Genomic DNA, 62,242 nt, shown 5'->3' on the forward strand with positions numbered 1-62,242 from the left:
GTGCATTGAGTGAAGTGTTACTTTTTCTCTGTAGCATGGCCTTTTGTTAGACCTCCAGGGAATGCTCGATGAAAGCATGACCGTCTCCAAAGTTCCTGCAATCATTTCCAAAATGGAATATTATCAGATTTACTGGAGCTGTAGGAAAAGGAAACATGTGGTTTCATTAAGTCTGTGCCTTTCTTATGCTGCCCTGTGCCTTTAACGGCTGCACAGCCAGGAAGGAAATCGACAGAGGAAGTTTGCCGCAGAGCTGGAAGAACCAGCCAGAACCGTTGCTGCCTATTAAGGAGCAGCTAAAAGTGCACCGCTTCCTCCATTTCTGCCTATTATTTGAAAAACCTTGACTTTGAGTATTTTTAACCTAAGCAACAGTGGATGGAATCCCATTAAATGAGCAATTTTACAAACTGGACTTCTCTCTTTGCTTTTTCTTGCCACTATCCTTGGACAATATTAGCTCAGAAGGGGAGAGAAAGGCTTGGATTTAACAACTGGGTGTGGAATGAGCCCAGGAAAAGAAGAGAATGGAACTCAGCAAACACAATTTATAAAACGTTCCATGGAATCTGTGCCCAGAACCCAAAAGAAGAGGAAGAAGAATAGCAGATTTATACCCCACCCTACTCTCTGAATCAGAGTCTCACTTACAATCTCCTTTATCTTCCTCCCCCACAACAGACACCCTGTGAGGTGGATGGGGCTGAGAGTGCTCTCACAGCAGCTGCCCTTTCGAGGACAACTCCTACAAGAGCTATGGCTGACCCAAGGCCATTCCAGCAGCTGCAAGTGGAGGAGTAGGGAATCAAACCCAGTTCTCCCAGGTAGTGCACTTAACCACTACACCAAACTGGCTCTCAGAAGCATCTTGGAGTGTTGGAACCAAAAATCCCAGATTCGTGCTTGGTTAGTACTTGGATGAGAGACCACCAAGGAAGTCTGGGGTCCCTACACAGAGGCAGGCAATAGCGCATCACCTCTGTTCATCTTGGAGTGGTAAGCTGCAGTACCACGATCCAAGCTCTGCTCATGACCTGAGTTCAATCCCGGGTTCAGGTAGCCGGCCCTAGGTTAACTCAGCCTTCCATCCTTCTGAGGTTGGTAAAATGAGTGCCCAGCTTGCTGGGGGGGAAAGCGTAGATGACTGGGGAAGGCCATGGCAAACCACCCCATAAAAGTCTGCCGTGAAAACATCATGATGTGTCGTCACCCCAGAATCAGAAATGACTGGTGCTTGCACAGGGGACTACCTTTACCTTTTTGGTACTTGGACGGGAGACCACCAAAGAATTCCAGGGTCACTACACAAAGGCAGGAAATGGCAAACTACCTCTGTTCATCTCTTGCCTTGGAAACCCTACGAAGGGTCACTGTAAGTTGGCTGCGCCGTGATAGAACTTTTCACCACCACTCAGAGTGTGCCTCTTACACTGGCTTTAAAGGTTTGCTCTTAATTTGTTACCAGGTCCAATGCAAGGTGCTGGTTCTGACCTATAAATCCCTTCTTTGGATTGGTGCCTGCTTTCCTATCTAGCAGACGACAGTTCCCAATGTGTGCCAGTACAGCAGGTCCATTCCTCAGATCAAAGCATACTTAAGATGCCATCTTGGGATACCAAAATGGAGGTCATCTACTGGAAACCAGAGCTTTTTCTGGAGTGACTCTTGGATGACTCAACGGCCTTCCTGAATGAGGCAGGAACACACTTCCATGGTTGGCAATCTGGCACCACAGCAAAATTGAATTATCTCAAAGCAAGGGTGTAGCCAAGATTTTAAAAAACAGGGGGCTTTTTTAAAAAAGCTAGAGGGCACCCTTTCCCATCTACTGCGGGGCTCGCTTCTTCTCAGAAGCTTTCTGGGGTAGGGGGGGAACTGGAGGCTCTGAAAGTGGCCACATTGAGGCAGCCAACCCTCAAACTTTGGAGTCAAGAAGGGACTGCACCTTGAGTGCAAGCAGGGGGGTTCCTTCCACCTTCCTCTCCCCCACCCTGGCACTTTGTGGCCAACAGCTCCTTTTGCCCCCCCCTCCCCAGACCATTCCACATGGCATCTTCCAGAGCTTTTTTTTTGTAGCAGGAACTCCTTTGCCTATTAGGCCACACACCCCTGGTGCAGCCAATCCTCCTGGAGCTGACAGTAGTCCCTGTACTAAGAGCCCTGCAAGCTCTTGGAGGATTGGCTACATCAGGGGGTGTGGCCTAATAGGCAAAGGAGTTCCTACTACAAAAAAAAGCCCCGGCTTCCTCTGCCTCCTGCTCCTCCTCCCTCCTCTCCGCCTGCTGCTGTTGCTGCTGCAGTGCACTGTGCCCTGCTCAGCTCTCCTGGTTCTGGCTGCTGCTGCTGCTGCTGCTGACACTTTGCCAGCTCAGCCACGGCAAGAAAAATAGAAGGTTGCACCCTAGAGGACCCCCTGGAAGTTGGGGGGGGGACCTGCCTAGAAGTTGGGGGCCGTGTCCCCTGCAGGCCCCCCTGGCCACAGACCTGTCTCGAAGTGACTTCTGTAGCCAAGAGTGGTGATCTTCAATAGTCTGAACTATTTTAAATGCATTTTTAAAATAGGGTTGCCAAGTCCAATACAAGAAATATCTGGGGACTTTGGGGGTGGAGCCAGGAGACTTTAGGGGTGGAGCCAGGAGACATGGGGGTGGAGCCAGGAGCAAGGTTGAGACAAACATAATTGAACTCCAAAGGCAGTTCCGGCCATTGCATTTAAGGGGACCGTGCACTTTTGAAATGCCTTCCTTCCATAGGAAATCATGAAGGATAGGGGCACCTTTTGGGGGGGCTCATAGAATTGGACCCCCTGGTCCAATCTTTTTGAAACTTGGAAGGTTCTTTGGGGAGAGGCACTAGATGCTATACTGAAAATCTGGTCCCTCTACCTCAAAAAACAGCTCTCCCAGAGCCCCAGATATCTGCAGATCAATTCTCCATTATTCTCTATAGGAATAAATCTCCATAGGGAATAATGAAGTTCCCAGTAGACATTTCCCTCCCCTTCCCCTGCTTTCTGAAGACCCTGAAGCAGGGGGAGGGTCTCCAAACTGGGGGATCCCCTGCCCCCACCTGGGGGTTGGCAACCCTATTTTAAAATAATGTGCTTTTAATATGTATTTTAAATAACAGGTGGCAAAAAGAGGAGGATTTCCCCCTCTGACCACCCAAAAATGCTGCGCTGGGTATCATGGGACCTGCAGAGGCAACAGCCTTGTGGAACAAGAGCCATAGTAAGTAAGAGAACTGTGTGAAGAGGAGTGAAAAAAAAATGGCTGAATCCAACCCGCTATAACATGCCTTGTGCACTGGAGGAGAAGGAAAGGTCCCCTGTGCAAGCACCAGTCGTTTCCAACTCTGGGGTGACGTTGCTTTCACAACTATTTCACGGCAGATTTTTTACAGGGTGGTTTGCTATTGCCTTTCCCAGTCATCTACGCTTCCCGCCCTCCCCCCCCCCAAGCAAGATGGGTACTCATTTTACCAACCTCGGAAGGATGGAAGGCTGAGTCAACCTCGAGCTGGCTACTAGAAAACCCAGCTTCCACCGGGATCAAACTCAGGTCATGAGCAGAGCTTAGGACTCCAATATTGTAGCTTTAACACTCTGCGCCATGGGGCTCTTACTGGAGGAAAAAGGTAGGTTCTAAACAAAGAAGATAGCAGCCAGGCAGATCTCAAGGCAAAGGTAATTTTTAGGTACAGGACACCACCACCAAGAAAGCCATGCCTTTAGTCACTACCTGCCTGCCTCACCTTCCTGGTTAGGCACAAAGAGAGCAGAGCTTGAGATGAGGATCTTAACTCGTAAGCTGCATTTTACAGTGTCTGCATGGTTTCCCCACAGAAGTTATTTAGACTTACAGCTAAATTTAGCCGTGTCCCTGTAGGAAGCTCGTTTGCTGCGACGCAACCCTGAGGCAGCAAATTATATAGGGACAATTGTAAATGGCATACTTTCCAGTCTCGTAATGATGTCTTGATGCCATTTAAGCACATGCGTTTCATTAGAAAGGGACTGCTTTTAAAAAGACGGGGAAGTAGAAATGACTTCTTAGTGAAAAGAGGGATCATTGTTAGGGTGGCGAGAGAAAGAAAATATCCTGTGGCTTAAAATTGTTCATAACCATCAGAGTCAATATATTGGGGCCAATTTCTGACAGCCCTTCAAAATACTGAGAGCATGATGGAAGCCAGGATTAGCAGCCGCAATAAACTCTGATCGGTCTGGGCACATGTACAGGCTCATCTGGGAGCTCCTGTGGATTGATCGCCATCTTGAGAGTTAGGTGATTAGATTTTAAATTAGATCCCTGCAATGTATTTTAACTCATAGTTTTTTAGTTGTTTTTGTTTGGTTGCAAGCGGCCCTGAGCCCTACGATGCAGAGTGGTAAAAATTGCAGTCCAAGCTCTCTGCTCATGACCTGAGTTTGATGCCGATGGAAGCTGGGTACAGGTTGCCGGCTCAAGGTTGACACAACCTTCCATCCTTCTGAGGTCGGTAAAATGAGTACCCAGCTTGCTGGGGGGAAAGCGTAGATGACTGGGGAAGGCAACGGCAAACCACCCCATAAAAAGTCTCCCGTGAAAACGTTGTGAAAGCAACGTCACCCCAGAGTCAGAAACGACTGGTGCTTGCACAGGGGACTACCTTTTACCTACCTAACCCACCCTGAGCCAGTTGCAGAGGAGGGAGGAATAGAAATGTGATTAAATAAATAAATAAATATTGATGGGTTTGCTAGATTAGATTAGATTAGATTAGCATCTCCAGCACTCCACAGGAAGGCAGCTCCTAGAATGTTAAGTGGAAATTGGACTGCGAAACTAGAAACTGAAAGGAATGCCCTCAACAAAGTGTCCAATGAGGCGGGTTCTCATGCTTTCACCCCCCTCCTAGTCCTCTCATCACTAAAAGGATGTGCCACCAGAGCTGCCAGGGTGGTGGTGGTGATTATTAAAACAATATTCTAGGGCCCTGGTCACTCATGAGAGGGGGGCTATGTTTCCAGGCAATCCATGCTATCTGTTTCCCATATGATTTCTGAGCTGCGTTTAGATGCTGTAAAATGTGAGCCCAGAGGGAAAATATGGTTGTACTTAACTGTGACTGGTGTTCACGGAGTGGTCAGGCTGTGTGGAGTTTTTTTTGTAGCAGGAACTTAGGCCACACCCTCTTTGATGTAGCCAATCCTCCTGGAGCTTTCAGGGCTTTTAATCCATGGCCTACCGTAAGCTCCAGGAGGATTGGCTACACCAGAGGGGTGTGACCTAATATGCAAAGGAGTTCCTGCTACAAAAAAAGCCCTGGTGGTAACACTTCCTTCCTGTGGCTCCACTGTGAGCTGTCTAGTTCTGTTTTGTTTCCTGGTTTCTAGCCGCAGCTCTGAAGAACAGGAGGAAAGGGCACCTCCCTGGCCTCTCACCAAAACCAGCTCACAAGGGGAAGGGGAACACCTCACACACTGTGAGGGAGCTTCATAATTCTCCATGACAGGAATACACTGTGACGGTAATGATGAATCTATGTTCAGAGGCCTGTGGGACCTCTCAGGGGGCCCTGAGGGCCACGGAGCTGGCAGGGGAGAACTATGGATAGAAGTGCCACAAGTAAAGAGGTGAGAAGAGCTACATCAGCCTGTTTCAGTGGAGAATGGAGTCCTTAGGTGGCAAGCTGGCAGCACTTACTTGGCAACAGGCTACAATCAGCAACAACAGATTGTACATAACTGTTTCATCTCCATTGGGGAAAGAGTGTGTCTATCCTGCTTTCGATCAGCGTAGCTTCCTTTTAATGTGTGAAGAAATGCATTTTCTCCTGGGAGGTTGGCAAGGACCAAAGCTTCCACTTTGTGTTTTAACAGGGTTTTTTTAAAAAAAAAAATCTAGGCAGAGGAGGACTTCAGTTTGCTTCTACCTCAGCCCAGCTTCATACAAATGCTGATGAGTCTAGCTAGAACTTTGAGAGCCGGTTTGGTGTAGTGTTTAAGTGTGCGGACTCTTATCTGGGAGAACTGGGTTTGATTCCCCACTCCTCTACATGCAGCTGCTGATGTGACCTCACGTCATGAAAATAGAACACCCGACACTAGGCAATATATAAATTATTGAGTCCCACGCTGCAATATGTCTTAGCCCAAGTAGTCCATACAAAGACACCGGGTTTTTATTACTTCGTTTCAAATTTTTAATCTTCCACAGTGGTGTGGACTTCAATCAAGTTTATTTGGATGCCAAGATCATTTCTATTACGATTCTGAACTTCTTTCTAGGTGCCTGTTTGATAGAATATGGGCTTAATTCCATTGATAGCATTAGCCTGCACAACGTGGGTAGGAATAAGGAGAAAATCAGGAATCTGAGAGAAATAATTTCTTGATGTCCACATACAATTGATCGCAGAAAGAAGTTCAGAACCACAATAGAAAACATCTTGGTGTCCAAATAAACTTGATTGAAGCCCACACCACTGTGGAAGATTGAAAAAGCGAAACAAGGTAATAAAAACCCGGGGTCTTGGTATGAACTACTAAGGCTAAGACATATTACAGCATGGGACTCAATAACTTATATATTGCCTAGTGTCAGGTGTTCTATTTTCATTACTTCAAACTGTGACCTTTAGTCAGTCACAAGTGTTCACAGAGCTGTTCCATTCAAGAGCAGTTTCTGTCAGAGCTCTCTCAGTTCCACCTACCTCACAGCAGGGTGTCTGTAGTGGGGAGGGGAAGGGAAAGGAGATTGTAAACCACTCTGGGACTCCTTCAGGTAGTGAAGTGTGGGATATGAATCCAATCTCCTCCTCCTCCTCCTCCTCTTCTTCTAACAATGGGATGGGCAAGTTCCCCCCTTCTCCCTCTTCCTTCAAACAAGGAACAGAGATTTTCAGAGGAATGAAATGCTAGAGGGACACCTGGAAGGAAATTGTTAGAATTTTCAGGAAATGCTTCTTTGACCTAGCATGACCTGGTCAGTGGGTGGAGTGGGGGTGGAATTCTAGCAGGAGCTCCTTTGCATATTAGGCCACACACCCCTGATGTAACCAATCCTCCAAGAGCTTACAAAAAAGAGCCTTGTGAGCTCTTGAGCGATTGGCTACATCATGGGGGTGTGGCCTAATATGCAAAGAAGCTCCTGCTAGAATTCAACCCCTGAGGTGAAGCAAGAGAGATGATAAAACCTCCTTCCAAAAAGAAGGTAGTCCCTTCCTTTGAGATGCTGCATCTGGGAGAACTCTGAGCTGAGATCTCCAAGCAGGCAGCCTTCGACCATGTGCTCACCTGGGATAGCTGGAGCTCAGTTTAAGGCAAGGCATTCTGCAGAGATCTAGAACATCTAAGCTAAAGAGACCATCCTATATTTTAACAGCTGATAGGGCAGGTATAGAGAAAGGGACAGAGAGTTTGCATTTTTACCAGTTTCTTTTGTATTCCTTGCCCAGTATGGTGCTGTGCTACATGTATACTTGTCAACTTTTAAAAAATAAATACTTTATAACTTTTGATGCCGCAGCAGCGGTTATCTGTACCACACAGACCTCCACCGTATCAAAAACACTATCTGAAGAGGGAGAAGGCAGGTCGTTGGCAAACGGCGATTCCTCCAAGGGTGCCAAGGCAGTAATCTGTCACTGTGATGACAAAGCGCTGGTCGGCAGGAGACACTGAGGCAAGACCTCTGAACTCGGAAGGGAAGCTGGGAGTCCCGATCCTCCCAGTGAGAAATCCCAAAAACCAGGAGGTGGCAGCAGGCTACACAAGGGGGGGAAGCCCCTCTGGGGGGTTGGGAACCCCTAGGAGCAGGCCTTATTTTGAGCAAGAACGCAATTCCGGCTGGCTTGGTGTCAGAGTGTGGCCTAAAATACAAATGAGTCCCTGCTGGGATTTTTCCACAAAAAAGCCCTGTGTGGAATAATGGTGACACTAGGGGGTGTGGCCTAAAAAACAAATGAGTCCCTGCTGGGATTTTTCCACAAAAAAAGCCCTGTGTGGAATAATGGTGACACTAGGGGGGGTGGCCTAAAATACAAATGAGTTCCTGCTGGGATTTTTCCATTTAAAAAGCCCTGTGTGGAATAACGGTGCCATCAGGGGGTGTGGCCTAATATACAAATGAGTCCCTGCTGGGATTTTTCCACAAAAAAAGCCCTGTGTGGAATAATGGTGACACTAGGGGGTGTGGCCTAAAATACAAATGAGTTCCTGCTGGGATTTTTCCACAAAAAAGCCCTGTGTGGAATAATGGTGCCATCAGGGGGTGTGGCCTAATATACAAATGAGTCCCTGCTGGGATTTTTCCACAAAAAAGCCCTGTGTGGAATAATGGTGACACCAGGGAGTGTGGCCTAAAATACAGATGAGTTCCTGCTGGGATTTGTCTACAAAAAAAAAAGCCCTGCCTAGAAGGGCAGGGAAGAACAGGGCCTGCAGGCCAGAGCAGGCATGTTCCGCTACATAATGCTAAAGAGCAAAAAGTCTATTTAAAAAAAACCATGAAACTGGTTTGGCAGGTACCCCAGTGCCAGCTTTAGGAAACCAAAGATGACTATCTCATTCTGGATCAACAGAGGCAGCATGGTGTATGATGAGAGTGTCAGGCTAGAATCCGGGAGACAATGAATCTGCCACAGAGGCTTACTAGGTGACCTTGGGAGTAGGGTTGCCAACCTTCAGGTGGAGCCTGGAGATCCCAATCAACAGAGATAAGTTCCCCTGGAGAAAATTGATGCTATGCAGGGTGGACTCTATGGCATTGTACCCTTCTGGGGTCACTCCCCTCCCTTGACCTTCCTCTTCCAAGGTTCTACCACCAAATCTCCAGAAAATGGCCAACGCAGAGTTGTCGAACCTACTCAGGAGCCAATTTTTCTCTCTCTGTCTCTCTCTTGCTCTCTCTCGCTCTCTCAGTCGATCCTACCTCACAGGATGGATATTGTGAGGATAAAATGGGGGAGGGGAGAATGATCTTGTAAGACACTTTGTGGTTACACTGAGGAGGAAAGCAGAGTGTAAATATCTGAATAAATCAGGGCTAGCGGCCTAAACTTTTTAAAAAAAGAATAACCCTCATAAGCGAGGCTTTTTTGTAGCAGGAACTCCTTTGCATATTAGGCCACACACCCCTGATGTACCCAATCCTCCAAGAGCTCACAGTAGACCCTGTAAGAAGAACCCTGTAAGCTCTTGTAGGATTGGCTATATCAGGGGATGTGGCCTAATATGCAAATGAGTTCCTGCTACAAAAAAAAGCCCTGCTCATAACTACTTAAGCAAAGAGTTCCATCAGATTTCAGCTTCTCCCCATCGGTAAAAAGAGCCAACAGGACTATGCAGGAATACCTTCTGCTACAGTTCACACATTCACTTACCTTCAAAGTACAGTACAGAACACTCTGATTCTTTCCACATTTATCTCTTCCTACAGAATTTGCTGCTGTTTCAAGATACATCTTTGGAACATGTCTGGGGGAGGGGGGAACTGTGCAAGAAACAAGATCAGAGGCTTTAATCTCACCGTGAAGTGCAAAGGTGTCCCTTTGCTTCCCCACTTCTATATTTTCAGCCTTTTCTCACAGCCATATTGGAAGGAAAAGGTGATTTTAACTCTAATGGGCAGCCTCTTATAAATCGGTACTCTATTTCTGCTTTTTCGTTTTGTTTTTGTTTTTAAAACACCCTGAGGAAACAAAACTTCCCTCACAGACAATCTTGAAAACTCTCCAGTATTCCAGGAGGTATAAGAATCTCACTCTCTAGATCAAGCATTACTAACCATAAATCAGTTACTTTGGATTGTCCGCTATCCTATTTCATTCCAGGCAGACCTAAGAAAGAAAGCAATAGGCCTCCCACTGGAAAATGGAAAACCCTTGTCTTTATTTAACCCAGGGTCATAAAACATGCAGCCCAGAGGCCAAATCAGGCTCCCAGAGTGTTCCTATCAGGTCCCCGAGCAACTGGCTGTCATCTGCTTCCTTCTCCCTATATCTTGCTTCCTTCTGCATCACAGCTTGCTTTGTCAGGCTCTCTCAACCACACAGCAGAGCTACTGAGCCAAACCTCTCTTCTTTCCATTGCCTGAGGCTCCTCCCCCTCCTGGTCCCCTGGGGAAGGAAGGAAGGAAAGAGCCAGAGCTTCCTTTGCCCAGGTCCCAGGATCCCATGAGAAATATACAAAGAAAGTACCTTTAAGACCAACAAGTGCTAACATTTTAAGCATGTTTTAAGAGGTTTAAAAAAAAATCTTTAATTGTGTTTGTGTCCTTTATAAAGTTTATATCTCTGCTTCGTAATCTTAAATAAGTACACACATGGCGCGGCCCAACATGGCCTGGCCCTACAAGGTCTTATTTATGTCAGATTCGGCCCTCAAAACCAATGAGTTTGACACCCCTGATATAACCAGTGTTTATGTTTCTTTGGAAAGCCTAAGGAGATCTACTCAGAGTTAAGTCCCATTTTGTTTGAGAAATTTAAATCCCTCTTAGGAGTGTTACAGTGTGAGACGTATACATTCTATGGGAATAAATCTGAAATTAGGAGGAGGAGATTGGATTTATACCCCGCCCTTCACTACCCAAAGGTGTCTCAGAGCCACTTACAATCTCCTTTCCCTTCCCCTCGCCACCAAAGACACCCTGGGAGGTAGGTGTGGCTAAGAGAACTCTCCAAGAACTGTTTTTCAACAGAACAGCTTTGAGAGTTATGACTGACCCAAGGTCTCCCAGTTGACTGCATGTGAAGGAGTGGGGAATCAAACCCAGTTCTCCCAGATAAGAGTCCACGCACTTAACCACTACACCAAACAGGTTCTCTGGGAATTCTTTTAATTTAGTCACATTGTCCAATATCCCTGTTCAGTCCTGGGGAGGTATTTGTTCTAAGTTTCATAATAATTTGTAATTCAGCAATTTGCCTCTCCATTCTGTTCTTGAAGTTCCTTTGCAGCAAAACAGCAACTTACAGAGTAACAATAGATACTAAAATGGCAAATTCTGCCTCACAGACATGGCTTATTGTCCAGGTCCAGCAGGTCTTGTAGCACTGGAATGGAATGAAGGAGGGAGGCCCATAACAAGTGACGTCCATTGCCTCAGCTGAAAGTCTGGCAAAAGAGCTGTTTTACAGGCCCTGCAGAACTGAAACTCATACTCATATATGGACAAATACAGATAGATAACAATCATCTGAAAGCACTAACCACAGTACATGCAATTGAACTTTGTAGCTGGGAAACAAAACAAAATATTTACAATGCTTTGTTAAAGGAAGGATCAGCAACTGTGTTTAGATTTCTGCTGCCTTCCATTATGTCTGAAGAATTCTGAGATTTACAGCTGGCTTCTCCTTCGTCTCGAATGGTATACAAATAAAAATTCAAACTGCCCATTCAGACTTAAATGAACTTCAGGTAAAGGCCACCCAATTAGCCATATTTCAATGATGAGTTATGTCTGTTGCTCACTAAGTCAAGCCGGACGCTTTGCCTATGAAAAATACTCTCTGGCCAGCAATGTGTAATGAAGAAAGAATTGATTTAAATGCCCAGGAGTAAGAACAGGCACAGGACTGCAAATATCAGCTTCGATCCAAAGCCATTCTTCAGAAATGTGACTTTTGAAATAAGTACTATTGCACTGTGTCTTTTTTTTAAAAAAAATGTACTTCTTTCAGCAATAGCATCAGGATTCTTAAGGGGTAAACACTTCTGGCTTCTCAAACTTGCCTCCTTTTGAAAAAAGAAAAAGAGCAGCTTGCAAGAGACAAAATGCAATTCCAGCACGTGGCAATCTACCGTTGTGTTCCCCTTTGCAGGGTATCCCAAGGAAAAGCTTCTGATTCTTGCATACACCATCAGTGCCAAGAGTTGAGTCCCCAACCCAATTTAAGAGACTCAACAGCCAGAGGTCCAAGTGAGTTGATCCAGAGATTCTTTTATTGCCACCAGTAACAGGAGGAAAAGCAACTCTCTCTCCCTCTCTCTGTACCAGCATCCTTCCTGCGTTTTTCCTCAGAGCCATCTTCACAAAGCCATAACATTTATACATTTCTGATAACAAAGCAGGTCTAGTTGCTTGGTCACAGTTCTCGCTTCTGGCCCTTTGTGGTATCTCATTGGTCAAATGAATCCCATCTCCCATTTTAGAAACGAAAGATGAAGTGATACCTCACGGGGTCTTTTAATCAGGACCCCCACCCCCACCCCACCCCCCAATCGTTTTCTTCCTGGTATTTTGCACTTGTGGTTTTCTGGGAATGTGCAGACGGCCAATGTGCAGATGTTTGTTCAGGTCCTTTGTCTCCTTTGTGTGGGCACTTGGCCTAATTCCAGAAAATGTATGAGGCAAAACTTCTACTTTTGTGATATGTCTCCAGAGAAGAAGAAGAAGAAGAAGAAGAAGAAGAAGAAGATGATATTGGATTTATATCCCGCCCTCCACTCCAAAGAGTCTCAGAGCGGCTCACAATCTCCTTTACCTTCCTCCCTCACAACAGACACCCTGTGAGGTGGGTGGGGCTGGAGAGGGCTCTCACAGCAGCTGCCCTTTCAAGGACAACCTCTGCCAGAGCTATGGCTGACCCAAGGCCATTGCAGCAGGTGCAAGTGGAGGAGTGGGGAATCAAGCCCGGTTCTCCCAGATAAGAGTCTGCACACTTAACCACTACACCAAACCAGCTCTCATACAGGAAGAATGTTTACTTTCTTTTAGAAGAAATTTACAGAACATGATGATAACATATTCTTGCTAGAGAAAAGGGCTTTGTGATATGCAATGTGCTTTCTCTCTTTATTCTCAAAGACCACTATGGGACCACTATGGGAAGTGCAACTTCACGTATATTAAGGCCAATTCCATAACTAGGGGCAGTGCATCTATCTGGCACTCTGTGCATGTTCTACTGCAAATCTGAATCTACATTCTACATGATGGATAATGATTTTTCTCCCCCAAGAAGTGCTGGCCCCATGTCAGATTCCTAAGGCATTGAAACTGGCAACATAGAAGACCAGGTTCCCCCCACCCACCCACCCATCCATCCCAAGAACTGGTCTGTGACATGCTTTTAAACTTCTGCTAGCCGCGACACCCCCGCGCTCCGCTGCGACACCCCCGCCATATTGGAGACAGTAAGCGGACCCGAGGCTCCTTGCCTGTCTTCAGACTGTATTCTGGATGGTTTCGGCGCTCTCAGCCTGGAGGAAGTTGACAGGATCCTCCTATCTGCACGCCCTACAACTTGCAATTCGGACCCGTGCCCCTCCTGGCTTATTAAATCTTGCCAGAGGGAGCTTAGGTATCCTATACGGGATATCATAAATAGATCCCTAGTGGAAGGGCAATTTCCAACACCTCTTAAGGAAACAGTGGTCCGCTCCCTCTTAAAAAAACCAACATTGGACCCGACCGAATTGGCACAGTATCAGCAGGTCTCGAATTTACCCTTTTTGGGTAAAATCATTGAGAGGGCAGTGGCATTGCAACTACAGAGCTTCCTGGAGGATGCTTCCGTCCTTGACTCCCATCAGTTGGGCTTTCGCCAGGGTCATGGGACGGAGACAGTGCTGGTTGCCCTAGTGGATGATTTACAGCGACATCTGGACTGAGGTGGCTCAGCGGTACTGATGTTGTTAGACCTATCGGCAGTGTTCGATATGGTCGACCATCGGTTGCTGACTTGCCATCTTGCCGACGTGGGGATTCAGGGGTTGGCTCTACAATGGCTTACCTCTTTCCTCAAGGGTCGGGAACAAAGAGTGGCGATTGGGGGTGAACTGTCCCGGAGGTACCCGCTGGATTGCGGGGTCCCTCAGGGTGCAGTTCTCTCCCCGATGTTGTTTAACATGCGCCCTCTTGCCCAGATTGCCCGGAGATATGGGCTGGGTTGCCACCAGTATGCTGATGACACCCAGCTCTATCTACTTATGGACGGCCGGCCTGCCTGTGTCCCAGAAAACCTGGACCTGGCATTGCAGGCCGTATCTAGATGGCTCAGGCTGAGCGGGCTGAAACTAAATCCAGCGAAGACAGAGGTCCTTTGCCTGGGTCGCCGTGGTCCGGGGAGGGAGATTCCCTTACCGGCCCTCGATGGTGTGCCTCTGTCAGCGGCGCACAGGGTTAGGAGCCTGGGGGTGCTATTGGAGCCTACTTTAACTATGGAGGCCCAGATAGCAGCCACTGCCGAGTCCGCATTTTTCCATCTTAGGCGGGCAAGGCAGTTGGCTCCTTTCCTGGAGGACGACGACCTGGCAACAGTGATCCATGCAATGGTCGCCTCGAGGTTAGACTACTGCAATGCCCTCTACATGGGGCTGCCCCTGTGCCGAACCCGGAAGTTGCAGCTAGTGCAGAATGCCGCTGCCCGGCTGTTGTTAGGGCTCCCTAGGCGGGAGCACATTCAGCCGGGGCTTCGGAGACTGCACTGGCTGCCGATAACATACCGAGGTCGGTACAAGGTGCTGGTCATGACCTTTAAAGCCCTTTATGGCCTGGGACCTGCCTACCTTAGGGACCGTCTCTCCCCACATGTTCCCCAGAGAGTGCTGAGATCGGGGTCCCAAAACCTTCTTACAATCCCTGGGCCAAAGGAGGCCCATCTGAAAGTGACCAGAGACAGGGCCTTCTCGATTGCAGCTCCCTGTTGGTGGAATCAGCTCCCGGAGGAGGTAAGGGCCCTGCGGAACCTTGAACAGTTCCGCAGGGCCTGCAAAACAGCCTTCTTCCGGTTGGCATATAATTAATTGTTATCGAAATGCCTGAATATTCAAATCTCGAACATCAGATTTTTAATACTGGAATATTGAAGAATTTACTTAAAGAAGGTAGCATAGTACATACTGAAGTGAGTTTTACATGTTTTTATGTATTTTATATGTATTTTATGTATTTTATTGTATAATTATAATTATCAACGTATTATTAATGTATTTTAAATTGAGTTGTTAGTTTTTGTGTTGTAAGCCGCCCTGAGCCCGCCTTGGTGGGGTAGGGCGGGATATAAATCGAATAAAATAAAAAAATAAAATAAAATAAATATCCAATCAAGGTTACTTTGTCAGGATCCCCTCAGTCCCTTCTCCTTGACGGTAAAAACGATTGCATTTTTATCTCTTTGCGAGTGAGGCCCTGTAGCGGCAACTGTGACACGCACTGACAAAATTGTGTCAGCCTAAAAATTTGGCTCGTGCTCGAGTTAGCATTCACTGGAGCCTGAGATGAGAATGCTAGGAGGCCAGGCATGCCGTTATTGTGACATAAAGCTGTAACGTGCTTTTGCTGTACATCAACATTCGGTCCTTCTGGACTTTTGAACCGCCAAGTCGGCTCCGCACCAAAAGGTAAAAGGTTAAGCTTCCCAGATCAAATTGATATTTATTACTGTAATACGTACTGAAGCAATGATTCCCTATTCTACAGTTTTTGCTTTGATCCTGAATCGTTTTTCCGCTTGTGGGAGGCTAGGCTGATGATGTTAACAGATAAGATGATGATGATATTGGATTTATATCTTGCCCTATACTCTGAATCTCAGAGTCTCAGAGTGGTCACAGTCTCCTTTACCTTCCCCCCACCCCCCCACCCCCCTACAATAGACACCCTGTGAGGTAGGTGAGGCCGAGAGAGCTCTTATAGCAGCAGCCCTTTCAAGGCCATCCAGCAGCTGCAAGTGGAGAAGTGGGGAATCAAACCCGCACACTTAACCACTACACCAAACTAGCTCTCATTGCTGTTCTTTGTCTCCTCCTCCTCCATTGGGGCGTCAGTGAAGATTCATTGCTGTATTGAGGAATGTTGTCACCTCACGAAATACAGGAGAGCAGTCTCCCAGATAAGAGTCCGCACACTTAACCACTACACCAAACTGACTCTCAAAGGGGTACCACTTTGTTCCCCCAGGCTATGTGTCTTGACTGTGGGTGGTGGAAAGTGCCATAAAGTTGTAGCTGACTTATGGCAACCCCATAGGATTCTCAAGGCAAGAGACCTCCAGAGGTGGTTTATCATTGCCTACCTCTTCATAGCAACCCTGGTCTTTCCTGGTGGTCCCTCATCTAAATACTGACCAGGGCTGACCCTTCTTAGCTTCCGAGATCTGATAAGATCAGGCTAGTCTGAGCAATCTTGACTGTAAAGCAGCAGTGTTCCCTCTAAGCTGAGTTAGTGTGAGCTAGCTCACAACTTTTTAGCCTCCAACTCACACATTTTGTCTTAGCTCAGGAAGAAGACATTGGATTTATATTCCGCCCTCCACTCAGAGTCTCAGAGCGGCTCACAATCTCCTTTATCTTCCTCCCCCACAACAGACACTCTGTGAGGTGGGTGGGGCTGACAAGCTGACAAGCAGAGCGTTGTTGTTGTTTTTTGTAGCAGGAACTCCTTTGCATATTAGGCCACACACTCTTGGTGTAGCCAATCCTCCAAGAGCTTACAGGGCTCTTATTACAGGGCCTACTGTAAGCTCCGGGAGGATTAGCTACATCAGGGGTCTGTGGCCTAATATGCAAAGGAGTTCCTGCTACCAAAAAAAAGAAACCCTGCTCACAAGACTCCACAGCTTAGAGAAGAGGTTTCAAACTCATTTGTTATGAGGGACGGATATGACATAAATGAGACCTTGTTGGGCCGAGCCAGGCCGGGCCATGTGTGTTCCTATTTAAGATTAGGTAGCAGAGATATAAACTTTATAAAGGAAGCAAATACGACTAAAGGGTTTTTTTAAAAAAAAAACCCTTAAAATAAAATATACTTAAAACATTAGCACTTGTTGGTCTTAAAGGTGCTTTCTTTGTATTTCTCCCGTGGGATCCAGGGAACTGGACAAAGGAAGCTCTGGCTCTTTCCCTCCCTCCCTCCCTACGGAACCAGGAGGGGGAGAAGCCTCAGCCAATGGAGAAAACAGAGGTTTTGCTCTGTAGCTCCCGTGTGATTGAGCAAGCCTGGCGAAGCAAGCTGTTATGCAGAAGGAAGCAAGAGAGAGGGAGAAGGAAGCAGATGATGGCTAGTTGCTTGGGGGCCTGATAGGAGCCCTCCAGGGGCTTGATTTGGCTCCTGAGCCACATATTTGACACCCTTGGCTTAGAGAGAGCCCTGACCAGCATAACACTAACCCAGTCACTAAAAGAGACGGAACACATTTGGTGACAATGCTGGCTGTGATCATGCATGTATTTTCCCCAACCCCCCTCTCTTACTCCTTTAATTAATGAGCCAGGCTTACGCTAGAGAAGCTGCTCAATGCTGCTATCGGAATGTAGCACCGTTGAAAAATCACCGTTACTTCCCCATTAGGCGTCACTTTTGCACATTAGATTTCCAAAGTTTAGTTGTTTCCTGTATCCCTGTGAATATTTGGGGATAATGGTATGTAAACCACCTCTGGCAGCCCAAACCCCCATTGGTTATAATGGAGCAAGACTGCCAAGTCCTGTTGAGCGGAGAAGAGGCAAACTGTAGCAGAGGCTTAGAGCAACAACTGGCTTAATGACAGAGACACGAGGGTGGGGTTTTTTTTTCCTTTAGAAAACTTTACTTTTCTTAGGACACAAGCTTCATAGTCCGTTTAAACGGGCCTGTTTTAATTCCTTCGCAAACAGACAGGTTTGTGATTAGTATAAAAAAGCCAAATAATATGCATAGCCTCTGTGCAAATTTATCATCCAGAGCTTATGGCAGTCCCTGAGCTTCCCTGACAGTTTAAGATTAACTACTGGGTTGGAGTCCTATGAAGCCCATTTACGGGAAATGCATTTTCTCCCTCGGGGTATTTAGAAAGTTTCTTGTCAGTAAAAAGTATTCCCTTGTCTGTCTGAAATCCCCTCCAAAGTCTCATAACCCTAGAAAGATTATCATTAGCCAATGATGCTTCCTATCCTTTAACCGCCCTGAGACCAGCACAGTTTTGATATTAGCAGAAATGGATTTGGAGCCTGCCGCAACGAAGAAGCTGCTTTTCACATGGACTGCACAGGATGAAAAGTTGGGAAAGAGAAATCTCCATATTGCTCAGGCTGATGGTTCTCAAGTTTTCTGAAGTGGGACCTATTTCTCACCTTGCTCCGCCTTCCAAGACTCACTTTGGTGTAGTGGTTATGTGCATGATGTAATGGTTAAGTGCATGGACTCTGGTCTGGGAGAACTGGGGTTGATTCCCCACTCCTCCATTTGCAACTGCTGGAATGACCTTGGGTCAGCCATAGCTCTTGCAGAAATATCCTTGAAAGGGCAGCTTCTGTGAGAGCTCTCTCAGCCTCATCTAACTCACAGGGTGTCTGTTGTGCTGGAGGAAGATAAAGCAGATTGTAAGCTGCTCTGAGACTCTGAGATTCAGAGTGAAGAGCAGGGTATAAATCCAATTTTCTTCTTCTGTTCACAGGTTACAGTGAACAGACATACAATGCATGTACACTGCATGTACATGCGATCAAGTCACATTCAAATTATGGCGACCCCAGCAAGGGGCTCTCAAGTAGGGCTACCAGATCCCCAGTCTGGCCAGGGGATCCCCCTGGTCTTCAGAGCTTCAATCTTCCACTGGCCAGCTAGCCAGTGGGAGAAACCCAACTCCCCAAACAGGGACATTGCCATGCAACATCCCTGATGTGATGATGTTACTTGGAAATGACATCAACATGCTGGGGATGTAGCTTGATGACTTTTGGGGGGCAAACTCTATCATTTGTTGCAGAAAAACCATAGAGTTTTTGCCCAAAACCTAGAGTGTTGTGCACAACGTTGGCAATGCAATGACATCACTTCCAAGTGACATCATTGTTCCACATGAACTTTGCACATGTAGAAGATGACTCCTAGTGGCTCCAGGATCCCCTGCTAGTAGTGAGGTAGCACCTGGCAAGTTGACTTTCATGGCAAGCGAGAAGTAGAGGAGGCTGATTGTCATCTTTCTCTGTAGAGTACATTGCCATAGAGTTCGCCCTCCAAAGCAGCCATTTTCTATAGGGGAAACCAGTTGTAATGCTGGGAGATCTCCAGGCCCCACGTGGAGGCTGGAAACCCTTCCTGGGACATTGCAGTTATTTCTAACACTTTTGTTGAGCTGCTGTTTTATATTGTTGGTGTAACCTATTTTTATCTTCATTAGCTGCCTCAAAAGGTGTACATCAAAAAGCAGAATATTTAATTTTTCAATCTAATGAATCAATTAAATCAAGTAAAGGTCATGTTTATGGTTATTAAAACCATATTAAATCACGGGAACATGCTCTTCTCAATTTGTAATGTTTAAACATGTATTCAAGGTGGGAGATGAACATCCAGTTATCAGCTTCATCTAGGCCATGACTGCCAACCAGCGAGAGACCAGGAAGGTGGACATGGGAGGTGGGGTGCCGTTGGCAATGCCATGATGTCACTTCTGGGAAAAATCTGGAAGTGATGTCACAGATCTCTGGGAGAGGGCATTTTGGTTTGCATTTTCTTTTTTCTCCTCCCGTTGCTCTGAGCAGTGGCAGGAAATAGGAGCTATGGACAGGAAATCTACAAACCCTATCTGGGTCTTCAATCCTATCTTGACTTCAGTGGGCTTGAACCAACTCTGTATAGAACTGCACAGACACACCACTAGATTTGAAGAGGAGGAATCCCTGCAGTTTCTAGCTGGTTGTGCCAGCAGCCTAGGGTTGCCAAGTCCCCCACAGCCTCCAGCGGGGGACTGTTTTCACACAATGACATCACTCATAAGTGACGTCATCATGCTGCCAACATCGTACGCTGGTCACTCTAGGAGCTTCTGGGAAAACTCTACGGTTTTCCCAGACGCTCTAGCAATTTGGGAGGGGAAACTCTATGGTACCATAGAGTTTTCCTGGAAGTTCCTAGAATAGCCAGAGTATGATGTCACCAGTGCAATGATGTCACTTGCGAGTGATGTCATTGTGCCGGCGACATCAGGGGAAGATCCCCCACTGGTCCAATGTGGACTAGTGGGTTGGGAACTTCCAGGGTGGGAGAATCCCCGCCAGGCCTGGGAACTTGACAGCCCTACAGCATATGATAGAACCACAGAAGAGAACTGGAATTGCCTTTTAACAGTTTAAGTCACTCAGTCGCTACAATAACTATAAGCAGAGATTGTATACTTAATTGGCCTCTTTCTGCACCGTGAAAATACATTTAACTTTGTGATCGAACGAGATCTATACATCCATTACACACATTCCATGACAGCCTCCTTTTTAAAATTAATCCACAATTTCCAAAGTTCTAAATAACCTTAATTAAGAGACAGAGGAGGGATAGCTCAGAGGAGCCATTACTAACAGGTTGATTGAGTAGCTCATTACTTATCATTATGTAACTGGTCCAAGTTTTACTCAAAAGAGGATAAATTATTCCATTGCTGGCTCCAAAACCAGCAGAGAGACTTTTGTTTTTGAAGTCTAGCCATAAAGATTTTTAAAAAAAATAATAAAACACCAAAACAAAACCCCTCACGTGGGAGGGAAACGTGTAGGTACAGAATTTAAATTCATTATGTCTGGGGCCTTATTATTATCCCTAGAGCTAATACAATATCAATCACCAAACAAGATAAGGGTTATTCTGCTTGGTCAAGCCACATGGCCATTTGCTTCAAAGGCCTGTTTCCAGCCAGCTGCTTCTAGGAGGCCCATAAGGAACGCCTGAAGCCAATTATCATCCCCTACATTTTTCTCCTCAGCAACTGGCATTTACAGGCACTTCCCTATTAATCATAGACTGAACAAATATTACACAGTTCGGTCAATACCAAGATAATCTAGAACAGGGGTGTCAAACAGGCGTCCTGGAGGGCTAAATCAGTCACCCGGAGGGTTCCTATCAGGCCGCCATCAACTGACTGTCATCTGCTTCCTTCTTCTCTCTTGCTTCCTTCTGCGTCACAGCTTGTTTTGCCAGACTCTCTCAATCGCACAGCAGAGCTACTGAGCCAAGCCTCTCTTCCTTCTATTGGTTGAGGCTCCTCCCCCTCCTGGTCCCCTGGGGAAGGAAGGAAAGTGCCAGAGCTTCTTTTGCCCAGTTCCCTGGATCCCAAGAGAGAAATACAAAGAAAGCACCTTTAAGACCAATGAGTGCTAATATTTTAAGCATGTCTTATTTAACTGTGTTTGTGTTCTTTATAAAGTTTATATCTCTGCTACCTAATCTTAAATAGGTACACACTTGGCCTGGCCCAACCCAACATGGTCTGGCCCGACAAGGTCTCATTTATGTCAGATTCGGCCCTCATAACAAATGAGTTCGACACCCCTGGATGGTTGCCCGAGGGTTGCCAGTTTCCAGGTGGTGGCTGGAACTCTTCTGGAATTATAACTGATCTTCAAGTAGCAGAGATTAGGTCCCCTGGAGAATATGCAAAAACCAAAGGGGTCTTAGCATCTCAACTAAGCAAGTAGATATCAGCCAAGTTTCAAGATATAATACAAATACCTCTCAAATTTCTCTTTATGTCAATCATATATAACTATGTTGTTGTTGTTGTTCAGTCGCACAGTTGAGTCCGACTCTTTGCGACCCCATGCACCAAGTCATGCCAGGCGCTCCTGTCTTCCACTAACCTCCGAAATCTGCTCAAATTCGTGTTTGTTACATCAGTAACACTGTCCAGCCATCTCATCTTTTGCCGTCCCCTTCTTCTTTTGCCTTCTGTCTTTTCCAGCATCAGGGTCTTCTCCAGGGAGTGCTCCCTTCTCATTTGGTGACCAAAGTATTTGAGCTTCAGCTTCAGCATCTGGCCTTCCAGGGAACAGTCAGGGTTGATTTCCCTTAGGACTGACTGATTTATTATTCAGTATCAAAATTAGGCTACACATAGAAGTCATTCGCAATATACATCAGAATTGTAACAATATCCCAGTTGCATGAATGGATCAATGCAACACATCTCCATTGTCCCCCCAATAACTTTCATTCGTAGTACAAAATTGCTCATAAGTCCACACATTTCCAATGAAGGGGCAAAAGACAATGAATTCGTTCAGCCTTCACAAGACACCCATTGACGTTTCAATTAATATCCTCCTTGGTTTTTAGGCTTTTAAATGGAACCTGATTTCAAACCTGAGATTGAAAGCTGTGGACTTTGTGTCTGAAGAAACTGAAATGGCTGCTTCGAAGGATGGACTCTATAGCGTTATACCCTGCTGAGGCCCTTCCCCTTCCCAAATCCTGCCCTCTCCTGGCACCACCCCCAAAGTCTCTAGGTAGTTTCCAACACAGGCCTGGCAACCCTATATCTAAGTGAATTAAATAAGCAGATCCAAGAGACAGAATGACCCTCACCTAGATAGCCCAGGCAAGACCGATCTTATCAGATCTTGGAAGCTAAGCAGGGTCAACTCTGGCAAGTACCTGAATGGGAGACCTTCAAGGAATACCAGCAGTCGGGAGGACAGGGGCAGGCTTTATTCTGCCACCTCTCTGAATATCCTCCATGCCTTGAGTAATGTGTTCTTTGGAAATTAATCAGAACACTGAAAGAAGACTTTCAAATGCACTAATTTATAAAGTGACAATTACTCACTCACAAAACAAATATATTTATATAAACAAAACAGCAATAAAGAATTATTCCCATAGGGTATCATGGAGAATTGATCTGCGGGTATCTGGGGCTCTGGGGGGGGGGCTGTTCTTTGAGGTAGAGGCACCAAATTTTCAGTATAGCATTCAGTGCCTCTCCCCCAAAGTACCCCCCCAAGTTTCAAAAAGATTGGACCAGGGGGTCCAATTTTATGAGCCCCAAAAGAAGATGCCCCTATCTGCCATTATTTCCTATGGAAGGAAGGCATTGAAAAGGTGTGTGGTGTGTGGTCCCTTTCAGTGTGATGGCCAGAACTCCCTTTGGAGTTCAATTATGCTTGTCACACCCTTGCCCCTGGTTGAACTTGGCAACCCTAATGCCCAGTGGGATCTCACCCTTAGGTACGTTGCCATAGCTCAGCTCAGCTTCAACCACTGCCCTATGAGCAATGTTCCCCCTAAGCTGTGGAGTCTTGTGAGCCAAAATTCTACTTTGTGAGCTACTGGCATTGAAGTTGTGCGCTACTGCATCAATTAGTTTGCTCCAGAGCTATTTTTCCTGAGCTAAGACAGAAATGTGTGAGCTGGAGCCAAAAAAAAAAAACCTGAGAGCTAGCTCACACTAACTAGGCTTAGAGGAAAAACTGTCTATGAGCCATCTGCAGATAACCGTATTTTCCTCCTTTATAAGGTTGTTGCAGGAAGAATCTGATAATATGTAAGAAGTGCTTGTGACGCTACTGGGTTGAATGCAAAGGCAAATCAGAAAGATTACTACCAAGTTTCCTGGAAAATTCTTTCAAGCCTACAAAATTCATACCACCAATACCAACATAAACACAAGGGGGGGGGACCCCAAGCTGTATCATATAAATGACTTAAAGGTTATTTGACTAAACAAATTCCCCACTTTTAGATTAATCTTTTGTAATGCATGAATGTTCAGATGGTGAAATATCCAGAACTATTCTTCTCTTACACTTAGCAGCGTTCATAATGGTAATCATTTGCTTTTCAAACAAGCTTTGAGAAGGGAAAACACATTAAAATGATCACAATGAAGCCGCCAGGGTATTCTGACTACCATTGGAATATCAAAGAATTTCGCAAGCACGGAGGATTTATTGTCATCTGAAAACATTCAAATGTTAATGATACCAATCTGAAATGGGGCACACTCTCCCTTTGATTAGATGCAATGCATCAGCCTGACACTCTTAATACTTTTTCAGTTAGGCTGAAAAATAAAATCAATTTTAAATTACATTACACAGTGTGCCTGCTGGTTAATCTGGAAATTAAATTATTTCCTTATAAAGATGATCAACTGGGGAAGTGTAAATAGCCCAAAAAGAAGTACCCCCCCCCACACACACAAAAAATTGCTTTTAAAAAATAGGTGCTGGATTTTTTGGGCGAAGCCTCAGGTGACAAAATTAATCTCACCTAATCAGAAGTGTTAAGAGCTCAGTGGCGCAGAGTGGTAAAACTGCGGTACTGCAGTCGGAGCCCTCTGCTCACGACCTGAGTTCGATCCCAGCGGAAGCTGGTTCAGGTAGCCGGCTCCAGGTTGGTTCAGCCTTCTGAGGTCGGTAACATGAGTACCCAGCTTGCTGGGGGGGAAGTGTAAATGACTGGGGAAGGCAATGGCAAACCACCCTGTAAAACATCTGCCGTGAAAACGTTATGATGCGACGTCACCCCAGAAAAAAACAACTGGTGCATGCACAGGGGACTACCTTTACCTTTTTAATCAGAAGTGTTAGGTTTTGAGGGCGGGGTATACAGAGAGCTGATTGTTAAGACAGCCACCTGATAAAGCGCCAGCTTGTTACTGAATACCAGAGACCAATTTCACACTAGGCTTGTTCCGGGTGGAGAGCCCCTTTGCTCCCAGTGCTTCTCTCAGTTTTCGCACAAGCTGCCCCAGAGCAGTGAGTTGGCGTGCTGCTTTCCTGCAGCAAGCAAAATCCTCTTACAAACGGGGGACAAGTCCAGCAGGGGACTTTTTCGCATGCACTTCACGCGCGCAACATGATGACGTCACCGCAAGTGACGTCATTGTGCAATATCACGTGCCAGCCACCCCAGACGTTTCTGGGAAAGCTCTATGGTTTTCTCTCCCAAATTGCTAGAGCGTCCGGGGAAACCATAGAGTGTCTGTCTGGGACAGTGATGCTCTGTATTCTTGGTGCTTGGGGAGCAACAGTGGGAGGACTTCTAGTGTCCTGGCCCCACTGATGGACCTCCTGATGGCACCTGGGTTTTTTTGCCACTGTGTGACACAGAATGTTAGACTGGAAGGGTCATTGGGCTGATCCAACATGGCTTCTCTTATGCTCTTATGTTCATAAGTCAGCTGCGCCTTGATATCGCTTTCCACCAACGCTTTGAAGAAATAAATACACCTGGGGAAAAAATCTAATTGCAGTCTGGTTAATATCCTATGTACAGCCTGCAGTAGCACCGCCACTGCCACACCAGGCTGGCAGTAAGATTATGGCTCAGTTCAGATATAAGACAATGACAATGACAAGTTACAAAGATCAGTTCTCCTGGAGAAAATGGCTGCTTTGGAGGGTGGATTCTGTCATGGAGTTTCTATGGCAATCTGGCCCACTGAGGTCCCTCCCCCCTGCCCAAAAAAGTGTCCTCCCCAAGCACTGCCACAAAATCTTCAAGGATTTCTCAAACCCTAGCTGTAGTTAGGGTTGCCAATCCCCAGGTGGGGGCAGGGGATCCCCTGGATTGGAGGTCCTCCCCCCACTTCAGGGTCATCAGAAAGCGGGGGAGGGGAGGGAAATGTCTGCGGGGAACTCTATTATTCCCGACGGTGACTTATTTCCATAGGAAATAATGGAGAATTGATCTGTGGGTATCTGGGGTGGGGCTGTTTTTTGATGTAGAAGCACCAAAGTTTCGGCATCACATCCAGTGCCTCTCCCCAAAATTTCCCCCAAGTTTCAAAAGAATTGGGCCAGGGGGTTCAATTCTATGAGCCCCAAAAGAAGGTGCCCCTATCTATTATTTCCTATGGAAGGAAGGCATTTAAAAGGTGTGCAGTCCCTTTTATATGTGACAGCCAGAACTCCCTTTGGAGTTCAATTATGCTTGCCACACCCTGGTTCCTGGCTCCACCCCAATGTCTCCTGGCTCCACCCCCAAAGTATCCTGACTCCACCCCCCAAAGTCCCCAGATATTTCTTGAATTGGACTTGGCAACCCTAGGTGCAGTGAAGATCAAATAACAAAGACTGAGGGCACTTTCACACACACTAAATAACACACTTTCAATCTACTTTCAATTCACTTTGCAACTGGATTTTACTGTGTGGAATGGCAAAATTCACTTGCCAATGGTTGCTGAAGTGGATTGAAACTGCATTATTTAGCACGTGTTAAAGCACCCTGAAAGACCAAGCCACCCATAATTTCTTGGCGAAACAGTGAGATAGAAACAAGCTAGATACTTGCTGGCAGTAAAACACGCAGGAGTCTGTTATCGTGTGAAATAGTGAACTAATTCCTAAGCTTAAGAAGATAGCTATAGCCTTAGATTTTAAAGACGGATTGCAACATTTCGGTTGCAATCAGACACGCTAAATATTGTACTTTTAATCCACTTCCAATGCAATTTCCAACTGGGTTTTGCCAGTTCACACAGTAAAATCCAGTTGGAAAGTGCATTCAAAGTGGATTGAAAGTGCATTATTTAGTGTGTGTGATCGCAGCCATCCTGCCACAGCTGCTTTCATTCCTATCCATGTCCCCTGACCCAACACTCCCCAGAATTTAGTTTCCCCGTTCTCCTTGGCAAAACAATGAAAAGAAAAAAGTCCCAAATCTTCCCCTGTTCCAGTTTGTACATTTATGTGCCATTAGTTAATTTTAACCATGTCACAAGCCTTAAATATATGAAATGAGGAGAATCTAACAAAGATATGACACGATTGTCATTAGACATTGAGCCTGTAATTTTATAACTGCAACAAGCATGCTTGTACTTACAGCAGGCATTGACTGCCATCTTCTGGAGTCTCTGAAAATGGCTTTGTGCCATCCTGACTTGGAGGGTGAAAGCTTTAGCCCAGGGGTGGCCAAACTCGTTTAATGTAAGAGCCGCATAGAATAAATGGCAGATGTTTGAGAGCCACAAGAATAAACGTCGGATGTTTAAGGGAAGGAAGGAAGGAAAATAGAGGAGGGAGAGAGGAGGAGGGGAGAGGTGGAAAAGAAAACACTTTTAACTATAAATGTATTCTCCAAACCACCCGCTGGCTTGGCTTGGAGAAGTGATTTAAAGAGAGAAATGCCTTCTCCAAGCCCACTGATAGGGCAGTGGAGGTTTCAAGAGCCACACAGTATGTGTAAAAGAGCCGCATGTAGCTCCCGAACCTCAGCTTGGCCACCCCTGCTTTAGCCTGATCTCATCAGAACTCAAAAGCTAAGCAGGGTTAGTATTTGGGTGTGAGACCTCCAAGGAAGTTCAGGGTTGCTATCCACAGGCAGGCCGTGACAAACCCCCTCTGAACGTCTCTTGCCTCGAAAACTTTACAGTGTCATAAGTCAGCTGTGACCTGACAGCAAAAGAGAGAAGGAAAAGAAAAAAGCTCAGTGCGGCCATCCCAAGTCCAAAAACTGGACAATCTGGTCCTATGTGCAGCACAGAATGAGTCTGTAGGAATGAGGTCAGGTAGTAGAATTCAGGGCTGTACAACTTCACATTCCAAGTAGAGAGATCATAGAACTCAGGGCTTTTTTTTTTTTTTGAGCAAGAACACACAGGAATGCAGTTTTAGCTGGCTTGGCATCAGGGGGTGTGGCCTAGTATGTAAATGAGTTCCTGCAGGGCTTTTTCCACAAAGAAGACCTGTATGAAACAATGGTGATGTCAGGGGGTGTGGCCAAATATGCACATGAGTTCCTGCTGGGCTTTTTTTAAACAAAACAAAACAAAAAAAGCCATGATAGTACTGAACCCTCTCCGTCATCCCCATACAAAACAACCCTCCTTACGTGTATTAAAAATATAATAAACAAGCACATTAGAACAAAAGATTTAGCACAGCTCCTGTTCTTGATGTATTCCTTTATGGTGTGAAAGGAGGTTTCTGAATCTGGAGGAACGGTCCAGATTCTGAAGTGATACCGTCTAGGGTTCTACCGTCCTATTTTGCTTCATTCCGACGTCCTTCTCAAACTTGTTCTATCAGTGCAAGAAAAGGAGGGGGCAATAGACTGCTGGTAGAATAGAATGCTGCACAACAGACGACATGGGGAAATCACCAACAGACAATGGGCAAACTATGACAGCAGAAGAGGGAAGGAGTTGTCTGCCTCCTTTGTTGCTACTACTCAGGAGAGTATCCACACACCTGATTTGTGTGCAGAGCAGCTGACGGGGGAGCGTCACTCACTCGTGCAAAGCGTGCCGGTGCAATGATGTCACCCGGAAGTGATGTAATTGCACCAGGCATATCATTTTGGTATAAAACTCTATGGCGCCATAGAGTTTTATACCGAAATGTTAGTGCGTCCCTGCATGATATGCCTGGTCTGATTGCCTCAATTCCAGGTGACGTTATTGTGCCGGGCACATTGAGCACCAATGCAGCTCTTCAAGGGCAGGGCTCTCTTCACTGGCCAATCCTGTGCTGGCAGGTTGGGGCCCCAAAACTGGGGGAAACCCCGCCTCCAGTGGGAGGTTGGGAACCCTATATATGTGCATAATATTTTTAGTACCCAAATGCAAAACCTTACATTTATCTCTACTAAATCGCACCTTGTTCACAACTGGCCTTTTTTTGCAGGGTTTCAATGGCTTTGAGGTTTTTGCAGAAAGCAGGGTTTAAATGGCTCCCAGTCATTTATACCAAACAACTGAGTGATGGTGGTCCCCGCCACTCAGCTGTTCAGAAACCCCTGCTTTCTACTCCCTGTGGCTCCTGGGAGCCATTTATACCCCTGCTTTCTGTTTCCCATGAAAAGCCATGGGAGCAGAAAGCAGGGGTTTCCAAACAGCTAAGCAGCGGTCCCCACCACTTAATTAGGGTTGCCAATCCCCAGGTGAGGGCAGGGGATCCCCCGGTTTGGAGGCCCTCCCTCCGTTTCAGGGTCGTCAGAAAGCGGGGGGAGGGGAGGGAAATGTCTTCTGGGAACTCTATTATTCCCTATGGAGATTTATTCCCATAGAAAATCATGGAGAATTGATCCGCGGGTATCTGGGGCTCTGGGGGAGCTGGTTTTTTGGGTAGAGGCACCAAATTTTCAGTATAGCATCTAGTGCCTCTCCCCAAAATACCCCCCAAGTTTCAAAAAGATTGGACCAGGGGGTCCAATTCTATGAGCCCCAAAAGAAGGTACCCCTATCCTTCATTATTTCCTATGGAAGGAAGGAATTGAAAAGGTGTGCCGTCCCTTTAAATGTGATGGCCAGAACTCCCTTTGGAGTTCAATTATGCTTGTCACAGTCTTGATCTTGGCTCCACCCCCAAGGTCTCCTGGCTCCACCCCCAAAGTCCCCAGATATTTCTTTAATTGCACTTGGCAACCCTACACCTAATATGCCCACCACTCTCACCTGTCTTGCATAGTGACTAACCAGTTCCTCTGGAGGGTTAACAACACGTCACAGAGGCTGAGGCCTTCCCCTGATGTTGTCTCCTGGTTCCAGGATTCAGTGCCTCTGAATGTGGAGGTTCCCCTCAGTCACCACAGCTACTAGCTATCGATAATCTTCCATTAATCTATCTAATCCTCTTTTAAAGTCCTTTATTCCTGTGAACTCTGGCAGCAAATTACACATTTTAACCTCTGTCTGCAAGCCTCAAATTCAGCAGGCGCTCACAAGAGCTCAGCTCCTGAACCTTTCTAAGGGTTCCCCCTCCTCCTCCCCACCTACCTTGTCCATTGAATAGCAGGTGCAGCTGCATAACAATCCCTGGATTAGGAGAGGGGGCAGCCCCCAGCGCACTCCATTTGCCCCCCCCCCGCCGCAGTCCGTTCACCCCTCCCCCGTTGCTGCCCCCCTGGCACGCTCTGCTCACCCCCTCCCCTCACTGCCACCGCAGCTCTCCCCCGGCACACTCTGCTGGGCACCCCCCCCCCGCCGCCGCCCTACCAGCTTCTCCCAGCCTGCACGTTTCATTAAAAGACAGATGGAGGAGGTATCTCCCCCCTCCTTTCACTCAATCACCATCTTTTAACGAAACGTGCAGGCGCGGGCTGGGAGAAGCTGGTAGGGTGCAGTTTTAGTTTCAGTGAACTTGAGGGGGGCAAGTGAGCAGAGCGCAGTGGGACAGAAGGGGCGGCAACGGGCCGGAGGGGGCTGGCAGTGACCACAGTGGGGGGGGGGGGGTAGGGAGGCAAACTCTCCAGTTGTCTTGGGCACCGGAGGAGGGATAGCCTAATTCGGCACACCTAGCCTCTCGCCGCCCTAGGCAACAGCCTAGTTTGCCTAGTGGGCAAGCCGGCCCTAGGTGCTCCAGCCCCCTAACCATCTTGGTTGCCCTCCTCTGAACTTTTTCCAGCTCTGAAATGTCCTTTTGGAGATACAGTGACCAGAACTGTACACAGGATTCCAAATGAGGCCATACCATAGATCTATACAGGGGCATTACAATATTGGCTGTTTTATTCTCAATCCCTTTCGTAATAATCCCTAACAGAGAGTTTCACGGATTTCCCACTAGCCTTATGTCGCTCTCACTCTCCTCTTCTCCATGGGGCTTCGGTCAGATTTCACACTATCTGCCCTGGGGCCGCAACTAGCTCCGCCTCTTCCGCGCAACAAACAAGATCCTCTAAAAACCAGTTTCTGTTCGCCACACGCAAAAGGCAAAGCTAGTTGCAGCCCCGGGGCAGATAGTGTGAAATCCAACGGAAGCCCCGCAGAGAAAAGGAGCGTGAGAGCGACATAAGACTAGTGGGAAATCGGTCTTTGTCTTTTTCACCACTGCAGCACATGGGGTTGACACTTTAATTGAGCTGTCCACTAGGACCTGAAGATCTTTTTTCACGACTCCGAGAGCCAGTTTAGTGTAGTAGTTAAGTGTGCAGACTTATCTGGGAGAACTGGGTTTAATTCCCCACTCCTCCACATACACCTGCTGATGTGACCTTGGGTCAGCCACAAGTTCTTTCAGAGCTGTTCTGCTCAAGGGCAGTAGTGGGAGAGCTCTCTCAGCCCCACCTACTTCACAGGGGGGAAGGGGAAGGATATTGTAAGCCACTCTGGGACTCCTTTGGATAGTGAAGGATGGGGTATAAATCCAATCTCTTCTTCTTGGTCTCAGCAAGTTTAGACTCCACTAGCCTGTACTAGATTCACACTTCAGCGTATGAGCTAGCAGTAACTCTAAGTTACACATTTTCAGATGTGTAAATGGGCTTTCCAAACAACATCCATTTGATCTCTGGCTTTGAATTTTGATGTCATTTGACTCTTTAATTGTAAACGATTGCAGACCCCATTCTCAGTGAATGTGGAAACTGAGCCAACATTTGACTGGCATACAAGAGAGCCAGATGTTACGGTAGAGTGTCCAGTACGGACTAGGGTTGCCAATAACCGGGGGGGGGGGGCGGGTCTCTGCCTTTAAGATGTGGAAATGGGCAGCTGAAGTTTTCTTTTTGTTGTCAGTCCTCATATAGAGTTGGAACTCCCCAACCAGCTGTGAAGCTTACTCATTTAATATCTGTCACAATTTTGTGCTGAAGTTCTCGAAAATGAGAAAATGTATTATTTGTAGATTATAACTTGCCCAATGCCAGCAGAGAACCTCACCACTAGACGGCCTGGGCAAAGATACTCTCTCTCAGAAGCATTGTGGGGTACAATTTTCCATCGACTGCTATGCAGAATGACCACAAAAATGAACTTGCTTGTTTGCCAGGGCTTTTGAGGGGGGTTGAATGACAGCCATCTTGTAAGGAGAGATTCGTGGTTTGTTATTTTATTCTGCTTTTAACTGGAATTTTAAAAAGTATTATTGAAGATGCTTTGAGCCACAAGGAAAGGCAGGGTATAAATGTTTCAATAAACAAATAAAACTGGGCTCCCAAAAGGAGAACGGACATGGAACCTCCCTGCCAAGATTCTGTACAGGGGCTTGAGAAGTCTAATTTCACCTTCCTCTCTCCCTTTATTTCACAAAAGCCTAGTCTACGGCCTGCAGAGAAATGAAGTGGCAAAGTGGTATTGTGTTACACTGGACTGTACCACTTCAGGCTATAGGGGAGGGATGGTATACTGGATGGTACACGGGACTGTACAACTTCAGGCTGCAGGGGAGGGATGTTGGTTTCAAATTTCCCACACAAAATGCCATACAAGGAAAGTAGCACTGGAGGCAAAAGGCTAGTCTGGGGTTCTTGGCCTTTTTGAACTTGCAGGCACTCTTGGAGTTCTGACACAAGGCAGTGGGCACCATCACAAAATGGGGGTCAAAGGGGATGGAGCCACTCACAAAATGGCTGCCACAGGAGGCAGAGCCAACCACAACATATCCAGGAATGAGGTTAGATGTTACTCTAAGGCTGAGATCACACACATTAAATAATGCACTTTACAACTGGATTTTACTGCGTGAATTGGCAAAATCTAGTTGGAAAGTGCATTCAAAGTACATTGAAAGTGCATTATTTAGCGTGTGATCGCAGCCTAATAGTACCTCTTCGACATTTCAAGCAGAATCTCCATTTCACAGGATGCCTTTAAATCCATACAACCAATCAGAAGCTCTTCTGGACCTACATAGTCCCACCTACTTTCTAAAAACATTTGACCAGGAAAGGGGCTGGTGGGTACTGGGACCCCTTAGCTAGATTATATCCTTTTGATGGCTGGTTTGCATAGCAGAAGGGGGAGGCTGCCTTAGGAATCAGGTCCACACAACGCCCATATTAGTACAGAAAAGTAGGAGCAAGCATTCTAGCTGTCCATCTAGGCTAGGATGGAGAGAGGTACTGAGAGCACATCTTGCCCTCATGGAGGCTAGGTGAAGAAGGGAAGAAGAAGCCAGAAGGAAATCCTTTAGAGTTGTAATTTAAGTAAACGAAGAAAATGCAGGAAAGATACAAAGGAAATGGAGCTATCTAGCTTGCTAGCTTTGCTGTCCACTCTGGAGTGCACAGTACAAAGAAACATGGTACAGCCCTTCCCTTCCAGCATCTTTCCTCTGATGTACTCTTTAAAAATTTGCAGTGAGTTTTTACATGGGGGGGATTATGAAACTGGCTAGCAATGTTCCCCCTAAACTGCAGTCCTGTGAGCAAAAATTCTACTTTGTGAGCTCCTGGCATTAAAGTTGTGAGCTACTGCATAAATTAGTGTGCTCTGGGTCCATCCTTCCTGAGCTAAGACAAAAATGTGTGAGCTGGAGGTTCAAAATCTGTGAGCTAGCTCACACTAACTCAGCTTAGAGGGAACACTGCTGGCTAGTGCTTTTGAAATAATGCTACATTCTTGAAATAATGATATATTTGAGGCCATAATGTTAATTCTGATGTACATATGAAGCTATTTTGTTGTTTTCATTTTTTTAGAAATGCTCTTAAAACACTCTCTGATTTAAATTTGACTATGATAATAGCAAACTACTTATAATAATGAATGTTAATAATAGTAATTAATGGCAATAAATGTTAGATTTTAATAATAGACATAGTATGTAGAAACTACCCACTATTATGTATCTTAAATGTTTATGCTGAATGTTATATATTTACTGATGTTATTCATCCTTGTGATGAATAAATAATAGGAAGGAAGGAAGGAAGGAAGGAAGGAAGGAAGGAAGGAAGGAAGGAAGGAAGGAAGGAAGAAAGAAAGAAAGAAAGAAAGAAAGAAAGAAAGAAAGAAAGAAAGAAAGAAAGAAAGAAAGAAAGAAAGAAAGAAAGAAAGAAAGAAAGAAAGAGCGAGCAGGGGAGCGGGCTTGCTTTGACATATGATGTTGCCAGTGCTATGATGACATCACTTCCAGCAAGACCTGACACAAAGGTCACTGTGCCACTGCTGACGTTCTAGCATTCAGACGTCCCACAGCCTCAGAATTTCAATGGATGGGTTTCTGTGTACATTCTGTCTTCTGATTTCAAAGGGCTACTGTCCACCAGATAATGCAAGGTGTGGCGGAACCAGCCCAATTCTGCTTTCAGACCCAGTCCCGTCAACTCCCTTTTGAGTTGCCAACTGTATGCCTTCCCCCCCCCCCCCGCCATTCCCTAGACTCCCGTTGCAGTAGCATGGTCTAAGGCGGTTGGGGAAACTATGTGGCAAGAGGGACTACCTTTTAAACAGACAAAACATTTATTTACAACATACAACTATATACAGATATTTTTTAAAAAAGATGAACAGAATGCATAGAGGAAAATGCTCCTCTCCCTAATATACAACTTGCCCTGACCATACCTTCCAAGACTATATTCCAACTCAAACTGAACTGTCAGCTTCCCCTGACAACTTTTAACTCAGGTTTTCCCACCCAAAATCTTCAATATAAAATCCAGTTCCCGCCCAGGAACTGGTTTACCTTCTAGCAGCATTCTGGGAGACCAGCCTGACAGACTTCCTGTCTCTCTAGGAGGCCTCCTCAGAATTGTTGTTCCCAGACAGGAGGGGAGGGTGGGGGGAGGAAGAGACTAGGCCCCAAAGCCTGCCTTCACTTTGAGAGACTCCTCCAGCCAATTCCCAGGGGGAAACACCAGCCAGAATGGCGTTTCTCCACACAAGGATTACCTGATCATTTAGCAATTCTTTTTTTAAACAATTATTTATGCAGCAATGAATCTATCAACCTTTGAGATGCCACAAGGCTCCTTCGTAAGGAAGGGGAGCAACTGTATTATCCATCCATTCAACTGCATTCTGTCAAGGAGATACAATCCCCTGCAATGCATTCTTGTTAGATATTTAATGAAAAAAATTAAAAATATATTTATATCCCATGAAACTGTGGGTTGTTTTACATGCACCCACCTTGTGCTGTTTAGGAACTAACTGCTCTGTATGTGTGTGCATGTGTCCTTATGTGCAAAAGCTAGCTTGCTTGTGGTGAATTGGCCTTGCGATCAGTACTGAGAATGATGACATTCTGTTCTGCACCATCTGCTGCTTCTTTTGTTCAGTGTCCTAGCTAATGCCACATTTTGAATTTTGCCTTTATCTCCAACATGATACTGCAAAGAACATCAGATTGTCAGTGTTTGTGCCTGCCATACAGGTGATTTCTGGTGTTCAGCAAGGTGTTCCCTGCTCCACTCTCCATCAGAAAACACACTTGGGCTAAACTTCAAAGCATGATTTAAGGAGGCATGGCAAACATGTCAGTAAATTTATCATTTGTCATCTAGTGACATTTCCACTGCACTGACCTCCAGAAATATACGCCTTCCAACTAGGGCTGCCAGGCCTTGCCGGACAATAGACAGAAGATTTAGGGGTGGAGGTATGGAGAGGTGTGACATTGTGTGCTCTATGTCACTTCCAGGGAAAACCAAGAACTGCCATGAGGTAACTCTAGGACAGGGCTGGCCAAACTTACTTAAGAGCCTCATAGAATAAGCATCAGATGTTTGCAAGCTGCAGGACATAAACGTCAGATGTTGGAAGGAAGAAAAATAGATGGGGGAGGAAGGAGAGGTGGAAAGAAAGCAATTTTAAATGCCTTCTCCAAGCCTGCCAACAGGCCGGTGGGGGCTTTGCTAGACATACAATACGTGTGAAAGAGCCACATGTGGCTCCTGAGCTGCAGCTTGGCCACCCCTGGGCTAGGAATTGCCAGGAACACTGTTGTTTTCCCATACAGCTACCTGACATCACTGGGTTTTCCCCAGAAGTGACATCGTGATGCACGTAATGGTTACTTAAAAAAAAAATCTGTCTCTGCTTGGAGTGGTAGTGGTAGGCACAGACAGCTACTGTTGGGAGGTCTCCTGCTTGCTTAACTGTTCCTTCAGGAACTCCAGCCGCACTGGTCAGACTGAGGGAAAGTCTGACTTCTGTTCCGGGATTGGAATAAACATGTCACACAAGAAACCATTTATTCTAGCAGATCCTACAGAATACATATACATCATCCAATCGTTTCAACTTGAATTCTGTTCAAATATCTGGCCCTAGTATTTCATTAGTGCTGCCTATAAAGCAATTCCATGATTACCATAGGTTTTAAATAAGGTTGTCAAGTTCCTGCTGGGGGCAGGAGAAACTGATTTCTATTGCCCAGGGCTTTTTTTTCCTGGGGGAACATGGGGGAATGGCATGTCAGAACCTCTTTGTGAAAATCAAATTCTCAAAAAATGTTGAGAAGTTCTCCTTCATTTCCCTCTTAAGAGTTCCAGCACCTTTCCTCCCCCCACGCCCCGAAAAAAGGCCCTACTATCGCCTGAAGACGAGCTGTAATCCCAGGACATCTCCAGCTAGGGTTGCCAAGTCCAACTAAAAAAACTTGGGGGGACTTTGGGGTGGAGCCAGGAGGCATCAGGGGTTGAGCCAGGAGCTAAGGGTGTGACAAGCACGACTGAACTCCGAAGAGAGTTCTGCCATCGCATTTAAAGGGCCCACACAGCTTTTAAATGCTTTCCCTCCATTGGATATAATGAAGGATAGGGGTACCTTCTTTGGGAGCTCAAAGAATTGGACCCCCTGGTTCAATCTTTTTGAAACTTGGGGGATGTTTTGAGGAGAAGCACTGGATGGTATGCTGAAAATTTGGTGCCTCTATCTTAAACCCTCCCCCAGATCAATTTTCCATTGTACCCTATGGGATTCGTTCTCCACAGGGTATAATGGAGTGCCTAGCAGACATCCCCCTTGCTTTCAGATGACCCTGAAGTGGGGGTAAGGCCTCCAAATCGGGGATGCCCTGTCCCCAACTGGGGATTGCCAACCCAATGTCCAGTACCCACCTGGAGGTTGGCAACCCAAGCAAACACGTGAAAAGAACGGGGGAATGGACGGAGCAAAAAATGGTCGCCCTGCCCCTTCCCCCTTGATGGTAAAAGGCTGCCGCTGCCTGATTCCCGTCTCCGTCTGGCAACAGCGCCCCCCTCGGCCAGGCGGGCGAAAGGCCTGAGAACAGACAGCCGCTCTTGGCCTTGAGGGAAATTGCCTTGGCCAACGAAAGCCCGCCTCAGCTACCCAAGCACACGCCCTCCCTCTCTCTCTTGTCCAATAAACATTCGCCTCAGCTACCCAAGCACCCGCCCTCCCGAGGTCATAAAGTCTAGAATCGCATGACGTAATCTCGAACAGGCCATTCTGAACCCGCTCCTCTCTAAACAGCCAGGCGGGAGCCAGAAGAACCCCTCTGTAGTGAACGCGCATGCTCATTCCGCATCGATTCTCCCCTCCTCTCCTCCTCCCCACTCACCTTCCGTTCCCAGAATGCTTTGCCGCTTCCGTCACTGACGGCCTGTCGCAAAGGCGAAGCGCTGGTTTGGCCGTCGCCGGCCTCAAATATCTCCGCAGTTCCTTCTTCCTCTTCCCGCCTCCTCGCTTGGCCCCTTCAAAGCAGACGCTCCGGCAGCGCCTCCCCTCGGCTTCTCCCTCTGGGCCTCAGCGGCGCCTTTTCCTCTCTCCCCACCGGCCTTTCTTTCATTCTTCCCTTGCCGGCTTCTCGCGCCTCCTCCAAAAATGCCCCCGAAGAAACAGCCGCCCGCGGCGGCCAACAAAAAGGCGGATCAGAAGAAGAAGGAGAAGATCATCGAGGTGGGTCGTGGGTCTGGCTGCGCCCGGGTGGGGGCAGGGGATCCCCCGGTTTGGAGGCCACCCTCCTGCTTCAGGGTCATCAGAAAGCGGGTGGGGGAGGGAAATGTCTGCTGGGCACTGCATTATTCCCTATGGAGGTCGATTCCAATAGGGGGGGAAAGGAGAATTGATCCACGTGTTTGGGGCTCTGGAAGGGCTGTTTTTTTGAGGTAGATGCACCACTTTTGTAGTATAGCGTCCAGTGCCTCTCCCCAAAACACCCTCCAAGTTTCAAAAGGATTGAACTAGGGAGTCCAATCCTATGAGCCCCTAAAGAAGGTACCCCTATCCTTCATGATTTCCAATGGAGGGAAGGCATTTAAAAGGTGTGCAGTCCCTTTAAATGTGAACTCCCTTTGGAGTTCAATGGCCAGAACTCCCTTTGGAGTTCAATTATGCTTGTTACACCCTTGCTCCTGGCTCCACTCCCAGAGTCTCCTGGCTCCTCCCCCAGAGTCCCCAGATATCTCTTGAGCTGGACATGGCAACCCTAGTCCGTGGGATAGTATGGCAAGCGGTCAAAATCTTAAAGGGGTGGGTGGGGGCTTAGGGTTGCCTGATTTGGGTTGGGAAATACCTGGAGATTTTTTTGGGGGGTGGAGCACTAGGAGGGGAGGGACCTCAGTAAGGTATAATGCCATACAATCCAGGTTCCAAAGCAGCCAAGTCAAGTTCATTGTTACAGTCAGCGATCAGCACACTTAATCAGTTCATACAAAGCAGGGACATTTCGTAGAAACTGAGGTACCTGAGCTCATTAGCACAACTCATTTGTGTATGTCATATACCTCCTGACATCACCGGAAGGTAGACTAAATTATATCAGCTCAGCATCTACCTTAAAATGCTTTTTGAATTGTAATTATCATAAGAAAACTTTGCTCCCATCCAGTATTCCCTCTAAGCTGTGTAGTCTTGTGAGCAAAAATTCTACTTTGGGAGCTACTGGCATTAAAGTGGTGAGCTGCTGCATAAATTAGTGTGCTTTGGGGTCCTCCTTCCTGAGCGATGTGTGAGCTGGAGGCGCAAAATCTGTGAGCTAGCTCACACTAGCTTAGAGGGAGCACTGCTCCCATCATATTTTTTTTTTCAACAACTTTCTCCTATGTGGCCACAGTGGCATGATGAAGAGTTCTATCTGTTTGCTTTATATGTTTTGGTCATTTTCCCATTTTTTGCAGGGGGAAACATTAGAAAGTTTGTCAAATCTTAGAGTTCAGCAAAATTCTCACAGGAGGGTTGAGTAATGGAGCGCAGAAGCAAGTATTTTTTGGTGGGGGAGGTAAGAGCACAATAAAATTTAGAGGTTCCAGAGCTCAGCTCTTGCCCAAAATGACGCCTGATACAAATTAGTTAGCAACAACACATGGAATAAATCCATCGGAGGCATTTATAAAATTGGATCTCTGTGACTATAGCAAAGAGATAGAATAAAACAACATAAAATTCATTTAAAAATTAGACAGAGAATTAAAACTTACTCCGTCTATACCTGGAGATTTTGGGGGGGGGGGGTGGCCTAGGGAGGGCAGGATCTAATGCCATAGAATCCAGCTTCCAAAGCAGCTATTTAAAGCCCTATATGGCCGAGGACCTGCCTACCTTAGGGACCGCCTCTCCCCATATGTCCCCCAGAGAGCACTGAGATCTAGTTCTCAAAATCTTTTAAAAATCCCTGGGCCAAGAGAAGTTAGACTGAAGACAACCAGGGAGCAAGCCTTTTCAGCAATGGCCCCTCGATGGTGGAATCAACTTCCAGAGATGATGCGAGCCCTGCGGGACCTGAATCAGTTCCGCAGGGCTTGCAAAACCTTTCTCTTTCAGCTTGCCTTTAAGACAGAACCTGGCTAAATTGAAATTGACCTGTAGCCATCTAGCCATTTTAGGTATGATTGTGACCTATAGCACCTTATAGCACCTGTTTATCTATTTTAATTAATTTATATAATTGAATTGTATTTTAAACTCTTGTTTACATTGTATTTTATTCTAATCATGGTGTTCCATGTCTGTGAGCCGCCCTGAGCCCGCCTTTGGCGGGGGAGGGCGGGATATAAAAATAAATTTACTTTACTTTACTTACTATTTTCTCCAGGTGAGTTGATTTCTGAGATCATTTGTAATCCCAGCCGATCTCCAGCCACCACCTGGAAATTAGCAACCCTAGGGGGAACTTTCTAGGTGATTTTGCTATGGGCCAAACTGTGTGGTATTTGGTCAGCCTGTGATTGAACATATGAAGCTGCCTTATACTGAATCAGACCCTTGGTCCATCAAAGTCAGTATTGTCTTCTCAGACTGGCAGCGACTCTCCAGGGTCTCAAGCTGAGGTTTTTCACACCTATTTGCCTGGGCCCCTTTTTGGAGATGCCAGGGATTGAACCTGGGACCCTCTGCTTCCCAAGCAGATGCTCTACCACTGAGCCACCGTCCCTCCCCTTAATACAGAAGTGCCTGTGAATGCCGGTTGCTGAGGAGAAAAATGCTGCTTGTCTGGCTACCTCTCATGACCCAGCATGCCTTGCCTTTGTTTGGCTTGGGAGGGGGAAAGGTGGATCTGGGGACCCACAGTGCCAGGCAAAGGGGGAGGTGCAGCAGGCAGGCGCAAGGTAAGCTGGCCAGTGAGGATGCTGTTGGCCAGCCTCGCTTCCCTCTGCCTAGCTTGTCACTGTTTGGTGAGCTGGGAGGCAAGCTGTTGCCACTCAAAAGGTACAGGGCCCTGTTTCACTGCCCTGTTACCTGCCATAGTCGATTGGAATGTAAGGAGGAGTGGAATGTAATGTAATGAGGGAGAGGAGGCAGGGGATGGAGGAGATGCACTGCACAGGCCGTCGCCCCTTTTCCAAGAAGAGAATGCTGTAAGGTTGCCTCTGTGCTTGAGTGGAGATAGGTCGAGGGTAATAGCAGGGCAGGGGTGGTCAAACTTGCCTAACATAAGAGCCACATAGAAAAAGTCAGATGTTTGAGAAGGAAGGAAAATAGATCAGGGAGGGAGGGCTGGAAAGAAAGCAACTTTAACTTTCAGTGCATTCTCTAAGCCGGCCAATGGGACAGGGAGGGCTTTGAGAGCCAACCAATATGAATGAAAGAGTCACATGTGGCTCCCAAGCTGTAGTTTGGCCACCCCTTTAATAGAATCTCAGTTAATTACTCTCAGCATTCCACGGTTAAGAAGGGTACATCTCCCATTGATTTCCAGTTTTGATATATGTATTTGCTTCACTGTGTTTTTCCCTGGGATGAAACCCAGACAAATGGTGACCATATAAACTAAGGTTGTTATTCTAGTTTAGGCCTTGCATCTGTTAAACATAAGAGCTCCATGGCGCAAAATGTTAAAGCTGCAGTACTGCAGTCCTAAGCTCTGCTCATGACCTGAGTTCGATCCTCAGTGGAAGATGGGTTTTCAGGTAGCTGGCTCGAGGTTGACTCAGCCTTCCAAGGTCAGTAAAATGAGTACCCAGCTTGCTGGGGGGAAAGCATAGATACCTGGGGAAGGCAATGGCAAACCACCCCACAAAAAAGTCTGCTGTGAAAGCAACGTCACCCCAGAGTCAGAAATGACTGGTGCTTTTGCACAGGGGACCTTTCCTTTCCCAAGCGCTTTAAGCTTTCTTGTGTGTAATTTGAACTGGTGCTGTGAGTCCTGCCTCCTTCACAAGAAGCTTGCTGGGTGGCCTTGGGCTAGTCACCGTGCACTCAGAACTCTCAGCCCCACCTACCTCACAAGGTGCCTGTTGTGGGGAGAGGAAGGGGAGGCAATTGTAAGCTATTTTGAGACTCCTTAGGATAGAGAAAAGTGGGATATAAAAACCAACTCTTTTTCTGTGTTAAGTAAGATTGAGTATTTTTGAGGAAGCATGCATAAGATCGAGCAGTAAACTTAAGCTGGGGTGACCAAACTGTGGCTTGGGAACCACATATGTCTCTTTCACACATATTGTATGGCTCTCAAAGCCCTACTGCCCCACTGGCTGGCTTGGAGAAGGCATTTGTCTCTTTAAATCACTTATCCAAGCCAGCCAGCAGCTTGGAGAAGGCATTTAAAGTTAAAGTTGCCTTCTTCCCATCTTCCCCTCCTCCATCTATTTGTTTTCCTTCCTTCCTTCCCCCCTCCCTTCCTCCCTCATACTCTGACGTTCATGTCCTGCGGCTTTCAAACATCTGACATTTATTCTGTGCAACTCTTACGTTAAGCAATTTGGGCCATCCCTGACTTAAGCTATTAGCCATCTGGAAATTTCCTTTGAAATGGACGGGGCACTGTTTGTTTTGGTAGGATACACAGATGCTAGTGCTGAATGAGTTCAGTTTAATTGGATGATGTAGTGGTTGCTGTTGGCTTTGATCTGGTCGCTCTCTGAGTACAGAACTGGATACAAGAAAGTTGGGGCTTGAGAATAAAAGATGGAGCTTGAACCAAAATGAAATTCCATTGGTGTATTCCTTTAAAAAAGAAAGTGACTTGCATTCTGGCAGATAGTACTAAACTGGTGTTATTGACCTATAGAGGCAGCACATTTTATGTAGATAGAATGCCAGAACAGATAAGTTCCTAGGTGATCGTGACAGCAGCGAAAGTTATAGGTGAAAGGTTGGTGAATATTCCTAAGTTAGCAGGGGAGGTGGGGGTCTCATCTTTGCCCTTATTGACAAATCATTAACTTTGATAATTAGGAAGTTGCTAAGCAGAAGATCTTTGCTTGTGTTTCTGGAAGTGACCAGTTCTAAGTGCAAATATATTGATGTCATTTATTCAGCGGTATTACTCAGTATGTATTTACTCAGCAGTGAATCACATTGAGCCCACTGGGATATTCTCAAGTATAGGACTGCAGCATAGAAACTGATTCAGAAGCATGTTTTCTGAGCAGCAATTCCCCTAGAGCAGGAGTGGCCAAGCTGTGGCTCGGCAGCCACATGAGGAGAGCCAGTTTGGTGTAGTGGTTAGTGTGTGCGGATTCTTATCTCGGAGAACCGGGTTAGATTCCCCACTCCTCCACTTGCACCTGCTGGAATAGCCTTGGGTCAGCCATAGCTCTGGAAGAGGTTGTCCTTGAAAGGGCAGCTGCTGTGAGAGCCCTCTCCAGCCCCACCCACCTCACAGGGTGTCTGTTGTGGGGGAGGAAGGTAAAGGAGATTGTGAGCCGCTCTGAGACTCTTCGGAGTGGAGGGCGGGATATAAATCCAATATCATCATCTTCTCTTTCACACACATTGTGTGGCTCTTGAAGCCCAACTGCCTTGTTGGCTGGCTTGGAGAAGGCATCTGTCTCTTCAAATCACTTCTCCAAACCAAGCCGGCTGGTGACATTTAAAGTAAAAGTTGCTTTCTTTCTACCTCTCTCTTCCTCCTCATCTATTTTCCTTCCTTCCCTCCCTCCCCCAGCTCTCAAACATCTGACGTTCATGTCCTGCAGCTCTCAAAACATCTGACAGCTATTCTATGTGGCTCTTACATTAAGCAAGTTCGGCCACCCCTGCCCTAGAGTTTGATGGGCTTTGCTTTTTTAGCAGTTCACTTTTAGGAGCGCTGCTTTAAATATCTGGGAGTGTTTTTCTCCAGATCCACGCAGCAGGTATATATAAATCAGAGGTTGTAAATAGAAATCCTAGGAAATGATGCTGCAGAGAGGAGAATAAAAGAAGCTGACAAATAGCTGTGAAATTTTAATGAGTCTGACATCATCTCTTTTAAGAAATGCTACTTCTCCCAGTGGGATTGGAGGTCACATGGCAACTTCCACAATAGCCCACAATACTGTTCCTTCATAAGTCATTTAGTTTTGCTTAAAGAAGCTGTAATTACAGTATTTTTCAGGCTGGAATGAATTCAAGCATCATATTTGGGGGGGACTAATGAGTGGTAAAAATAGGGGCTAGTGTTGAATATCTGTGAATTCCAGAAGAGGAAACTAACAAACGGGGCAGCCTCTGGCTTAGTGCCTGGCAACGGATGCCCCTTTCAGGATGCTCAGGGGTGTAAGTCATTTTATACACGTAGAGGATTGGTCACTTTTTATTATTGATGTCCAAGGTGTTCATATCCTCAGCCAGCCGGTCCCCTATAAGCTTCATTTCTTTAAAAGCTGAGTTACGCAGCAGCTCTCATAGCCAAACTCTGTCTGAAAAAGCGCAGCGTTCATGTAGGCTGAGGGTCAGCAATTGGAGATCATGCCCTTTTAAGAGATTTCTGTATTTTAAATGTTTATATTCTGCTAACAACGTGACAAGAACTTACAAGGACAGAAATCATCGTTGCAGTCCATCAGCAAAGTAAAAACACAGCCAGAGTTTCCCAAAAACTTCCTTCTCCGCTAGATGCCTTCTAAAATAAGTATTCTGCACACTTTCCTAAAGCAGCCGATAAAGCTAAGCCATTCCAAAGGGCTGGACCTATCACGGAAAGGGTCCGTGAAGATTGTAGCTGGCTTGTGGGAGATTCCACATCCACCCCTAGAGAGCCAGCTTGGTGTAGTGGTTTAGTGTGCAGACTCTTATCTGGGAGAACTGGGTTTGATTCCCTACTCCTCCACATACACCTGCTTATGTGATCTTGGGTCAGCCACAAGTTGTGTTAGGGCTGCTCTGTTCAAGGGCAACTTCTGTGAGAGCTCTCTCGGCCTTACCCACCTCACAGTGTGTTTGTTGTTGCGGAGGAAGGGAAAGGAGATTGTGAAGCCCCTCTGAGATTCAGAGTGGAGGGTGGGATACAAATCCAATGTCATCGCCTTCTTCCTCCTCTCAGAAACCTACTGTATTGAGGGGATGACAGAAAGACTCTGGCCTACTACTTCATTCTCCCCCGAAAACAGCTTTCCAGAAAGTCTAATTCTGACAAAAAAATGTAGATACTTCCCTTGTTATATGCTTTATATTTACTACATCGTTTTGGGAGAGGCACACACTCAGTTGGATACCAGAGCTATGTAAATTGTGCAAACGTAAAAGAGTATCAACAATGGCTATAAGGCTTCACACTAGAATAGCATAGTTAACATCTCCATAAAACGAAACAATAGTTAACTGAAAATTCCAAACGGGAAAAAAAGTGATTTGTTTTAGGCAACATTATGTGAAACAAAATTAAAGGGGTTGTGTTCCACAGATACAGCATAGTTGTACTTTGTTTATGTTATTGCCACTTTAGAGAGTCAGTTTGGTGTAGTGGTGAAGCGTGCGAACTCTCTGGGAGAACCGGGTTTGATTCCCCACTCCTCCACTTGCAGCTGCTGGAATGGCCTTGGGTCAGCCAGAGCTCTGGCAGAGGTTGTCCTTGAGAGGGCAGCTGCTGTGAGAGCCCTCTCAGCCCCACCCACCTCACAGGGTGTCTGTTGTGGGGGAGGAAGGTAAAGGAGATTGTGAGCTGCTCTGAGACTCTTCAGAGTGGAGGGCGGGATAAATCCAATATCATCTTCTTCTTTATTCCGGTTGGAGAGGTAAATTGTGACATTCAGTCATTCACTAATAGCAGTTGAGAGGGCACAGAGTGGAATGCAGGCACACATGATAAAAAGTGGGGTGCGTTTAGGATTTGCTTCCATTTTAAACAGCCACTTCTGATTCTGTTTGAGGAACATTTGATGTCTCCGCGAACTTTTTAATTCTTCTAAAAATCTTTTTGCTTCACTTCTTTGGTTTCTGTAACTTTTATTTGTACAGCTGTCCTGAACTGCTGATAGATTTCATCAACCAGCAAACATTCCAAGACGCTATGTAAATGAAGACACACACGGAAGAAAAGACTGTAAAGTTCCTTCGCTGTGGTGTTTATTTGAGGAAGAACCTCTAAAATCAGATGGCTGTTTCAGGAGAAAAAAAAAAGTGAAAAATATTATTCATCTATGAAAACTTGGCTAGTTGATAAAAGTCGATAAGCAGTCTTGCATACGTTTAAATAATCTTGTAATTTCTACAACCCTTTCCAATACAGGACAAAACCTTTGGCTTGAAGAACAAGAAAGGAGCAAAGCAGCAGAAGTTTATCAAAGCTGTGACCCATCAAGTGAAATTTGGGCAGCAAAACCCACGGCAGGTAAGCAGATGTTGGCTTGGTTTTGCATCCCCCTCCCCTTGCCCCGCCCAGTGCACACTGTGATTGCATGAGATATCAGTGCATATTAGGAGTGGGTGGGCTACAAATGGTGTACCTTAATTATAACGTTGGTTACAGCCTTGATGGCATAACTTTTTGGCAGATATGATAATCAAAGGTGTCAGATTTACAAAGCCAGGGGAGTTACTACCTGAACGGTTAAGAGAACTATTCTAGGTTAAATGTTCCTGCGTCTGCACTCTTTAATTTCTTACGCCAATGCCTTGTGGGATCAGAACAAGGTTAAGAGAACTATTCTAGGTTAAATGTTCCTGAGTCTGCACGCTTTAATTTCTTACGCCAATGCCTTGTGGGATCAGAACAAGGCCCACCTAGCCTACCATTCTTGACAGAAATCCAGGAAAACGATAGGTGCTCGGTGGCCCACAAGATCTTTCTCTAGTGCCCCTGGGGGACTACAGATAAAGATGAGTAGCCGTGTTAATCTCTCTGTGGTAGAGTGGTAAAACTGCAGTACTGCAGTCGGAGCCCTCTGCTCACGACCTAAGTTCGATCCCAGCGAAAGCTGGTTCAGGTAGCCGGCTCCAGGTTGACTCAGCCTTCCATCCTTTTGAGGTCGGTCAAATGAGTCCCCAGCTTGCTGGGGGGGGAAGTGTAGATAACTGGGGAAGGCAATGGCAAACCACCCCATAAAAAGTCTGCCATGAAAACGTGAAAGCAACGTTACCCCAGAGTCGGAAACGACTCTGCTTGCACAGGGGACTACCTTTACCTTAAGAGCAAGAGTCCTGTAGCGTCTTAAAGACTAACAACATTTGTGGCAAAGTATGAGCTTTCATGAGTCACTGCTCATTCCTTCAGTCAACTCTCACTTCAGGCATCTGAAGAAGTGAGCGGTGACTCACAACCAGTTATTGTGAGTTAGCTCATGCTTTTTTAGCCTCCAGCTCACACATTTTTGTCTTAGCTCAGGAAAAATAGCCCTAGAGCAAACTAAGCTGGGTACCCATTTTACCAACCTCGGAAAGATGGAAGGCTGAATCAACCTTGAGCCGACTACCTGAACCCAGCTTCTGTTGGGATCAAACTCAGGTCGTGAGCAGAGCTTGGACTGCAGTACTGCAGCTTTACCACTCTGCGCCACGGGGCTCTTTCTGCTCGTGCACTACATTATAGCTTTTGTATTTTCATGGATTCTGTGCAATATTCCATAATTTGTGTTTAGTACACATTTCATTAGAGTTTAAGGTGGGTAGCCCTGCTAGTCTGTCTGCAGCAGTAGAAGAGAGCAAGAATCCAGCAACACCTTAAAGACGAACAAAATTTGTGGCAGGGTAGGAGCAATTTGAAGTAGCGAGCCGTGACCCTCAACAGCTCACACCCTGCCACAAATTTTGTTGGTCTTTAAGGGGCCACTGGATTGTTGTTGTTTTCAGTTAGTGTTTTGTGATTCTCCATTACTGGTGACTTCCTTCACCAGCATGGTTAAGCGTGCGGACTCTTATCTGGGAGAACCGGGTTTGATTCCCCACTCCTCCACTTGCAGCTGCAGGAATGACCTTGGGTCAGTAATGCTCTCGCAGAGGTTATCCTTGAAAGAGCAGCTGCTGTGAGAGCTCTCTCAGCCCCACCTACCTCACAGAGTGTCTGTTGGGAGGGGGGGAGGTATAGGAGATTGTAGGCCACTCTGAGATTCAGAGTATAGGGCGGAGTATAAATCCAATATCATCTTCTTCTAGGCTGCTCAAACAGATGCTGACAAGAAATTAAAGAAAGATGACAAGAAGAAAGAATTACAGGAGCTGAATGAGCTTTTCAAACCTGTAGTTGCTGCCCAGAAAATCAGTAAAGGTAAGCAGCTGGCCTTGTGTCTTCTTGCCTTGTATGTCTCAAACTGGGGGGAGGGGGTCTTTCCACACCAAACGGAGGGGGGGAAATAATTAAACGCCCTGTATTGCAGGTGCTGATCCCAAATCAGTCGTCTGTGCTTTCTTCAAGCAAGGGCAGTGCACGAAAGGAGACAAGTGCAAATTTTCTCATGACCTGTCTTTGGAGAGAAAGTGTGAAAAGAGAAGTGTTTACATCGATGCACGAGATGAAGAGCTTGAAAAGGGTAAGTGGCGTCCACGAAATAGAGCATTTAATGTGTGGAATTAATGCATCGGAGATAATGGTAGAAGTACATGACTATTTTTGTGAGTGCTCTTGCGTAGAAGGACAAATGGCATAGAATTTGTTTTCAGTCTTTCAAGAGACCAAAACTATCTGCCATGGAGGGGAGGGCGGGGGGGGGGGGGGGGAATTAGTCGCAGGTGGCAAAAACAGCAGGTTCCACCAATGAAAGATACTGGCGGATTCCCCTTTCACAGCATTCTTGAGCGGTGTCAATTACCTGAAGTTGTGCCAAAGCCGTGCCAATTAGCTGAAACTGTACCAACTGTTTGAATTGTGCTCTCAGGCTGTGCCAATTGTCTGAACTGTGGTCCTTCGTTTTAATCTTTGTTTTATATTTATGAGATAGTTTAATTTTGTTGATACGCTTTATTTATCATTGCCGTAATGTTCTCAGTGTTGTAAGCTGCCCTGAGCCCGCTTTGCAGGATAGGGTGGGATATAAATTGCAAATTAAACTAAAAATTAAACCTCAGAAAGGCAGCACCAAGAGTAATGCTAACAGGCAAGACAGTCAGGAGGTTCCTTCATCAGCCGCATCCCCCCAGTTTGGTATAGTGGTTAAGCGCACAGACCGGGTTTCATTCTGGGAGAACCAGGTTTCATTCACCGCAACTCCACTTGCAGCTGATGGAATGGCCTTGGGTCAGCCGTAGCTCTCGTAGGAGTTGTCCTTGAAAGGGTAGCTTCTGGGCGAGCTCTCTCAGCCCCACCTGCTTCACAGGGTGTCTGTTGCGGGGGAGGAAGATAAAGGAGATTGTGAGCCTCTCTGAGACTGATACAGAGAGAAGGGTGGGGTATAAATCTACGGTCTTCTTAATACTGCCTTTTTGAGACTCATAGGCGGCAGCTAGGAGGGAGCAGGAAAAAATCTGTCACTGCCTTCTGCTGGGGTTCCACAGAACCCAACCCAGCAGCATTTCTAAAGCAAAAAAAATTTTTTGCCAAGCTGTTTTGTTTTTTGCTTTGCCTGGTGATATAAGAAAACTGAACAGAGTTAGTCAGAAACTAGAGCTCGCAGATGACCTGCCTTCTCTTTCAAAGGCATGGTGACGGAAGCTTTACATTAGATCTGGGCATCTTGTTTAATTCAGTGATCATGGGTTTGGCCAAGAAAGGGTGCTTTTTCTTATGAAAGCAAGGTGTGTGCCATGGTATTTTGTAAGCGCGAGTTTGGTGTAGTGGTTAAGTGCGCGGACTCTTATCTGGGAGAACCGGGTCTGATTCCCCACTCCTCCACTTGCAGCTGCTGGAATGGCCTTGGGTCGGCCATAGCTCTCACAGGAGTTGTCCTTGAAAGGGCAGCTGCTGTGAGAGCCTCCCACAGGGTGTCTGTTGTGGGGGGAGAAGACATAGGAGATTGTAAGCCGCTCTGAGTCTCTGATTCAGAGAGGGGGGGGCATAAATCTTCTTTTCTGAAATGGTTAACCTGAAAAACAATCAGGAAGAAAGTAAGGCCATACCGATAAGTAGAAGAAAACCAGGAATCAGGTGTGAGAGAGAGTGGTCTGTTTAACCTTTGAGATCCCAGCATGTTTCTTGATGAGCTTTCTGATAAAGGAAGCACTTCTTCACCCAAAGGGTGATTAACACATGGAATTCACTGCCACGGGAGGTGGCGGCGGCTACAAGCATAGACAGCTTCAAGAGGGAATTGGATAAAAAGATGGAGCAGCGGTCCATCAGTGGCTATTAGCCACTGTGTGTGTGTGTGTGTTTGCATTGGCCACTGTGTGATACAGAGTGTTGGACTGGATGGGCCATTGGCCTGATCCAACGTGGCTTCTCTTATGTTCTTATGATTGAGATCCCCTGGCAAAGCTCATTGCAAAAGAGCTTGAATCAAAAAGATCTTGCAGCTGTTCCCCCTTTTATCTCCATAATCTGAAAAGCACTCGATGAAATAGAGATCTCAGAGTGGTTGTTCAGGATTGCTCGAAACTTAAGGACTGTTGTTCAGCAAGGCTTCATGACTAAGGGGAATAAATTGAAAGAAAAGGACATGCCATTCACATAGCCCAATCAGAAATCTAGAAAGCATTGCTGATACCCAAAACAATATACACAACTAAAGGCATTCAGCGTCATATGGTATTATCTGAAGTCTTATGTCTAAGATACTATAGAACTTCCTCCAAAAGGAACTGTTGTTCTTCTATGCCTATCTCTTTTCCTGTTTACTTTCATCTTAATCCTGTCTTTTACAGGTGTTTTTTTTAATTCTGCCATCTTCCTACAAAATGTATACAAATAAATTTCTATTTTTCATTTAATGGGGGTGGAAATATTAAGATAGCTGGGGGGCTTTGTTCCATTTGGTTTTAGTGAGAATTTTGTTTATTCTGTCTAGACACAATGGATAACTGGGACGAGAAGAAGTTGGAAGAGGTGGTGAACAAGAAGCACGGTGAGGCCGAAAAGAAAAAACCCAAAACGCAAATAGTATGTCCTTTTTCTTGCATTGTGTTCCAGTAACTTGTTTTAAATTGTTTGGGAAATTTAATTGAGTCAGTTGAATTTTAGTGCTAGTGTTTGTAGAACTTTATATTTACAATCTCATTTTGTAAACTTTTTGGAGCAGAAAGCTTATGAGAGCCAGTTTGGTGTAGTGGTTAAGTGTGCGGACTCTTATCTGGAAGAACCGGGTTTGATTCCCCACTCCTCCACTTGCAGCTGCTGGAATGGCCTTGGGTCAGCCGTAGCTCCTGAGCTGCAGTTTGGCCACCCTGCTCTAACAGGATTCTAGCAAACAATATTTTTTTAGACCCACACTTAGAATATTTTAAGAGAGACTGCACAAAATACAAAGGCAGGCCATTTTCCCCATGCTCATGAGTAATTTCTTCCTGTCTGATATCCAAGCCTTTAAATAAGCGGACCGCAGTATGCAGTTTGGATAGCCCTATTAGCTCAAGTGTGCTTAAAAGGGGGAGGCTTCCCTTTTTGAAGACATAAACAGTGTCTCTTATACACAGTGGCATTTTAGGACACACATGGTCCAAGGGAATAGTTTATGTATTTGAATAGAGTTCCATAATAGAACTGCAACCAGAGATAGTAGGACTACCTGGAGGAGGGAAAATATTTTTATGTATTTTGGGAAGGATGTAAAATGCTGGGGTTCCAGGGTTAGCATTAACTGAGTGATAAAATATACGTTTACCTTATTTTGTTTCATCAGCCTTGGCCTTTTTATGTCAGTCACTGGGACAACCCTTTTATCTTCTTATTGTCAGTGTACTCATCAGGGAGCTTTTAAAAACGGACAGCTAGGGTTGCTAGCTCCAGGTTAGGAAATGCATGAAGATTTTGGGGGTGGAACCTGAAGAGGGCGGGGATGGACTGTAGTGGGGAGTAATGCCGTAGAGTCCACCTTCTATACCGGCCATTTTCTTCAGGTGAACTAATCTCTTATCACCTGGAGGCCGGTTGTAATCCCAGGAGGTCTCCAGCCACCACCTGGAGGTTGGCCACCCTAGGGACAGCCTTCATGAGACTGTTCAAATGTGGAATTAACACGGGTGATGCGATGCACCAAGGTTCTAAATTTCACTTAGCCGGTTGAATTTTTTTAGGGGGCCTATGAAAAATGCAGTGGGCAACTTTATTGACATTCTACTTAGAAACACAGGGTAAGGCAGATTGTTAGACTAAGCTGGTACAGACCCAGATCACGTGCTTTAATTTGTATTTGGTGGTCAAAAATAAAGGTTTGCATTCTACCAGATTCATATATATATTTAAAAAATAAGAAACAGGATGGGAAACCAGAACTTGATGATAAATGTTTTGTTTGCAGGTCTGCAAGTATTTCCTCGATGCCATTGAAAACAATAAATACGGATGGTTTTGGGTGTGCCCCGGTGGCGGAGACAACTGCATGTACCGCCATGCCCTCCCCCCGGGCTTTGTACTCAAAAAGGACAAGAAGAAGGAAGAAAAGGAAGAACAGATTTCTTTAGAAGATCTAATAGAAAAAGAGGTAATGCGATAGATGCTTAAGGAGCCCCGTGGCTCGGAGTGGTAAAGCTGCAGTTCTGCAGTCTGAACTCTCTGTCATGACCTGAGTTCAATCCTGGCGGAAGCTGGGTTCAGGTAGCTGGCTCGAGGTTGACTCAGCCTTCCATCCTTCCGAGGTCGGTAAAATTAGTCCCCAGCTTGCTGGGGGGAAAGTGTAGATGACTGGGGAAGGCAATGGCAAACCATCTCATAAAAAGTCTGCCATGAAAACGTTGTGATGCGGCGTCACTCCAGAGTCGGAAACGACTGGTGTTTGCACAGGGGACTACCTTTACCTTTTCAATAGGTGCTTGTGGAATGCCATGGTTCATGAGGCACATGCAAGTGGAAGGCTTGGATCCTTCCAGTTAATGCCCAGTTCCAAATCTTTTGTTCCATGGCAAGGTTGATTGAGAGAATGGCCGATGAGCAGCTCCAGAGTTTGGATGAGGGCAACAACAGTTCCATCTTGGCACTCCCTCCCCCCCCCCCCCCCCGAAATACAGGCACGATAGGACTGCGTATCACCATCTTTTCGTTCCATTTCTGCTTGTATGAATTTTAGTCTGTTTTGATTGACATTTTATGTGATGTCTGGCTTTGCTAGGGAGGTGTACTAAAATATATCAAGATCCAAGTAGGCAGCTGCGTTGGTCCGAAATAGTAGAACAAAATAGGAGTCAAGTTGCACCTTTAAGACCAACTTAGTTTTATTCAGAACGTAAGCTTTTGTGCGCTCTCTAAGCACGCTTCATCAGACGAAGAATCCAGTACTGTGAGCAAAGCCGCACATAGCTGGTAGTCAGTGGCTGGTACAAACTGGTACAAATTTAAGATCCAATCACAGCATAGTAAAATTATCTGGTAGGTAGTGGTTTAGAATGCAAAATGGTACAAATTTAAGATTCAAGGACAGAATAGTAAAATATATCAGCTCAGCATTTATCTTAAATTCCTTGTTGAATTATAATTGCTATCAGAAAACATTACTCCCAGCATACTTTTTAAATTACTTTCTCCTGTGTGGACACAGTGGCCTGATGGAGATTTCCATCTGTCTCCTTTATGTTTTGGTAATTTGGACATATGACACATGAAGCTGCCTTATACTGAATCAGGCCCTCGGTCCATCAAAGTCAGTATTGTCTACTCAGACTGGCAGCGGCTCTCCAGGGTCTCAAACTGAGTTTTTTCACACCTATTTGCCTGGACACTTTTTTGGAGATGCCAGGGATTGAACCTGGGACCTTCTGCTTACCAAGCAGATGCTCTACCACTGAGCCACCGTCCCTCCCCTTATGAACATATGAAGCTGCCTTATACTGAATCAGACCCTTGGTCCATCAAAGTCAATATTGTCTTCTCAGACTGGCAGCAACTCTCCAGGGTCTCAAGCTGAGGTTTTTCACACCTATTTGCCTGGACCCCTTTTTGGAGATGCCAGGGATTGAACCTGGGACCAAGCAGATGCTCTACCACTGAGCCACCGTCCCTCCCCAAATTTCTTCTTTTTTTGTGGGGAAAAGTATGAGAAAGTTTGTTAGATCTTTAGAGTTCAGCAAAATTCTCACAGGGGGGTTGAACAATGGAGCCCAGAAGCAAGTATTTTTTTTGGGGGGGGGGGGGGAGAGAATGATAAAATGTTGATATTCTGGAGCTTCACTCCTGTGAGCTCCTGCCCCACTGAACTTTTAGGTTGGCTGGCCAGCTTTGAAAATTATAGTGGCTTGAATTGTAATTTCTAACTCTTTTCTAAATGACTAAAACAGATTTATGGGATGGCAGCAGAACCTGATACATTGGTTTTCAATCACTAGAGATATTTTTAAATATTTCAGTTTCTGTTATCATTTGGGAGTGACAAGAGAATATTGGATTCCTGTCTCTAGAGGGCACCTGTGCTCCACAATGAGTATTTTACTGTCGGCATGTTGGCAACCAAATAAAGCGCTCATGCCAAATATCTTAATACCAGTCGTCTAGGCTGGCAAACATTTTGCAAGCACGTAATCACAAAGGAATATTTTAAGTGTTCTTATTCTAGCAATTGTCATGCTTACTAATTCCTTTTCATTCCGAAGAGAATAAGGATAAAAGAAACTGGGGGAGGGGGGAACCTTATAGTAGGTTCCAGGTATATGCTAGTAAATGCAAAAGTGTTGCAGCCAACCTTTTTAAAATTATAAATACTTGAAAGCCTACTCAGGTTTAAGAGCCACTGGGTATTTTTTCTTCCTTTTTTTCCCCCCCAGCGTTCTGCTTTAGGATCAAATGTTACAAAAATTACGTTAGAGTCTTTCCTTGCATGGAAGAAAAGGAAAAGACAAGAAAAGATTGATAAGGCTGAACAAGACATGGAAAGAAGGAAAGCAGACTTCAAGGCTGGCAAAGCACTGGTGGTAAGCTCTGGTTCTCAAAACATTTACGTCAGGGGTCATTTTTGTAGAAAAAGAGGTGCCAGAGCTCATTAGCACAACTCATGTGCATAACTCATTTGCATATGCCACACACCCCTGGCATCACCAGAAGGTGGACTAAATTATATCAGCTCAGCATCTACCTTAAAATGCTTCTTGAATCTTGAATTATAAGTGGCCTAATAAAACCTTATTCCCATCATACTTTTCCAATGGCTTTCTCCTACGCGGCCGCAGTGGCATGAGGAAGATTTCCATCTGTCTGCTTTATACGTTTTGGTTATTATCCCATTTTTTACAGGGGAAAATGTTAGAAAGTTTGTCAAATCTTAAGAGTTCAGCAAAATTCTCACAGGGGGCTTAAACAATGGAACCCAGAAGCAAGTATTGAGGGGAGGAGGGTAAGAAAGAAAGAGCACAACAAAATTGAGAGGTTCCGGAGCTCCGCCCCTGTGTGCTCCTGCCCAAAATGAAGCCTGGTTTACGTGTGGTACAGAACTTAAGAAGAGAACAATCCTTTTCAACAGTGGAGCCACATCTATGTTTCATGTTGCTCAGCCCTGCATTGTGCTCTCTTTTGGAGCCACATCTATATTTCGTGTTGCTCAGCCCTGCATTGTGCTCTCTTTCATCACGACTAGATCAGCGGGCGTGAAGTGTTCGAGTTCCGGCCAGAGCTTGTGGATGCGGACGACGAAGAAGCAGATGACACTCATTATGTTCAAGGCACTGGTGAAGATGAGGTAAAGCAGCTGCAGGAGCATAGTTATGTCGGAGACCCTAGAAAAGAAACTCTTTTATTCTGTAGTCCATGTGCCCTAAACGGAATAATTCAGTGTAACATTCTTGGCCGGTGCTAAATGATATTCACAGCTGCAAGAAGTGGTGGCAACTACAGGCATAGACAGCTTCAAGTGGGGATTGGATAGACATATAGAGCAGAGGTCCCTAAGTGGCTGTTAGCCACAAGGTATAGATGGAACACTCTGTCTGGGGCAGTGATGCTCTGTATTTTTGGTGCTTGACGGACAACAGTGGGAGGGCTTCTGGAGTTCTGGCCCCGCTGATGGACCTCCTGATGACACCTGGGTTTTGGCCATTGTGTGACACAAAGTGATGAACTGGATGGGCTATTTGCCTGATCCAACATGACTTCTCTTATGTTCTTATGACAAGTTTGTGTGTGTTGGTTGTAGGATTTACCACATTTGGAGAAGGAACAGTTGCCTAACAGTTGGAGAGCCAGTTTGGTGTAGTGGTTAAGTGTGCGGACTCTTATCTGGAAGAACCAGGTTTGATTCCCCACTCCTCCACTTGCAGCTACTGGAATGGCCTTGGGTCAGCCATAGCTTTGGCAGAGGTTGTCCTTGAAAGGGCAGCCGCTGTGAGCCCTCTCAGCCCCACCCACCTCACAGGGTATCTGTTGTGGGGGAGGAAGATAAAGGAGATTGTGATCCGCTCTGAGATTCGGAGTGGAGGGCGGGATAGAAATCCAATATCATCATCTTCTAAGATTAAGAAAGTTGGTTATATGGAGGGGGGGAAAAACCTGTTTCTTCTTTTTCCCTACAGAGCGATGAGCTTGTGAGCGTCAATGATGTGGACTTGAACCTTTATGTTCCCAAAGATGTGGATGAGACTGGAATTACTGTTGCTAGTCTTGAACGATTCAGCATGTATACTTCAGCTGAAAAGGATGGTAAGGTTTGACAGGTGGAGGGGACTGTTTTTGGCTGTTCAATGAATGATTAGTCTTCGGCGATACATGTAAAAGGGGCCTTGCAGGAAAGGGGAAGTCCTCTCCGTTGCCTTCCAGTTTAGTGTAGCAGATAAGAGCAATGTTCCCTCTAAGCTGCATAGTCTTGTGGGCAAAAATTCTACTTTGTGAGCTCCTGGCGTTAAAGTTGTGAGCTGCTGCATACATTATTGTGCTCTGAGCTAAGACAAAAATGTGTGAGCAGGAGGCTAAAAATGAGTGAGCTAGCTCACACTAACTCAGCTTAGAGGGAACACTGGTTAAGAGTGGCGGACTCTAATCTGGAGAACTGGGTTTGATTCCCCACTCTTCCACATGCAGCCAGCTGGGTGGCCTTGGGTCAGTCACCGTTCTTTCGGAGCTTTTCTCTCAGAGCTCTCTCAGCCCCACGTACCTCACAGAGTGTCTGTTGTGGGGAGAGGAAGGGAAGGAGACTGGGCTGTAAGCTGCTCTGAGTGTCCAAGTTGAAGGGCAGGGTATAAATCCAACTCTTCTTCTACAGCCCCTTCAGTTGGTTCTGCTTGCTCCATTTCCATCCTCTGCTTTTGCCTTCCCCTCTTTACCTCCCTTTTCCCCCTCCCACTCACCTGTATGGTGCTGATGGTCAGCAGACCTTCCTCAGTGCTGGATGCTGCTTTGGGCTCAACAGCAACCCCGAGTACTGCCCAGGCTCCCCTCCACCCCGATGTCTATGCACTTGGGGGTGGGTAAAGGTCAAGGTGGTCCCCTGGGCAAGCACCAATCGTTTCTGACTCTGGGGTGACGTTGCTTTCAGGTTTTCATGGCAGACTTTTTACAGGGTGGTTTGCCATTTCCTTCCCCAGTCTTTTACACTTTCCCCCCAGTAAGCTGGGGACTCATTTTACCGACCTCAGAAGAATGGAAGGCTGAGTCAACCTGGAGCCGGCTATCTGAACCAGCTTCCGCTGGGATTGAACTCCGGTCATGAGCAGAGGGCTCTGACTGCAGTACTGCAGCTTTACCACTCTGCGCCACGGACCTCTTTGGGGGCTGGGTATTCCCCAAAAAATGTTTTTTTATATATATAGTTTTTAAAATTGCATTTATATCCCACCCTCCCCTAATGGGTTCAGGGCAGCTAACAACAGTTAAAATAACAGTGTTAAAATCAAAGTACAATAAAATCATTAAAACATTTCAACAGTTCACACGATTTAAAATATGTAGTACGGTTCCAGGTTCACTCGCCAGGATCCAGGTGGCGGTTTTTAATTCTTATTGAGCCCTGCATGTAATGATATATAAGATGTTATTTGGCAGTCTGGATTTGTACTGGGATGTTTCAGATGTCAGTGCCGTGGGATGGTGGAATAATGATCACCTCCCTATTATTTGTTAAACACAGCTGTCATTTTGTAGAAAAATAGGTGGTGGAGCTCATCAAGGGATTGTTATGCAGCTGCACCTACTATTCAATCGACAAGGAGGTGGAGCTCTCAGAAAGGTTCAGGAGCTGTGCTCCTGTGAGCTCCCACTGAAACTGAGGCCTGGTTAAATGCCAGTTTAAACAGTTCTGTTTTACAGGCCCTAAGGAATTGTGGCAAGTCCCACAGGGCCCTGATGTTTTCGGGGAGGGTGTTCCACATAGCAGGGGCTGCCACTGAAAAGGCTCTTGCTCTAGTGGTGGCCAGCCGTGCTTCTTTTGGCCCGGGGATCGTAAGGAGATTTTGTATACTTAATCGAAGTGCTCTCTGAGGCTCATATGGGCAGAGGCAGTCCCAGAGGTAGACAGGTCCCAGGCGGTATTTAAAAACAAACTACATTTTTCTCCAAACCTAAGAGGTTCCCCTGGTTTAACAGAACCTTTAAATAGTAGCTGTGTCTGGCCTTGTGGATGTTTTTTTAAAATTCACACATAGGCCAACCCTTGTCTAATCGATATTTGTAAAGCTATTTAGCATCCGGACCAAAGCGTGAGACTCCTGCTCAGCATAATCTTTCTTGATGTTTGCGCCTACCAGAGCACGGCAGAGCTTGCAAAACGCTGCCATTTTATTAAAGCGAAAAGCCCAGGTTGATTACTTGGCAACATTTCCGTGAATAGCTGCACATGCGGAAGATGCGGCTAAGTTTGGGCACGCCTAACCCAGCAGCGTAACAATCCATTATGAGCCGTCCAGAACCATGTAAATTATTGAGTTATTCCACTAACTCCCATGGGATATTTACACAGAGTATAAAAAGTCAGTTTTATGGCTTAGATCTAGCGTTGCAGAAACGTTATCGAACTTATGCTTGTATGAGATCTCGTACAACACCTGACACTTATATAGCATAGTGTCTGCAAATTGGTTGCACATGTCTTTGTTTAAATGGATATACAGCCAGTTTGACAGTGCAAATGGCCACCTCACTCTTTTGCTCAAATTTCCATGTGCATGAGCGCTCTCGCAGAAACAGAAATTTTGCACTGGATCACCCCATCGTGTGAAATTTGGGGCTAGGCAGTGTACAATCCTCCCTAGACTTTTTCTCTTCCTTTGCTCTCCTCCCGTTATCTTCCGCTTGTACTGAAATCTGACAAAAGGGAAAATGAAAGCTCTGCTCCATCGGCTGGATTCCCCCACAGGCTGCATGTTGCACATATCTTTTGTAGCTCGGTTATCCTCTTGTGAAACCGCTGCTTGGGAGCAGTTGTCTAGAGTGCCGGCATGGGAAGCCAGTCTCAAATGCCATGGGGCATGCTTTGTGTAAACACCATGCTCGTGTTGAGGTGTAAAACGGCCATTTCTGTTACTTCCAAATAAGGCTGCTTAATAGCACAGTAATATGGATTGTTGTTTGGTGTCTCGAGTCATCAGTTCTGGAAGTACGTGTTCTCTGAGCACCTCAGCATTGCTAGTTAGAGCTGCATAGTCAATATTCTCAATTACAGTTAATGTCAATACAATTGCTTTAGTAAATAATGAGGGGGCGCATCTCGATTGCCACTTCCCCTTGTCCTCTTTGCCCTCCCCCCAGCAGTGCCCCGTTCCTTCTCCCCCACCCACCCACCCACCTTTTTTATTCTGGTCTTCCCAGTTTTTTTGTTTCCATTCTCCATCTTCACATTTTTGTTTTTACCTTTTTGCCCTCTGCCAGCTTTACCACCCTATGTTTCATCTCTTCTTAGCCCACCCCCCCCCAGCCACCTGTACCCACAATGACAAAACCTGTGTCCTGGAGCCCTGGTGGCAGGGCTTTTTTTGTAGCAGGAACTCCTTTGCATATTACGCCACACAGGTGTAGCCCTGTAAGCTCTTGGAGGATTAGCTACACCAGGGATGTGTGGCCTAATATGCAAAGGAGTTCCTGCAACAACAAAGCCCTACTTGGTGGAGTTGGTTGGTAGCTCCCAAAATGGCCACCAGCTCTCACCATGCTTCTACTATTGAAGGGTTTTTAACACACACATACAATGTTTGGGGGTTTCTTAAACATTTTACATTTTTCTGCGAACCTGGAGAGCATCCACTAGGTTTGCAGAAAAATATTCTGTACCTGGCACAGTTCTTCAGAATGGAAGATGGAAAAGATTGTTTTCACTTTCAGATAACAAGCTGAGCGAAGCGTCAGGAGGTGGACTCGAGAACGGAGAGCAAAGTGATTTGGAAGACTCCAGCGACGCTGAAGACGCTCAGGAAAACGGAATAATAGACGCCGTTCCGGTGGATGAAAATCTTTTTACTGGCGAGGACTTGGAGGAACTAGAAGAAGAATTAAACACACTCGACTTAGAAGAATGAATAACAGAACTCAAATGCGAATTTAAATCTTCTTGAAAAAGTGAATAATGGCTCGACCTTCTTTATCTGCCGTTTCTTAAATGGAGTGTTCTTGGTTCCTCAAGTGATTCCGGAACGAACATTAAACGGCCTCTCCCCCCACAACATTTTTGTGATTCAGTCTTAACTGCAGCTTCATAAACCACTCAGACGAGACAATGAGATGATTCTCTTTAACATAACGATCTCATGATAATTAGCTGCCAAGCAGAAGTGGAGGGGGGGTCTAACTATTTTCTGGGGATGTTCGGAGGGGGGGCACTGCTGCCTGGTAACGCAAGAATATCGAAACAGCCCTTCGGCAGAGCGTAATTTTTGAGCAATCATATAACAGTTCAGACTGTGCTGTAAATCAAGAAATGGCCACGCTGTTGGCAAGCGTTGAAGTTGTTTAGGTGTGTGTTTGATCAGAAAGATGACCGAGGCAGAGATCCATAATACGACACGAGTACAGGGTCCTCTTAAGTTTTACACTTAACCTTCAAAAGGTGTAAATAAAGACTGATTGGGAAAAAGAAACATATTGGCTCTACCTTTAGTGTATGGTGCATGTTTTTGCAAATATGCAGTAGGCTTTAACTGCTGCAGTGCTGTAAGCGGCAAGCCGTGGCTTACGCTGCAGTGCTCTGGATTAACACAGAGTGGCAAACGGCCCGTTGTCCTCCTTCCAGGAAAACGTTACCTGTCCCGACTCACTCCTTTCTGGTTTTCCCTACTCCTGCGTGTGTCTACTGGTAGGTAGTGTAAATTTGTCAGGATTTGGTGGGATTTTAGTATTAGTCGATACTGGAGTTCGATTTCAAAAGGAACTTAAAACTTGGGGTGTCGTCCCTTTCACGTCTAGAGCAGAAAAGGAGCCATTGTAATAATAGTTTGGAACTATCGTTTTTACAGTGAAGTGCAAAACACCATTAGGTCCCTGTAGTGAAATCGACTGAATTAAGCAATCACTGTGGTATCGTAAGTGGAGAAGTGTTAGAGAGGCCAGACAGGAAGACGGCAATGGGAGAAAAGCTTAAAGAGTTGTGTTGTTTCATGTGGGTCGAGTCTTAGGATCCGAAGACCACTTAATTACAAAAAGTGGTTTTAACCCCATTGTTGGGAAAGGAGTAAAGTTAAGCCACAGTACAGCTGTAGCCAAAAATGCCAGATTGATTCGGTAAGTGTCATTTGAAGGGAGAAATTTGCACTTGTGAACACTGGGCATTAGTAGTGTTGTGACTAGGCACCTGAGGTCTGGCACATAAGCATGACCATTGAAATGTCCCGTAAGGTAAAGCGTCCAAGATAAATATGGAGAAATGAGGCTTATAGATTAGTCTGCACAACTTTTGCTGGCATTCTATCAAGCTCCATCCCAACTAAAAGTACAAGAACCTAATCTACTTAAACGTATCTCTTCAGTTGCCTGTCTGTATTTTTCATTGCTTTACTGTGTTGGTGTTTTCTTCTGTTGAGGTTCCTCATCTTTTAATTCTATTGAAACCTTTTCCGATTGTCACTTTTTCTTTTTTTTTTTTCTTTTTTTTTTTGAGAAGCAGAACTGTGGATATATGCCCCTTTTTCGAAAGTGGTTGGATTTTTTAAAAAGTCTTGCCATATGCACATTACTTTCAAGACAGACGCGAAAAGTCGGGCATTTTAGCGTTTCCTTTTCCCTCTCACGAAATGTTGCAGTGTGTGCACATCACTTTTGTTGTAGTAGTTCTTACAGCATTGCTAAACAAACCTTAAGCACAAGCGTTTTCCCTGAAAGTGAGTTTGGCCCACTGGATTGTAGCAGATCGATTTTTATATGGTAGGACTGGACCTTAAAAATAACATAACAAAGTGTGCAGGAAACCAAATGGGAGAAAATGCATCTAACAGGGCTATCTTTAAGCAGAGTTACACCCTCCTAAGCCCCATGACTTTGGCCTTGGAAGGGTTGAATTCTGTTCAGGGTGGCAACATAAGTCATACACCATGACAATGTAAGGCAGGCAGCTCTTTTGTTCTCAAGATTATGTGTACTGTGCATTATGAAATGTTGTTTTCCTCAAGAGCAATGTTTCCTGACCACACAGTCATTTCAGCTATGAATCAGTGTGGGGAAACATGCGTGTTAAGAAAATTCCCCCTGGGATTCTTATGACATAGTACAATGGAAATGTATCGAAATAGAACTACTCTGTGCTGTGGGTTGATAAGTTAACTGATTAAAATGTATTTTTGCGGAAGAGTCCCAATTAGGTAGGGAATTTTTTTTTAAAGAAATGTATAATTTCACCTAAGTACTTGAAAAGCTGCAGGTGGCTGATACCTGCTTGGGGGAAGACATTCCACCTGTCACACGAGGAGGGAACTGCCTTATCTGAAGCGATGCCTTCTGGGAAACCGGGATCTCTAAAAAGAACAGATGCTTTTTCCTTCGTGTCTGACTTATTGATACGTGGATTAAAAACTCACATGCTTGACTGATATTTCTTTACCTGGTGGTTGTGTTTCAAAATCCCACTCGCCTCTCACTCAAGGTTGCAATCTGCGCACGTCATTTAATAGAGCAGTGGTTTTTAAAGTTTCTGTTTCCCGTGTTGCCTACTGGACTTCATTGTTGGTGTAATAGAAATCAGCTGCCTTGAGTACACCTGTACTTTCCTCCCTGCATAAAATCAGAGGCAGCTGGTTGGGTAACCAGTCTTGTAAGTCAGCTTGTATGCTGTTATACAGAAGCTTTCGGTGAAACCCCATTTCACCATTTGTAGAAGAAGAACATTGTGAGATTTTTGCAGTTCTCTTAAAAGCGGAACCC

The 62,242-nt window shown here is 45.8% G+C and overlaps 1 protein-coding gene across 1 annotated transcript; it reads left to right on the forward strand.

Moving 5' to 3' along the window:
* Positions 1 to 36,824: 36,824 nt before the first annotated feature.
* Positions 36,825 to 59,556, forward strand: ZC3H15 (zinc finger CCCH-type containing 15). Its single transcript, XM_060257001.1, has 10 exons — positions 36,825 to 37,227; positions 45,200 to 45,301; positions 47,062 to 47,173; positions 47,283 to 47,435; positions 49,845 to 49,936; positions 51,294 to 51,476; positions 53,746 to 53,892; positions 54,552 to 54,653; positions 55,483 to 55,609; positions 59,219 to 59,556. Exons 1-10 carry the CDS (start codon positions 37,153 to 37,155, stop codon positions 59,410 to 59,412), a joined length of 1,287 nt encoding a protein of 428 aa, XP_060112984.1. The 5' UTR covers positions 36,825 to 37,152; the 3' UTR covers positions 59,413 to 59,556.
* Positions 59,557 to 62,242: the final 2,686 nt, after the last annotated feature.

Source organism: Heteronotia binoei, chromosome 16 (genome assembly GCF_032191835.1).
Source record: "Heteronotia binoei isolate CCM8104 ecotype False Entrance Well chromosome 16, APGP_CSIRO_Hbin_v1, whole genome shotgun sequence".
NCBI classification, from domain to species: Eukaryota; Metazoa; Chordata; class Lepidosauria; order Squamata; family Gekkonidae; genus Heteronotia; species Heteronotia binoei.

Bases quoted from the DNA above. Each gene is read 5' to 3' on its own strand.
- ZC3H15 (XM_060257001.1), top strand. From the start codon at position 37,153: ATGCCCCCGAAGAAACAGCCGCCCGCGGCGGCCAACAAAAAGGCGGAT. The intron at 47,436-49,844 runs GTAAGTGGCGTC...TATTCTGTCTAG, and splicing joins AGATGAAGAGCTTGAAAAGG to ACACAATGGATAACTGGGAC. The intron at 55,610-59,218 runs GTAAGGTTTGAC...TTTCACTTTCAG, and splicing joins TACTTCAGCTGAAAAGGATG to ATAACAAGCTGAGCGAAGCG.